Below are 72089 nucleotides of genomic sequence, written 5' to 3'. Positions count from 1 at the left end.
GGTAAACAACAAACAATTTTAAGTATATGTTCCATGCAATATTTGTGACAGGCTTACACTAAAAAATTACTCATTGTTATGTGAAATTCAAATTTAACTGACATAAATACCCTTCTCAAAAATTATCTCAAAATGTATCGCAGGACTAAACGTAAACACAAAACTATAAAACTCCTTGAAGATAACATAGGGGAAAACCTAGACAACCTTGGGTATGGCAATGACTTTTTAGTCCCAAGATCAAAGACATGATTTGTGAAAGAAATAACTGATAAGTTGGACATCATTAAAATTTAAAACTTCTGCTCCACAAATAAACAATGTCAAGAGAATGCAAAGACAAGCCACACACTGGGAGAAAATATTTGCAGAAGATACTTCTGATAAAGGACTGTTATCCAAAATATACAAAGAACTCTTAAAACAACAATAAGAGAACAAATAACCTGATTTTAAAATGAGCCAAAGACCTTAACAAACACCTCACCAAAGAAGATATACAAATGGCAACTAAACATAAGAAAAGATGCTCCCCATAATATGACATTAGGGAAATGCAAATGAAAACGAGATACCACTACACATCTGCTGGAATGGCCAAATCCAGAACACTGACAACACCAAATGCTGGTGAGGCTGTAGTGCAGCAGGAATTTGTTGATGGGAATTTTCAATGTTACAGTCACTTTGGAAGACAGTTTGGCGATTTCTTACCAAACTAAGCATACTCTTAGCATATGATCCAGCAATCACACACCTTGGCATTTACTCAAAGAGTTTGAAAACTCATGTGCACACAAAACATGCACATGGATATTTATAACAGCTTTATTCATAATTGTCAAAACTTGGAAGCAACCAAAATGTCCTTCAGTAGGTGAATGGATAAATAAACTCTGACATATCCAGAGAATGGAATATCATCCAGAACTAAAAAGAAATGAGCTATCGAGCCATGAAAATACATGGAAAAACATTCAGTGCATATTACTGAGTGACAGAAGCCAATCTGAAAAGGCAACATACTGGATGATTTCAGTTATATGACACTCTGGAAAAGGAAAAACTATGGAGGCAATAAAAAGATCAATAGTTGGCCAAGATTAACGTGAGGGAACAGAATGAATAGGAGCATAAGAGATTTTTAGGCCAGTGAAAATACTCTGTATGATATTATAATGATGAATATATGTTATTATACATTTGTCCAAACCCACAGAATGTACAGCACCAAGAATGAACCTGAAGGTAAACGATGGACTTTGAGTGATTATGATGTGTCAGTGTAGGCTCAACAAGTGTAACAGTCTGCGGGGGGGGGGGGGGGGTTGTTAATAATGGGGGAGGCTATACATGTGTAGTGACAGGAAGTATATGGGAAATCTCTGTACTGCCCTCTCAATTTTGCTGTGAACCTAAAACTGCTCTAAAAATATTGTTTTTTTACAAAAAGCAAACCATGTACTGATTTTAGATACTTTCAAAGTGTATAGCCCAAATGGTTCCTATCCAAAGTATATTTTTAAAGCTTACAAATCAATAAGAAAAATAATCAATGCAATGAAATACGTGTCAAGTAAACGAACTGGCAATTCACAGGAAAGAAAACTTGAACGAGAATAAGTACATGAAAATATGCTCAACCTCATTAACATTTGTGGAATGCAAATTATAACAATAATGAGATACAGTTTCACATTCATGAAAATTCAAAATTATGGCAATGCCAAGTGTTGGTGAGAACATGGAACAATGGTAACCCTCATGCCTGCTGGTGGGAGGGTAAATTGATACCACTGCTTTAGAAAACATTTTAGCATCCTTTAGGAACACAAGACACACATACTCTCCAGTACAACATTCTAGAGAAATTTTAACACATGAGTGCAAGAAAACATGTGCAAGAATGTTTATTGAAGCTTTTTCATGGGATTGAAAACTTGGAAATGTTTTAAATATCTATCAGTAGAAGGATGGATAAATTGTGATACATTTATATCATGGAATACCATCCAGCACTTAAAATGAAACTGAGAGAGTAGCAAGTATCAATATTGATAAAACATCGATTACAGAATTATAAAGACAGCGTAAAGCCATCTATATAAAGTTTATAAATGTGCAAAACCTTGCTACTTACAGCGTAAGGATGCATACATAGAGAGACAGAAAATAATGGAACTGGGGTTAGGAACCCAGGGAATTCCATCTGTATCTGTCATTGTAACCCTTTGTTTCTCAAAAAGAAAAAAAAACCCTATACATTTCTTTATGTTTGAAATATTTCACAATTATTTAAAAATCCAGAAGGAAAAGCAAAATCAAGGATTTGACAGTGATCATCGCCTGGTGTGTGAATTTATTTTGTTGTTGTTTTAGGATTTCCCTTTTTTTTCCACCTTTTTTGTTGTGCAGAGAAGGAAATTCTTTTTTTTACTCAATATAAAATAATTAGGCTTTTCTCCCATCTGAATATTTTGGATGTGTATATACATGTATATATGGGTGATACAACACATATTTCTTTAATAGTAACAATGACAACACAATTGGAGAAATTTTTTTCTCCATCAATTATCTAGAAGTTTTGGTGGAAAACTGATTTTTCTGGACCATGCAGTTAATAACCTCACAAAGGTTGTGGCATGTGTGGAATGGCCCCACCCATGATGGTTTCCAGGGTTTGGATGGAAACCAGTTTCTGGCTATTTCAGCATCTCAGGAGAAGTGAGAGGTGTTGCTCTGGGGACACCCAGTCAGTATTGCATCTATCTGGCCCTGTCCAGCCATGCAATCGTTTCTCAAACTAATGAGATCAGCAGCTTTTCATAAAACCATGAGTCATCCCTTTCGGTGAGGATTTCCAGGAGCCTGAGGAGTGCCTTGAAGTGCCGGCTTCACCAGATGTGCTACCATCACCAACCCTTCCCCTAATACCTAGCACCACATCTGGCCCATTGCCCACCGTCACAAGATCACCAACAGCCGAAAAAACCTCTTGGTCTTCAGGTGAAGACCTGTAAAAGTAATGCAATCCCAATAAAATTCCAGTTAGATTATTTTTCAGGAACTTGATCATCTAACACTTATATTGGTTCATGACTAATCGAGACATCATTAATTTTAAGATGTATTAGAAGACCAATAATAAAAACAGTATGGTATTCATTCAGAAACAGACAAATCAGTCAATGGAAGACAAGAAATTAGTATCATATAAAGACAGATTGACGGGGAGTTCCCTGGCAGTCCAGTGGTTAAGACGCTCTCACTGCCTAGGGCCTGGGTTCAATCCCTGGTCAGGGAACTAAGATCCCACAAGCTGTGAGGCACAGTCAAAACAAAACAAAACAAAACAAACAAACAAAACAAAACAAAACAGATGATAGATAGATGATAGATGATAGATAGATAGTCCCAAAGATTTATTGAGACACTTGTTTAATAAATAACGTTGGAAAACTAGAAAACTATTATAGGAAGAAAATTGAAGCTAGATTCCTATCTAACTCCATAAACAAGGGTAGATTTCAGATGGATTAAAGACCTAAATGTGAGCAGTAAAACTCTAAAATTTATAAACTGTAGAATATTTTTGTGACCTAGAAGTTGGAAAAATGAGGGTTTAATAAAACTTCCAGAGAACAGATGCTATGACAAAAAAAGAGATAGATTTGACTATAATAAAATTAAGGATATTTGTTCATTGAAGAACGCCATGAACAAAAGTAATAGATGAGTGGCAGAATAGGAGAAGATATTTGCAACCTCTAAAACCAATGTCTACAATTTTCAAGGAAATTTAATAAAAGACAGTAGCCCTAATAGAAAACTGGGTAGAGGGAGTAAAAAGGCAATCTACAGCAAAGGAAACACAAAAGGTTTAGTATATGAAAGACTCTCAAAATTATCAATAACCAGAGGAAAGCAGTTTAAAGCAAGATATCGCTTTATACCTACCATACCAACAAGACTCCCAAAGCTGGATAATGGAAGTCTTGCTGAGAACAGAGCCATGAGAACCTTCATGCGCTATGGGTGGGAGTTTAGAACCAGTAATTTCACTCCTGGGTGTATATCTCAAGTGAATTCTTTACCCAGTCCCATGAGAGATCAAGTACTAGAAAGTTCACTCTTATTATTATTGTGGTTATTGCTGTGGTGGCTGAGCATTGACGACAACTGGCATATTTGCCAGTGGAAAAGGAGAGAGAGAAACTGTGGGAGACACTTATCTTGGAGCATTATGGGGCAATGAGAAGCAAGGGATTAGATGTAAATATAGTAGTATGGAGACACTTTTGAAAAATGCTATACCTAGTGTAAAAAAATAAAAAGTAGAATGAGATATAAAATCAAATATGATTTACATAAAATTGAAATAATGCACATAAAAAATATATATTTGAAGAACACATACTCTTAAAAAGACCTAAACAGGAACCACAATAACAAACAAATTAAATAGAATAGAATGGTTGTCCATAGAAGTGGGTATGAAAATAAAAGACAATAAATTAATAAATCAAATAAAAAAGAAACCCTTCAGGGGCCAGTAATAATTATGCCCCATAAACTGCAGAGCGTAATTAGCTCTGCAACTGAAGATATCCCTGCCCTGTAAGTGCTCATACTGTCACAGAGAAAAAGACACTAAAAATGTCAAAGAAATTTTATTGTATTAAGGAATTCAGGGGGTCAGATTTTATCGTATTAAGGAATGTATTGTATTAAGGCAAAGAGGAGATATTCATCATACAGATGCTATTTAGGCCAGGCAGACTGTAATAAAAGCCATCATATAGGATATATTACAACATAATATAGAGTGACCAACATGTATTTTTTTTTACAGACTAAAGGTCCTAGGTTTCTTCTTCTGGGGGTATATTAATGGAACAGTTTATTCAATGAAACTCTAAGCACAAATTACCTTAGGCAATGCATCACAGATGCATGTGTGGGAATTGATAGAAATGCACTGTGTTCACTGCGATTTTCATCAACACTTTGGATAATGAGGGACAGAAATGTGATCCTATCTATCTTATGTAATGTCAATAAACCATTTATTACGTGTATTTGTCTATGTTTTTAGATTTTATCATGACCTTGTAGAAAAAGAAAGTACCACGCAAAAAAGTGAACACTTCCCCTGTACCTTTTTCTCTCCCATCTCTAGAATTTCTCCCCCATCATCTTTTTTTTTTTTTTTTTTTTTTTTTTTTTTGCGGTACGCAAGCATGTGGGATCTTCCTGGACTGGGGCACGAACCCATTTCCCCTACATCGGCAGGCGGACTCTCAATCACTGCGCCACCAGGGAAGCCCCTCCCCCATCATCTTTTAATACTTGTTCCTACCTTATTTATATGGTAAAAGATTTGAAATAACAGAAATGCCCCAAGATAGGGGAACTGTCAAGCCAATGGTGTCTCCCACTTGATAAAATATCATAGACTCATGAAAATTAGGTTAAGAAGAAGAGGCAGAATGAGCACTAAGGAGGAGATGATGCCTCTTGGCTAGAAACACAGATTCCCAAGCAGAGATCCGTTTCTCCCCTTGAGTCTTTCTGGCTGGAATCCCTGGTGATTTGTCTCATCTGCATTGTAAGCAGGGTTTAATTTAACAAATTCCACGCCTCTACCAATCCTTTGGGCATTCAGAATGGTTGCTGCTGACAATGGCAGGTCACACATGGAAAAATATATATAATAAAATATTTTTTCAACATTGATTGAGTGAGGCCATAGAAATTTGTAGAGCTATCATGAGTAATCCTAACATACTACTGCTAAATTTCACCTATGTTCATTGTAAGATACTCCATTATTTTATGAATCATTAAGTAAGAAAAACATTGTCAATTTAACTATGACAAAATGGTGTCCTTAAAAAAACAATACTACATGTTCAGCAGCCTGGCAAGCTGGAGTGTATGTACCAACCCTTCCACTTCTAGCTGTGTGGCTGTGAACACATGAACTAACCTCTCCAAGCCTCAGTGTCAGCATTTGTAATAAGAAAACAGCAATAGGACCCACTAAGTAGGGTCTGTGTAGAGATTAAATGAGAAGAAAACACAATGTTTAGCATGCTGTCTAGCACATACTGGAGGTTGATACTTAAAATATATAAGCAATTTTAGGATGAATGCAAAGTTTGTAATAATGTGGAATGTGCTCATAGTATAATGGCAATGAAAAAGCAAGACACAAATCACTATAATTTTTTTAACATCTTTATTGGAATATACTTGCTTTGCATTGTTTTGTTAGTTGCTGCTGTATAACAAAGTGAATCAGCTATACATATACATATATCCCCATATCCCCTCCCTCTTGCGACTCCCTCCCACCCTCCCTATCCCACCCCTCTAGGTGGTTGCAAAGCACCAAGCTGATCTCCCTGTGCTATGCGGCTGCTTCCCACTAGCTATCTATTTACAGTAATCAAGACAGTATGGTACTGGCACAAAAACAGAAATAGAGATCAATGGAACAAGATAGAAAGCCCAGAGATAAACCCACACACATATGGTCACCTTATCTTTGATAAAGGAGGCATGAATATACAATGCAGAAAAGACAGCCTCTTCAATAAGTGGTGCTGGGAAAACTGGACAGCTACATGGAAAAGAATGAAATTAGAACACTCCCTAACACCATACACAGAAATAAACTCCAAATGGATTAAAGACCTAAATGTAAGGCCAGACACTCTAAAACTCTTAGAGGAAAACATAGGCAGAACACTCTATGACATAAATCACAGAAAGATCCTTTTCGACCCACCTCCTAGAGAAATGGAAATAAAAACAAATGAGACCTAGTGAAACTTAAAAGCTTTTGCACAGCAAAGGAAACCATAAACAAGATGAAAAGACAGCCCTCAGAATGGGAGAAAATATTTGCAAATGAAGCAACTGACAAAGGATTAATCTCCAAAATTTACAAGCAGCTCATGCAGCTCAATAACAAAAAAACCAACAACCCAATCCAAGAATGGGAGGAAGACCTAAATAGACATTTCTCCAAAGAAGATATGCAGATTGCCAACAAACACATGAAAGGATGCTCAACATCACTAATCATTAGAGAAATGCAAATCAAAATTGCTATAATTTAATCTCAATTATATTTTAAAAGTAATGCATAGGAAAAACACTGCAAAGAAATATACCAAAATGTTCACATATGTGTTAACACATATAACATACATTTGGAAGCTAAAACCATAGATTATTGTTCATCTTTTCATATTTTTCTGACTTCCTAACTTCTCTATAATATTAATTTAGTGGACAAAAGTATTTGATTGCTTTTATGATTTACTCCTAGATGCTTTTTTCATACTTGGGTGCCACCATTGAATGAGTAAACAAATGCACCCTCAAATGTGGCTACAAAGAATCCATCCTACCACTTCTCATTCTAGCCCGAGAGAGACATTGCTAATCACAGCCTCCTGTGATTCTGGCCCTGAATCCTACCTGATATTTACAATCCTTAATATAATAGTCCAGCTCTTTCCTTCCAATTGAAATAGCACAACAGGTAAAGCCTATCTTTGGTCTCATGTATTATTCCTCCTCAGGATATTTATATGTTAACTATTAACATATTTGATCAGTAGATCAAAAGTTTAGGCTAAAGACAAAAAAAAAAATCCAGGTGGAACTTTAGGTGGTCAATTTTGGGAAAAGGGGATTTGGAAAGAGAGGCCTTTCAACCGCAACACCCTCATTTTCTTTTACCAAAAGATTATAAGGTTAATGTCTTTAAACCTATGGCAGAATTCAGATTTTCCTAAATAGTCATACTATTGAATATTCTACCACTTGTGCTGGTCAGGCAATGATGTTCTCCAACCTTGGTTTTGCCTCTAAGGTCCTGTGAACTCATCCTTTTTTATATTCCATGCACCAGGCTCCTGACAGATGCTAAATCAATTGGTTATCCAGTGATCAATTTCTTTTAGCAAAAAGGGGACCTCTTTCTTTCCTAGCAAAGCCATAAATTCCCCTCACTCTCAGACTTTGTGTCTCACCTCTTCAATGTCTGCCAAGATGGCACAGCCCAGGTGACTGATACATAAACTAGACTAGTCCTCCCAGGCGGGTCCTAGAGATGGTTTCCCAGGAGACAAGAACTGGTGGTCAGGGCCATGTCATTCCCATGCTTTGGAAAGCCACTGGAAATGACTGGTGGGTGAGTCATATGACTGTGTCACTGTAGGTTTACATGGACCAAAGCTACATTTGTTCCAAGCTTGTAAATTCAGAGAAGAGAAAATCTCAGGAAAAAAACAGAGGCTCATATTACTCCAAAATACCTGCAAAAGGTGGAGTGATAGGCTGCCTGCAGATGGAGATAGTACAGCCTTTGAAATGCCATTGAAAGGCTGCAGGCACCTGTTCCCAGTGTCTTGGGTAGTTGGCAAAGAGATATTTCCCTATGAAAAGACAGAAGAAGAGATTCTGTTTTTCCATAAGCCCAGAGGGGGGATGGGAGGCGGTTCTAGGACAGCCTTTGGAATTGTCCGTTGGTGTGGCCGAAAGAATATATGACTTGGTTTCAGAAAACCTGCATTCAAGTTCTGCTTCTCTCACCTAATGATCCTATGATCTTGGGTGAGTCTCTTAATTTCCCCGAGTTTTATTTTCAGTTTTATTATCTGAAAGATGATGGCAATAATTCCAGGGAGTTGAAATAAACAATTGAGACAGCTTATAGGAATTTCCTGGCATATAGTAGGTGCTCAATGAACATTACATTCCTTATCCATTCTCTTTCCAGTTTGTTCAGATATGGAAATTTAGGCTAGGAGAGATTCTGTGATTTGCCAAAAGTCTCCCTCATCAATGGTGAATGACAGACATTCATTCTCTGTCTGGAAAGTGGAAGAACTGGGTCTCAAGTCTAGTTAAGCTTCCTGATTTAAAATCTAATGCATTTGCTGAAAATTCATTTTGCCTTCTTGCCAATCAATGCCAGCTGGTGGGGGCCTAATTGGAACTGAGGATGAGCACAAGTTCTTAGGGGCCAAGAGAGGAGAAAACCCAACAGGAAGAGCTCACTGAGAAAAGCCCGTAGCTCTGTGCCGGTGTGGACCTCCGCATCCAGAGAACCAGGCGGAGACAGCACAGGGGAGGGTCCAGCCCAGCCTCGTCACATGTGGGCACTCCCTGCAGTTACCTGGCAGTGCTGAGCCAAGACCATGTCACTGTAACAGCAATAACCATAAAATGACAACTCCCACCTACCAACAGATTCTCATGTAGCTGGTCACAGGCCAAATAGGCCCCCTCGCAAGGTTGTTGTGGAGATGCAATAAGGCAACATATCTACAACACTTCGTAGAGCACGTGGCCTATAGTAAGTGCTCAGCTAATGGTAGCTTTGGGTACTTTATACACATGGTCTGCTTTCATCTTTGCAACGACTTTATAAAATGCTCATTACCATGGTCTCTACTCTATCAATGAGGATACCGAGGCTTAGTGGATAAAGGGACTTGGTCACAGACCAAAAGGTTAGCAATTAGTAAATATGTCTGAGTCCAAAGCCTGTGCTTTTAACCATTAGGATATACTAGCTGACGGGTCAACTAGTGGAAATTGTGACCCACTGGATAGTCTTGGTGTAATGCTGCCAGAGTTTCCTCTTTCCCATGAGCCCTAAAACTGAGCACAGCAGGAGGAAGCATATGCAGGACAGTCTGGTTCCATCCTCACTCTGCATTGCAGGAGCCTCTCTGAGACTGGAGACTCGTGGCTCAGAAGGAAGGAACTGGACTGGGTTTTTATAGGAGGAAGCTTAGAGGTTACCTTATCTCAAGGTCAGTGGACTCGTTTGTTTGTTCTAGTTTGATTTGGTTTGATTTTTCTTTGGAAGCCTTTGCTTAAACGAAATTTTATAGGCAAGCCCAAAGTGTGAAGTCAACAAAAGTGGAACCACTCTGTTGAAAATAATTGGGAGGCCCAGAGCCTCACCTCCTCCAAGGAACCCTGACATATGCACCTCTTAATTCACTAATGGTAGCCGTACATCTGGAGACCAAAGGACTATGCCTTCTGTATGTGGACAGAGACCATATGGGTAGTGGAAATGAAATCAGGTAGTCCTGGGTTCATATTACATCTCTGTTCTTTATGATATGTGTGATTTGGGCAAGGAAAATAATCTTTCTGAGCAAGTTTCATCCTGTGTAAAATGGTGCTCTGATCCCAGCCTGAGAAGGCTGTAGAGGGAAAATGCAGTAATCGGTGAAAATGGCCTCCAACAGTAATAGACACAGAGAAGAAGGGATACAACTGTTAGCTCTTGGATCATTAACCTGGGGCTTTAGTTTGGTTTATTTTGTTTTTGTGGAAGGAAGAAGAAATTTTTAGGGGTTAAAATGAATAAAGAAAATATATCTTAAGACAAGCATATATAATCACAAAGGCTGAAAAATGCACATCCTTGCCTCCGTTCAACATTTACCATGTGCCCAGAACTGTGTGGTGCTGAGATGGAACAAGCAATATGACTAGCACCTGCCCTGGACGAGCTTACAGTCCACTGTATGTACAACCACACACACGCGCGCATGCAGGAAAAATTTCCAAACTCTTCCCAGTGTGGCAAATTATGACAATGTAGCAGCTTAGAGTCCTGAACCCTAGGAATCCCTGCTCTGGTTCTTGTCACAGCAAGAAAAACACCAAAGCAGTAGACGAGACCATTACCCTCCCAACTTAGACATTGTAGAATTCCAAGACTTTATGTACTGGAACACAGAAATTTTTCTATTATCCTTCATCCGGCGAGACCAGAAAGGTAAAGATCTTAGATGATATATAGTGGCCATGCAATTATCCCCTTCATGTATTGAGTGCTCACTGTGTGCCAAACAATGTACAGACTTTACCTAGACTCTCTCTGGGCTCCAAGTTACTTGAGAGCAGGGAGTTTTGTGTTCCCAGAGACAGAGCAAAAGGACTGGACTTTTCAGGTTCTTTTCAGACTAGAATAATTTTTCTTTTTCCAGAAGAACTCCTTTAAGTATTTATTTTACTGTAGGTCTGCTGGTGACTAAATCTTTTTTTTTTTTTTCTGTCTGAAAAGTCTTTACTTGGCCTTAACATTTGAAGAATATTTTTGCTGTGCATCGGATTTTAACTTGGAAATGTTCTTCTGGAACTTTAACGAAGTAATTCCATTGTTTCTGGGTTTCACTATTTCTTAAGAAAAGTAATGTTATTCATCTATTTTTTCTCTGCTTACTTCTGAGGTTTTCTCTTTGTCTCTTGTCTTTGTTTTGTTTTTCAGAGGTTAGCAATGAAAGCCTAGATGTGGTTTTCTTCTGATTCTTTCTTCTTGGAGTCTGAACCTAGGGGTTTCATCCATTTTGGAAAATTCTTGCTTGTTATCCCTTCAATGTTGCTTCAGTTCATTTTTTCTCCTCTCATTCTAGGACCCTAGTTATATGGTTTTTGACCTATTTACTGCCTCCATATGTCTTCCCTTTTGTCTAGTTTTTCTCTAGGCTTTGGTCATTTAGTTCTAGTAATATTTTATTGAATTGCATATAAAAAATTGTCAAGATTTTGAATAATGTTATTTTCCTCATGAAAAGGTTTGCCCTTTCCTTTGCTGAGTAGACAGATTAGGGGTTATCAACTTTAACCAGTCAAGTACTAAGCTGGTTTGAAGTAGATCTGTGGTTATGGCAAAGATCTATCACTTCTGGTTTATATCTCTCCTTTCTGGAATTACCAGTAAGTAATCATTACTGAGGTGTTTCTTGAAGATTTTTCTACCTGCTTGGTCCTGAATTCTAATCCTTTTATCTTTGGCGTTATAACACTAACAAAATTTCATTCTGCTTTTTAGAGCCTACCTCTGTTAATCTCCTCTATAGGCAAATTCAGAATTTGGCAAATATTGAGAGATGGTGAATCTGATGCAGTGTTGGGATCAGGTCTCTAGCCTTCTCTTTTCATTGTTATTCTATCTTCACGTATCTTCTTTTTGTCTTTCCAGCCCTGTAAGACTATCAGAATCTCTATGGTTTCTCTGCGTCTTAGTAGCTGTCTCCTGCCTGGACCTTTTGTTTCAAACCCCAAATTGAAAAATGCCCTGAGATTTGAAAGTCACTTTAAATGTCAGCTCACCTCCTTGCATAATTCCCTCTTCCTTGGAATTTTGTTCCCTCAAGTCTTCGTTGCCTTTACCAGCTGGCAATGCCCTCAAATGTTTCTAGTCATTTTGCTGGGGGCTACCGTATTATATTTGGAAGTAGAAGTCTATAGTGTGATTTGAAATTTGAGGAGTGTTTTTGTTTCATTGGACAGTAATTTTACTTTATCTTTTAAAGGGTGAGAATGGGAAATGCAGCAAAGATCTGTAGATAATGAGAAGATTTTGAAGATTTTAAAACACAGAGACGGCATAACTCGGGCTGTATACTAAGTGAGTTTCTTGGCAGAAGCATGTGGAAAGGAATGGGGGTGGAAAAAGCAGAAAAAGAGATCCTGGTAATTGTTTCCCTACTTCTTGTCCCTGCTTGAGAAATGACCCAACCTTTGAGACTCCTGCTCCTTGCTCTAGAAAAATCAGAAAAAGGTGATCTCCCTACAACAGGGAGGTTATGAGCAACGCCTAACAGAAGTGATAAAAGGTGGTTTCAGGATAAAAATAAGGACTTTGAAGTCAGATAGACCTTGTTTTAAATCCTGTCTTTGCCACTAGCTAACTATGAATCTGGTAAAATCACAAACTTTCTAAAACTCATTTTTCTTGTCTGTAAAATGGGAATATAATGCCCCATAGAGTTATTTCACAAATTCAATGTGATTTTAGTATTGTGGTTGAGCCAGGATTCAAATCCAAGCAATCTGGCCTTGGAGTCAAGTGTTTAAGTACTACAATATACTGCGTCTATGAGAATCAGAGACTGTGGTTGAAATTCCCCAAGTCAGATATTTCCAAAAGACAATATTTTCCATTGTGCAGATTAGTTTGAAGACAATAGGTTCTCTTCAAGGTCACCCAAGTTCTGCAGTGGTCCTGGCTCATAGTTTCAATCAGATGAGAAATTGGTGACTCCAAATCTAGACTCTTTCAGGAGATTCCAGGAAAGGACTTTGCCCTGTAGACAGACAATCAAGATTTCTGATAGAAAGTGGTCACATTCATTAGTATGGCTTAAGGTTTCTCTTACTCAGGATTCTGTCTCTACTTGTCCCAAGACTAACCTGTACCTAATGCCTTAAAACACCACACAAAGGAATGAAATGGGCTCCATCTATTTGTCAGGACAAGTCCTTTTCCCCATCTTCCAACTCTCTCACTGGGTTCTTCTTGGCTTCCTTGCATTTTCCCAGCCCCAGGTAAAATCTTTCTGTACAGAAATAACTTATATGATAGGCAAGCTGTCATCACAATTCTACTCCTCTTTAATAAGAATAAGGCCCTTTGTAACCTGAGAAAAATCTAAACTCCCAAAGACTAGACCATATGCTCTCTGTTTGCTGGCCTCTGAAGCTTTGTTCATGCCATTTCCTCTGCAAAAATACTCTTTCCAATACTGTCACCAGCTACCTTCACAATTGTATTGACTAGTGCTCTTCGTTTTGCAATCGACAGAAAACTCAGAAATCTAAAACAAAGATTTATCAGCTCCTGTAAATGAAAAGTCTAGTAGTGAGGAAGGCTTCAAGTACATCCTGATCCAGGGGTCCATGATTCATGAGGGATCTAGTACCAGTTCTCTGAAATTTGGTTTGTTCCACCCCCCTCAGTGTATTGACTTTATCCTCAAGTTAACTTCCCTTATAGAAGAAAAAAAAGTTACAGTAGTTTTATGATTCACATCTTCATATCACACAGTCTTGAGGAAGAGACTTTTATGTCCCAACATCCCCAGCAAAAAGTCCTGAGACTCACTCTGATTGTACTAGTTTAGGTTATAGTGATAACCCTCAGAAGAGGTATAGACTACCTTGATTTGCTCAGCCTGGGTTATGTGCTCCATACCTGGAGTTGAAGGAAGAGCTACTTTCCTCAGAACTACATGGATTCCCAGTGGAAACTGAGAACTACTAGAAAGAGATAAGAGAAGAATGTGCACTTGGGAGGAACCAACAGAAATTTATTACATTATGAAGTCCTGACATCCAAGAGGTGAATCAAAATAAAGAAATACAAAATGGATAACCAAGGTAAAAGATCTGGTGGCAAACATTTGACACACTTAAATTTAGATCTGACTAAACAACTTTAGAATTGGGTTTTGAATTTGTCAAGAAAGACTAAAAATTTTAACCCTCAGCAATTAAAATATACTAACCCAAATCAGGAAATGGAGGAAGGGAACTATGAGGAACCACACATGTTAATTTTATCATATTTCAGAACAAGGAGTCAATCAATCCTGTCTAAAATTGAAACATGTACTTTTAGAAAGCATAATTGCTCCAATGTCAAAATTTTCGTGCTTCATTTTCGTGAACTTAAAGGTACCTTTTTTGAACTAATATACCTTTCGTATTAAAGAAACATTTAGTTGAATTCAGAGATTCCCTTCATTTCTTTTTCTTCCAGTTGAATTGAAGTCAAATTGAGTAGTTATTACTTTGTGAATTGTGCATAAGATCACATATCTCTAAAATTACTTCTATCTATATACCTATCTATTCATTTTATTGACAAGTTAATCCATTAATATGGTTCCTATATAAAGTTTTACAGTGAAAAGTCATGCTTTCACCCATATCCTCCATCCTCCCAAGTCCCAGCCCTCAATTCATCTATTTTTTATTAGTCTAGAAGCCTGGAATTACGTCCACCAAAAGTGTACATGGTTATTTGGAGTGGTGAGATTTGAGATACTTTTTAACTTTCTTAATGTTTATCTATACTTCTTTTTTTTCAAATAGTAATCAGATATAATCTTTAAGTTATTATATTAAAAATGAAAATAATTCCTCTCCTTCAATGGCCAATTAAGTCCCACTCTTTTGTGAAGACTTTGCTGGTTTTCAGGAGCAGGAATTACCTCTCTCCCTCTTCTCTATCATCCATATCCCTTACTCTGCAGCCCTCTCACACCATACACATACTCTCTGAGACCAATGCTATTTGTGGACGTGTAATGCATTTCTGCGGCGGGAGCTCCCTGGAAGTCCAATCTGGGGTTCCACTGTTAGCGTTACACAGACCAGTCAGCCTCAAGAAAAAGTGATAGCTAACATGAGTTTTGAATTTCAAATTACACTCAGTGTCCCAGGAATCTGTTTATTTTTACATTTTTGGCAAAATTCAACTTCCTGTTTCTAAGAAAGCTTACTCAAAGAAAGAAGGGACTTCACTCAGCTGTTCAAACCTCAGGTGGTACCTCCTTTAGCAGCTTAGGAGTTCATGCGATAGAAAGGTCATTGCTTGGGGGCTGGGTTCAAGTCCCAGTTCTGCCACCTGGGCAAATTGTTTCATCATTCTGAGCCTCCATTTCTTCATCCCAAGGGAGAGGTGGTAACGATGATATTTACCTATCTCATAGAATTAAGTAAGATCATATAAGTAAAGTGTGTGGTACTCTGCCTGACAGAGTAAGCACTACATAAGTATCAGCCATCACTGTTACCCATGAGCCATATCCCCGGGGAGCAGCTTTACCAGGTGGAGGTACACTTTTTAGATCCCAAAGGGCAGCTTACCCTGGAACTGACCACATATGTCCAAGGATCCAGGCTCTGCTGCTTTTGTCTCCACTCCTTTCCCACCTTCCCAGTCCTACAAAACCACCAGAGACAACTCCATGTTCACCTCAGTTCACCAGCCCTTCCCAGGGCAGAATCATAAACACTTAAATAAATTTTGGACTCCATTCAAACTTACTTTCATAAATTCCTGGAATTTTCTATTTGGAACAACCTCAGAGATGATCTAGTCCAACCTGTTGATTTACAAATGAAGAAACCAAAGCCAGAGAGTTTAAGAAACTTGCCTAAGGGCCCATGGCTAGTTAGTAACGGAGCCATGACTGGAACCCAGGTCCCATCTTCCTGCATTTCCCTATTATTGATCATATTGCCATGTAATATGTTGGGTAATTGGCCGTCTCCCCCAGAAAGTGTGATCTCCAACTTAGAATGCCTGCTTGTTCATGAGCAAGCTGAGGTTTAAAGAGGTTAAGTCACTTGCCCAAGGTCCCTCAGCTTGTAAGTGAAGGTATGAGATTTGGAACTTAGATTGCTTCCACTCAAAAAGCCTGTGCTTTTTATGCTGCTAGCCTGTTTTCCAGTCCCAGTGACTTAAATATATCTCTTCCTAAAGAAAGAATGGACATCAACGGTGGACGCAGGACAGTGGAGTAGAACAGGAAGTCAAGTGGGCTCATACACTACCCTGCTGTGAGAACTTGGACCAGTCATTTGACCTTGGCTTTTAGTCTGTCTTGTGCAGTAAGACTGTGGCAGCACCTGGTGCAGTGCATGACACCTTGGCCATATGTAGTTGAAAATTATTGAATGTGTGAAGCTTTTTTCCCCCAGTACCACATAGCCACGTTCTCTACTTCTTGTTTTCCCTCTCACAGGGCACCTCAGCGGAGTCCATCATGGGCCCGGAATCCTGTGTCTCCCCATACGGGTGAGGCATCCTCAGGTCGAACTGAAGACATCGCCTCTGTTTGCACAGCTTCAGCAGGGATCACTGACTCTATCACCAAGTGCGAATACACTGTTTGTTTTCCTTCTTCTCCTTCCATGTGTTGTTGGAAAAGTCCATTAGTGCTGAATGTGATGACTAAATAGTCAAGGGGAGAACAGTTGATGTGTTAATAACCCTTAGGTAAATAGCATTTGTTACTGTCACCACTGAGGCTTTCAGAGACATGGCACCATTCCTGGCCCTGGACTGTCCTCTTGTCAGCTCTCTGTCTTTCAGCAACCTGGAAAGGCAGGTTTGGAGAGGCAAGAAGTCTTAAAGGGACTGGTAAGCAAGAGGAAGGAAAGGTATGGGAAAGAAACAGGGACTCAAAGAGATACAGAGAGTAAGAGAGAGGAGGGTAGGTTCAAGTACATACACACATATGCGTGCGAGCACACACACACACACACACACATACACAATGAAGCCGTGGAGAGAGTCAGAGAGCTGACGATTAATGGGATCTTTTATCAGATTTTGTATTCTCTTGTGCTCCTTCCTTAGCAGTGCTAGAGACCTCTGCATTCATCATATCTTAGCAGCTCTGACTTGGTTTCCCTGATTCCACATCTGCTCTTCCACTAACTTCTAGGATGTGCAGTTTTTTCCTACCAGACCTGCCTGGGACCCAGAGCGGAGATGACGTTGGCTGGATTTGAAGAATCAGCATAAGAAGGTTACATGGCATCACCATGGAGGCCAGGAGGAAAAGGAACTTTCTAAAGGATATCTCCATGTTGGGGATGGAGGAACCCACCGTCAGGGAAGGTCACACTTGGGTGAAAGGATTCATGAACAGGAAAACTGGAAAACCAGCTTCTCCTCTTAGTTAAGAGCCTGGGTGACCTTGGGACTGCACATTAAGCTCTCTGCACTTTCATGATGGCAGTTCGCATCAGATGATCTTCCAGCTCTAAGCATCTCTGGGGCTGAGATTTTAAGGTGGATCAAACACCAAATCCTCTTTGAATTTTCGTCCCTGGCTAGGGCTGAACAAGTATGACTTTAATGCAAGGCAAAATGGCTTGAAGACATCCATGTTGGTTAGATATCATTGTGTTCCCAGACTAGACACCTTAAATACCTCTCTTGGAGTTCTCACAAATTTAGTGATAATTCCTTTACTTTGCTTAGTACTTAATTCTTTTCATAGCACTCTCCAAGAGAGACTATAGAGCATCATGATTAAGATCCCAACTCGGGCTTCCCCGGTGGCGCAGTGGTTGAGAGTCTGCCTGCTGATGCAGGGGACGCGGGTTCGTGCCCCGGTCCGTGAGGATCCCACATGCCGCGGAGCGGCTGGGCCCGTAAGCCATGACCGCTGAGCCTGCGCGTCCGGAGCCTGTGCCCCGCAACGGGAGAGGCTACGACAATGAGAGGCCCACGTACCGCAAAAAATAAATAAAAAGATCCCAACTCTGGACTCAGCCAGACACAGGCTCAAATCTCAGCTCTGCCCCATACCAGCAGGGTGAAGTCAGGTAGGATTCTTTACCTGTATGAGCCTCAGTTTCCTCATCTGCAAGATGGAAATAACAGTAGAACCTATCTTATAGGCAAGGACTTAAATAAATACTGTTTTTAGCACAGTGCCTACATGTATAAATCCTCCATAAATATTAGAATTTGTCCTCTCCATTCCCACACCACCAATGGGAAATAGATAGGTATTTCCATTTAGGAGAGGAAGAAATGGAGAACTTAAGTGACATGACCATGGTCTCCAACAAGTTAGAGTTGAAGCCAGGACCAGAAAGAAAATAGACTGTCCATCCCCCATATCATCACAAAGTCTCTGAACTATGCTTTCAAGAGGCTAAGCTTTGAGGGTGAGAATGAAAAGGGAGAAGAGTAAAGGCTAAGGCTTTAATCTTGGGGAATACGTGCTGTTAGAAGGATGGGAAGAGTAAGAACTGAAGAATGAGTACTCAGGAAAGCAGGTGAAGAAAACTGTTGCAGAAAACAAGGAAATGGAGAGACCTTCAAGATGGTGGAGGAGTAAGATGTGGAGATCACCTTGCTCCCCACAAATACATCAGAAATACATCTACGTGTGGAACAACTCCTACAGAACACCTACTGAAAGCTGGCAGAAGACCTCAGACTTCCCAAAAGGCAAGAAACTCCCCACGTACCTGGGTAGGGCAAAAGAAAAAAGAATAAACACAGGCAAAAGAATAGGGATGGGAACTGCACCAGTGGGAGGGACCTGTGAAGGAGGAAAGGTTTCCACACACTAGGAAGCCCCTTCGTGGGCAGAGACTGCGGGTGGCAGAGGGGGAAAGCTTCGGAGCCACGGAGGAGAGCACAGCAACAGGGGTGCAGAGGGCAAAGCGGAGAGATTCCTGCACAGAGGATCGGTGCCAACCGGCACTCACCACCCAGAGAGGCTTGTCTGCTCACCCGCCGGGGCGGGCGGGTCTGGGAGCTGAGGCTCGGGCTTCGGAGGTCGGATCCCAGGGAGAGGACTGGGGTTGGTGGCGTGAACACAGCCTGAAGGGGGTTAGTGCGCCATGGCTAGCTGGGAGGGAGTCCAGGGAAAAGTCTGGAGCTGCCGAAGAGGCAAGAGACCATTGTTTCAGGGTGCGTGAGGAGAGGGGATTCAGAGCGCTGCCTAAACAAGCTCCAGAGATGGGCGCAAACCGCGGCTGTCAGCACGGACCCCAGAGATGTGCATGAGACGCTAAGGCTGCTACTGTTGCCACCAAGAAGCCTGTGTGCGAGCACAGGTCACTATCCACACCCCCCTTCCAGGGAGCCTGTGCAGCCCGCCACTGCCAGGGTCCCAGGATCCAGGGACAACTTCCCCGGGAGAACGCACGGCGCGCCTCAGGCTGGTGCAACCTCACGCTGGCCTCTACCGCCACAGGCTCGCCCTGCATTCCGTACCCCTCCCTCCCCCCGGCCTGAGTGAGCCAGAGACACTGAATCAGCTGCTCCTTTAACCCTGTCCTGTCTGAGCGAAGAACAAATGCCCTCAGGTGACCTACACGCAGAGGCGGGGCCAAATCCAAAGCTGAACCCCGGGAGCTGTCGAACAAAGAAGAGAAAGGGAAATCTCTCCCAGCAGCCTCAGGAGTAATGGATTAAATCCTCACAATCAACTTGATGTACCCTGTATCTGTGGAATACCTGAATAGACAACGAATCATCCCAAAATTGAGGCGGTGGACGGTGCGAGCAACTGTAGACTTGGTGTTTGCTGTATGTGATTGACTGCTTTCTGGTTTTATGTTTATCTTGGTTTAGCATATAGAGTTTGTTATCATAGGTCGATTTGTTTATTGATTTGACTGCTCTCTTCTTTTTTTTTAAAAATATATATATATATTTTTTTCCTTTTTCTCTTTTTGTGAGTGTGTATGTGTATGCTTCTTAGTGGGATTTTGTCTGTATAGCTTTGCTTTCACCATTTGTCCTAGGGTTCTCTCTGTCCGTTTATTTATTTTTTTTAGTATAGTTTTTGTACTTCTTATCATTGGTGGATTTGTTTTTTGGTTTGGTGGCTCTCTTCTTTCTTTCTTTCTTTTTTTTTCTTTTATTACTTAAATTTTTTTATTTTTAATAATTGTTTTATTTAATAACTTTATTTTATTTATTTATTGCATTTTTTTCTCCCTTTTCTGCTGAACCATGTGCTGACAGGGTCGTGGTGCTCTGGCCGGGTGTCAGGCCTGTGCCTCTGAGATGGGAGAGCCAAGTTCGGGACATTGGTCCACCAGAGACCTCCTGGTTCCACATAATATCAAACGGTGAAAGCTCTCTCAGATGTCTCCATCTCAACACTGAGACCCAGCTCCACTCAACGACCAGCAAGTTACAGTGCTGACACCCTATGCCAAACAACTAGCAAGACAGGAACACAACCCCACCCATTAGCAGAGAGACTGCTTAAACTCATAATAAGTTCACAGACACCCCAAAACACAGCACTGAACCTGGTCCTGCCCACCAGAAATACAAGATCCAGCCTCATCCACCAGAACTCAAGCACCAGTCCCCTCCACCAGGAAGCCTACACAACCCACTGAACAAACCTAGCCACTGGGGGCAGACACCAAAAACAGCAAGAACTACAAACCTGCAGCCTGTGAAAAGGAGACCCCAAGCACAGTAAGTTAAGCAAAATGAGAAGACAGAGAAACACACAGCAGATGAAGGAGCAAGGTAAAAACCCACCACACCAAACAAATGAAGAGGAAATAGGCAGTATACCTGAAAAACAATTCAGAGTAATGATAGTAAAGATGATCCAAAATCTTGGCAATAGAATGGAGAAAATACAAGAAACATTTAACAAGGACTTAGAAGAACTAAAGAGCAAACAAACAATGATGAACAACACAATAAATGAAATTAAAAATTTTCTAGAAGGAGTCAGTAGCAGAATAACTGAGGCAGAAGAACGGATAAGTGACCTGGAAGATAAAATAGTGGAAATAACGACCACAGAGCAAAATAAAGAAAAAAGAATGAAAAGAATTGAGGACAGTCTCAGAGACCACTGGGACAACATTGAACACACCAACATTCGAACAATAGGGGTCCCAGAAGAAGAAGAGAAAAAGAAAGGGACTGAGAAAATATTTGAAGAGATTATACTTGAAAACTTCTCTAATATGGGAAAGGAAAGAGTCAAGTCCAGGAAGGTCAGACAGTCCCATACAGGATAAACCTAAGGAGAAACATGCCAAGACACATATTAATTGAACTATCAAACATTAAATACAAAGAAAAAATATTGAAAGCAGCAAGGGAAAAACAACAAATAACATACAAGGGAATCCCCATAAGTTTAACAGCTGATCTTTCAGTAGAAACTCTGCAGGCCAGAAGGGAGTGGCAAGACATATTTTAAGTGGTGAAAGGGAAAAACCTACAACCAAGATTACTCTACCCAGCAAGGATCTCATTCAGATTTGATGGAGAAAATAAAACCTTTACAAACAAGCAAAAGCTAAGAGAATTCAGCACCACAAAATCAGCTTCACAACAAATGCTAAAGGAACTTCTCTAGGCAACAAACACAAGAGAAGGAAAAGACCTACGATAACAAACCCAAAACAATTAAGAAAATGGTAAGAGGAACATACATATCAATAACTACCTTAAATGTAAATGGATTAAAGGCTCCAACCAAAAGACATAGACTGGTTGAGTGGATACAAAAGAAGACCTGTATATATGCTGTCTACAAGAGACCCACTTCAACCCTAGGGACACATACAGACTGAAAGTGAGGGGATGGAAAAAATATTCCATGCAAATGGAAATCAAAAGAAAGCTGGAGTAGCAATTCTCATATCAGACAAAATAGACTTTAAAATAAAGACTGTTACAAGTGACAAAGAAGGACACTACATAATGATCAAGGCATCAATTCAGGAAGAAGATATAACAATAGTAAATGTTTATGCACCCAACATAGGAGCACCTTAATACATAAGGCAAGTGCTAACAGCCATAAAAGGGGAAATAGACAGTAACAAAATCATAGTAGGGAACTTTAATACCCCACTTTCACCAATGGACAAATCATCCAAAATGAAAATAAATAAGGAAACACAAGCTTTAAATGATACATTAAACACGATGGACTTAATTGATATTTATAGGACATTCCATCCAAAATCAACAGAATACACTTTCTTCTCAACTGCTCATAGAACATTCTCCAGGATAGATCATATCTTGGGTCACAAATCAAGCCTTGGTAAATTTAAGAAAATTGAAATCATATCAAGTACCTTTTCCGACCACAACGCTATGAGACTAGATATCAATTACAGGAAAAAATCTGTAAAAAATACAAACACAGGGAGGCTAAACAATACACTACTAAATAGCCAAGAGATTGCTGAAGAAATCAAAGAGGAAATAAAAAGTACCTAGAAACAAATGACAATGAAAACACAATGACCCCAAACCTATGGGAGGCGGCGAAAGCAGTTCCAAGAGGGAAGTTTATAACAATACAATCCTACCTTAAGAAAAAAGAAACATCTCAAATAAACAACCTAACCTTATACCTAAAGCAATTAGAGAAAAAAACCCAAAAAAAACCCCAAAGTTAGCAGAAGGAAAGGAATCATAAAGATCAGATCAGAAATAAATGAAAAAGAAAGAAGGAAACAATAGCAAAGGTCACTAGAAGTAAAAGTTGGTTCTTTGAGAAGATAAAGAAAATTGATAAACCATTAGCCAGACTCATCAAGGAAAAAAGGGAGAAGACTCAAATCAACAGAGTTAGAAATGAAAAAGGAGAAGTAACAACTGACACTGCAGAAATACAAAAGATCATGAGAGAGTACTGCAATCAACTATATGCCAATAAATTGGACAATCTAGAAGAAATGGACAAAATCTTAGAAAATCACAGTCTTCCGAGACTGAACCAGGAAGAAACAGAAAATATAAACAGACCAATCACAAGCACTGAAATTGAGAGTATGATTAAAAATCTTCCAACAAACAGAAGCCCAGGACCAGATGGCTTTACAGGCGAATTCTATCAAACATTTAGAGAAGAGCTTACACCTATCCTTCTCAAACTCTTCCAAAATATAGCGCAGAGGGAGGAACACTCCCAAACTCATTCTACGAGGCCACCATCACCCTGATACCAAAACCAAAGATGTCACAAAGAAAGAAGACTTCAGGCCAATATAAGTAATGAACATAGATGCAAAAATCCTCAACAAAATACTAGCATACAGAATCCAACAGCACATTAGAAGGTTCAAACACCATGATAAAGTGTGGTTTATCCCAGCAATGCAAGGATTCTTCAATATATGCAAATCAATCAATGTGATAAACTATACTAACAAATTGAAGGAGAAAAACCATATGATAAAAGGAATCTAAATCAGAAAAGAAGAAGTAAAGTTGTCACTGTTTGCAGATGACATGATACTATACACAGAGAATCCTAAAGATGCTATCAGAAAACTACTAGAGCTAATCAATGAATCTGCTAAAGTAGCAGGATACAAAATAAATGCACAGAAATCTCTGGCATTCCTATACACTAATGATGAAAAGTCTGAAAGAGAAATTAAGGAAACACTCCCATTTACCATTGCAACATAAAGAATAAAATACCTAGGAATAAACTTACCTAAGGAGACAAAAGGCCTGTATGCAGAAAACTATGTCACTGATGCAAGAAATTAAAAATGATACAAACAGATGGAGAGATATACCATGTTCTTGGATTGGAAGAATCAACATTGTGATAATGACTATACTACCCAAAGCAATCTACAGATTCAATGCAATCCCTATCAAATTACCAATGGCATTTTCACAGAGCTAGAACAAAAAATTTCACAATATGTATGGAAACACAAAAGACCCCAAATAGCCAAAGCCATCTTGAGAAAGAAAAATGGAGCTGGAGGAATCAGGCTCCCAGACTTCAGACTATACTACAAAGCTACAGAAATCAACACAGTATGGTACTGGCACAAAAACAGAAATAGAGATCAATGGAACAGGATAACATGCCCAGAGATAAACCCATGCACATATGGTCACCTTATTTTTGATAAAGGACACAAGAATATACAATGGAGAAAAGACAGCCTCTTCAATAATGGTGCTGGGAAAACCAGAGAGCTGCATGTAAAAGAATGAAATTAGAACACTCCCTAACACCATACACAAAAATAAACTCAAAATGGGTTAAAGACCAAATATAAGGCCAAACATTATAAAACTCTTAGAGGAAAACATAGGCAGAACACTCTATGACATAAATCACAGCAAGATCCTTTTTGGCCCCCCTCCTAGAGAAATGGGACCTAATGAAGCTTTTGCACAGCAAAGGAAACCATAAACAAGATGAAAAGACAACCGTCAGAATGGGAGAAAATGTTTGCAAATGAAGCAACTGACAAAGGATTAATCTCCAAAATTTACAAGCATCTCATGCAGCTCAATATCAAAAAAGCAAACAACCCAATCCAAAAGTGGGCAGAAGACCTATATAGACATTTCTCCCAAGAAGATATACAGATTGCCAAGAAACACATGAAAGGATGCTCAACATCACTAATCATTAGAGAAATGCAAATCAAAACTACCATGAGGTATCACCTCACACTGGTCAGAATGGCCATCACCAAAAATTCTACAAACAACAACTGCTAGAGAGGGTGTGGAGAAAAGGGAACCCTCTTGCACTGTTGGTGGGAATGTAAATTGATACAGCCATTATGGAGAACAGTATGGACGTTCCTTAAAAAACTACAAATAGAACTACCATACGACACAGCAATCCCACTACTGGGCATATACCCTGAGAAAACCATAATTCAACAAGTGTCATGTACCACAATATTCATTGCAGCTTTATTTACAATAGCCAGGACATGGAAGCAACCTAAGTTCCATTGACAGATGAATGGATAAAGAAGATGTGGCACATATATACAATGGAATATTGCTCAGCCATGAAAAGAAGCTAAATTGAGTTATTTGCAGTGAGGTGGATGGACCTAGAGTCTGTCATACAGAGTGAAGTAAGTCAGAAAGAGAAAAACAAATACTGTATGCCAATGCATATATATGGAATCAAAAAAAAATGAAATGTTTCTGAAGAACCTAGGGGCAGGACAGGAATAAAGACAGACATAGAGAATGGACTTGAAGACATGGGGAGGGGGAAGGGTAAGCAGGGGCGAAGTGAGAGAGTGGCATGGACATATATACACTACCAAATGTAAAACAGGTAGCTAGTGGGCAGCAGCCGCATAGCACAGGGAGATCAGCTCGGTGCTTTGCGACCACCTAGAGGGGTGGGATAGGGAGGGTGAGAGGGAGACGCAAGAGGGAGGAGATGTGGGGATATATGTATATATATATAGCCGATTCACTTTTTTATAAAGCAGAAACTAACAAACCATTGTAAAGCAATTATACTCCAATAAAGATGTTAAAAAAATAATAAAAGTGTATTTTAGGCAAAGGGAACAGCTGAAGCAAAGTTCCTGTGGTAGGGATGAGTTTGACTATGACTTTCAATGGGGCATTTTCAGTGACTTGATATGAACAGAGGCCAGATCATGACAGTTAACAGAAGAGAATTGAAGTATAAGGAAATAGAGAGTCTATGGGTAAACTACTCACTCAAAGAGCTGGTCTTGAAAAGAAGGAAGAGAACGGTATTGGTGGCATTTATGGTCGACAGTGGGCAGTGCCAGCCATTTCTATTTGGGTACCTTTCATTTCCCTTCCCATTTCAGTGATTTCCCCTCAATACCAATATTCTCAAGCGGAAAGCCACATCCTTGGAACATTCACATTAATGACTATGAGGTATTTGTGGGGTTTGGAGATAAGAATACTCAAATCCTCCCACTCCAAGTCTCCACTGACAGCATGGAACTTGTTTGCACTTGTAGATACTGTCACCATTTCAGCAAACACAGAGATATTTGCTTTGGATCTTTATTTTTTTTTGTTCTCTAGAATTCAGGGTCACCTCTGGTTTCTAAGGCTTTACTGTATCTTATTTAACTGTTGGTTAGTTTTGCTCACTATCTTTTCACGCTTACCCCATCCTCCCAGGTCAAATTCTAGAGAAAGGCTGTCCAATAGAACTTTCTTTGATTATGGAAATGTTCTATATCTGCATGTCCAATACAGGAACCATTAGTCATATGTGGCTATGCAGCATTTGGAATCTGGGTAGTGCAATGAAGAAGCCACAATTTCGGCTAGGACAACAGAAGAATTTATATTTTAATTTTATTTAAACATTAATTTAAAAATATGACACATTTAAATGTTTGGAAAATAAGTATGTTTGGAAAACATCAGGTATATGAGTCAAATAATTTGATTATAAAATTTATGAAATCTAAATACAGATCAAGTCTTTCCAATCAATATTTAACATGTGTTCAGTAAGTGTAAAATGCACACCAGATTTTACAAACTTAATATGAAACTTTTTTCATATTTCATAAAATATCTCATTATTAATATATTAACTAATTTAAAAATGACAATATTTTTATATATTAGATTTTTAAAGATATTATTATAAGTAATTTCACATGTTTCTTTTTACTGGTTAAAGGGAAAATTGGAAAATTTCAAATTACATATGTGACTCATTTTATTTTCATCAGAGAGAACTGATTTAAGCTATTATTGGGGTATTAAAGAGCAGATTTGACAAATCCCTCTATTCTGTAGGTATATGAATATAAATCATAATGTTATTGACTTATGATGCTTTACATTAAAACAGAATAGAGTTTGAAAAAATTTTTTAAAAATTTTTAAAACAATTTCATTTACATAATTTTCACTAACTTAAATAGCCACATGTGGCTAGCACCCATATTTTTGGACAGATAGTTCTAAAGTTAAAATTCAGGAGAGTTCATAGTTCCCAAAGAGAAGACACCCTGCAAGTTCTTTGTGATTACTGAGAAATGCATCAATGCAAATAAATAATTCACAGGGCAATGAGGGAATTTCTTCTCAATTAAAAAAAAAAATATACGAAGTAGGCCAAGTTTGATGTGTTTGAATATTATCAGCATACTAATTTAGCCCAGACATGAAAATACTGCTTCTTGTAAATCAGAGAGGTAATCTCTGAAGATCATCATTTCCCTAAGTGTGTTCTAAAGGGTGCTGATTTCATGAAGTCTTCTTTGATGAAAAAGGTACATTGTCAAATAGGCTTGGAAAATTGGGAGCACTTTTTTCCCTCTCATAGATTCACAATACATATCATAGCACAAAGGCTCTGGGAAATCCTACAGTAAATAACTCTGTGATACATTGTTTGACTCACTTTCTCCAATGTATTTAACCATGAAACTCTGTGTGTGTGTGTGTGTGTGTGTGTGTGTGTGTCTGTGCATGTGTACGTGTGTAAAACATTAGTGTTTTGACACACTAGAGAAATATTAGGGCTAAGAGTATGGACTTTGGGGGAATTCCCTGGAAGACCAGTGATAAGGACTCAGTGCTTTCACTGCAGGGCCGTGGCCCTGGTTCAATCCCTGATCAGGGAACTAAGATCCCGCAAGCCGCGTGGTGAGGCCAAAAAAAAAAAAAGTATGAACTTTGGGAAAAAGAGAGCTGGGTGAGCAATGCCAGTTCTACCACTTACTACTAGTTGTGTGACCTTGAGAAAGTCATTTAATCTTTCTGACCTTCATTTCCTTCATTTGAAAATTGGAGATAATAGCTATAAATAGCAGGCTTGCATGAGGATTAAATGTAATAGTGTATGCAAAGAACATATCATAGTTCCTGGGATCAAGTGGATCTTCCCCAAATGGTTAGCTATTATCATTTTCATTATGACTTCTATTTATTTATTTATTTATTTATTGACTGTATTGGGTCTTTGTTGCTGCTCGCAGGCTTTCTCTAGTTGCGGCAAGTGGGGGCTACTCTTCGTTGCAGTGCACGGGCTTCTCATTGTGGTGACTTCTCTTGTTCTGGAGCACAGTCTCTAGCATGCAGGCTTCAGTAGTTGTGGCACGTGGGCTCAGTAGTTGTGGCTCACAGGCTCTAGAGCGCAGGCTCAGTAGTTGTGGCACACGGGCTTGGTTGCTCTGTGACATGTGGGATCTTCCCGGACCAGGGCTCGAACCCGTGTCCCCTGCACTGGCAGGGGGATTCTTAACCACTGCGCTACCAGGGAAGTCCCTCATTATGACTTCTTAAGTGACTGAAGGACTGAGACTTTCTGGGCCCCAGGAGAAATATGTTGTGAACTGGTAGAGTTCATTTCTTGCCTGGAAATTTTTTTACCTGTTGTACTGGAAACCTGCATGTAAGAGTGATCTCTTCTGCCTTTCTTTGTTCATCCTTCACTAAGAATGTACACTCAGCATCAGATGCTGTCCATCTCACTCAGAAGAAAAACCAGAGCCTTCAAAATGACCTCCAAGTTCTGTGTGATCTGGCCTGCCAGGGCCTCTCTAACATTATTTCCTACTACTGCTGAGTCTACTCTGGCAAACAGACTGCCCTGCTCTTCCTTGGACATGTCAGGAACACGCGTCAGGAACCTCAGGAACTTCGTACCTGCTGGTCCCTCCAGTAGGGTACCATTCCCCCAGCCATCTGCATGGCTCCTTTCCTTCCACCCTTCTTAACCCTGCCTAAACTTGCAATCAACCCTACATACTCCAGCACACTTTACTCCTCTTCCTTGCTCTACATTTCTTGACTACACATCTGATATGCTATGTTTGTTTCTTAATATTTTGTTTCTTGTCTGTTTCCATCCAATAGAACATAAACTTCAAAAGAGCAGAATTTTTTTTTTGTCTCTTTCATTCTCTGCCATAACTCAGTGCCTAGGACAGTGCCTGACACATAGTAGTAGATGCTCAGTAAATGCATATTGAGTAACCATATGCAGAAACTGCATATGTTGTGTTGCTAAGCGTGTTGCTAAGTGCATTCCCTCTAAGCCTGGTTTTGAATGACTTGTTGAAGCATGAAGCACACAGTTACAGGTTGGTTTCTGTGATTTTTATTAGTGTTTTCTGGGACCCATCAAACCAAAAAAACATATTTTGAAAAATATAATTCTTTCATAAAACAAAAATATTCAGTTTGAATTTAACACAGTATCAAGGGCAAGATTTCTGATTTTTAAAAAAATAGCAGCAGTAGGGTTACTTCCCACAAATTGTCAACCCAGAAGCCAGATGGGAAGAAAAGCAAGAATTAGGCATATAGTTACAGAAAGATTAATCCCAATTAAGCTAAACTTGTGAAGGCTTATACATTTTAGTGGTTCGTGAGGCCCAGTCTCAACACGTTTTTATTAAATGTTCTCTGTATCTCTTATTCCAGAAATGGAATACTGAGAAGCAATGCTGAGGTTAATTCAGCTCTGATAATTGTGATTGCTGTGTTCTTTCTTTCACACAGGAAGTATCCATCCAATGGGCTCCTATGGAGTACCTATTACACCCCACATAGTTAGATAAGCTCCTCACAAATATGGTTCCACGCTGTGCACACAGTAGGCACTCGATAAACTTTTTTTAACTATAGAAGAATAATATAATTGCCTTTCCCTCTTACTATTTTAACTTTTCCTACACTTTATACATTTGAAAAACAACACACTTGTAAAATTAAATCTAACATGCATGACTAACCTTATCAAAAGATCCCTCAATATTTTTCAAAACAACAAAAAAAAATACAAACCAACCCCAAAATACTAAAACTTAGAACTGCTTTACACTTAAATAGCAATTTACATCATATAAACACATTCATAATCTTCATTGGTTTAAACAGGTTCAAGGTTCATGACTGGCGTCTTACACCAGATAAGTCTCACAGTTCCTAATAAGGTGACAGAATTCTCACACAACATACGTTGACTTGCAGAACCAAATAACCCGTTTTGATTTTATTTCAGCTCAGGTAGGAAGGCAATGTAAAGAGTCTCACAGTAAAATGTTCACCTGATAGATAATATGTCCTTGAAGTTTTGGCCGTTGTGCTCTTCATCCAGTGAAGAAAACAATTTACATCACGATTATGGATATGGCTTCCCAATCCGAGGAGTCTTCCAGAAGACATTCATTCATTCACTCAACATATGGTTATTGAGGGCCTGTCTCATGTTAGATACTGGGAAAACAATATTGCTAAGATATCATCCCTGCCCTCCAAGAGCTTACAGTCTAGCAAGGTAAGAGTTTGAAGAAGGACACGCACACTCGAAGGAAAACTCATTGCCCGGGTCTGCCCTGCTCAGAAAGCAAGTTCAAGAAGCTGTAAGTATGTCCCTGGGAGTCAGGGCTTTGCTCGTTTCATCAAGTCAAATATCTAGAAGCCTCAGATGATCTGAGTCTGGTGAAGTCTTAGCAATACCTTTCCTGCCTCAGGTTCCCAGGAAAAAAACAAATAAGAGCCCGAGCCTTTAGTTTAAGGAGAGTTTAAGGAGACGGTGCGCAGTGACCATAGGAGCATCGGCTCAGACGAGCTTCTCAAGTGAGAAGCTGTGAGTTGCCAAAAGAAGGGGGCTTCACCTGGTGCTGGCTTGTCTCTGGGATTTTGCTTTCCCTTGCAACACCGGGGGGGAAGGATTCTATTCACACCCCAAATTGGCATGGCTCGATTACCTTGAGTTCTCCAAGTCATGAACAGCACACAGAAAATGCATCAAACTCAAGCCAAGACAATAGAGAGATATGCTGAGAACTTAATACGCCCACCTATTTATGCAGGAACTGGATGCCAAGAAACCATCACTTTCAACAAATAACACAATCTGCTAATTATGTGCAGGGTGTTCCAGTCAGTACACCCCAGACTCACTACCTCGCAGGGGCTGCTCTTCAATGGAGAGGGTGAGGAAACAGCAAGACCAATTTGGAGGAATGTGAGAAACTTACAGGTTTGTGGAAGAGCAAGGTCGGAGAAGGATCCAGGCTGCCTAGATGATGAACAGGCCGAGCCGGAGAAGAAACAGCAGAGAGCGAATTAGCAGACACCCCTAATAACTTCACACAATTCAGGCACACACAGTCACACAAACATTCATGTGTTTACACTAATTCAAATATCTGGAGGTTTAATTCATTCTGTGGGAAGTATAGTCAACTGCTGGGAAAGCCTCATAGCTCTTTAGCCTTCCTTGGAGAGCAAGGTGTGTCTTTCATGCAGGAATGTCTCAGATCTGTGCTGCTCATCTTCATTTCTCTCAGTTCCCTCAGTAATTGTGACTTGACAACACTGAGTAGCACCAAGTCAGGCAGAGAGAAAAACAACTCGGTTGTACCTTCAGAAGGTCATTCATCTCACTAAGCTGTGCTCCAAGGTCACTGGCCATAATGGCTCTCATTATAATTAGGACAAATTCTTAATTCTTCATACTTCCGACATTCTGAATCCATTACAGACACTCTGCAACCTTTGACTATGGCTCGCTTGCCTGAGTTGAGGAAGGCACTGCAGGAGGTGTTCCATCAGTGGATGAGACGAGCCCCCTCTTATTGGTACATGTCTTCATTCCCATATTATGCTCAAGATAGAGAGGCAGGAGGGAGGAGAAAGCCAAGGACATGGAGAGCAGAAAAGAAAAGTTGCAAAAGGGATCTGGATGTTCAAACTCATTTTCAAAGTGTCTACAGGCTCACGTTCCTCCCAGATTTCAGGGTCTGGCGATAAGTCTCCAGGGACCCAGAACAATGCCATCATTGGAGAAGTCTCTAACTCCTTCCTGACCATAGATCCTGAACTGAGTTTTCTGTTTTTCTCTTCCATCCTTCCTTTCTTTTGTCTTTTTTTTTTTTTTTTTAACATTCTTCTAGATGCAAATCTAGGCAAGACATCATTCACTTTGGAATGAGTTAAGATGAGACAGGAAAGAGATTATCCAAAAGAGGAAAGATTATAAGAACTAACATCTGCAAAGATTCTCCCCTGGAACTAACTTCCTCTCTCTCACACACTCACTCTTTTTCTCTCCTCTCAGTGTTTCCTTCTGTAATATAATATTTACTCTGTTTTGTAATTCTAGTGCAGTGTGTTCTATTGTTAGCCCTTGTTTAATTTATCTGAGTCTAGCTCTCATCTCAGGTTCTGAAAAGAAATCCCTCTAGCTCTTTCAACCCATTATCCAAACATTTTAAAAATGAAAAGTAGGTTGACTTTAAAGTCTTGCTTTTGCTTCACTCTAGGGATTTTTTGTTGTTGTTGTTCTGAGAATAAATCACCATCTTCATCTTGACTAGCTAAATCAGTGGTTCTCCCTCCCCCCGGGCCCTGGGGACATTTGGTAATGTCTAGAGACATTTTGGGTTGTCATAACTTCGAGGACCAGAGTGCTATTGGCACCTAGTGGGTAGAGATCACAGATACTGCTAAACATCCCAAAACACACAGGACAGCCAAATAATACACAACAAAGAATAATTCAGACAAAAATATCAATTGTGCCAATTGGGAAACCACAGGACAATGGGAGTACAAGAGCAAACTCATAACTACCTCCCTTTTCCCACTTATTTTTAAGCAACTGGGATAAAATTAACCAAAGCCGGACCTTCTCTTTAAGTAACTGAAAGTGAGCAGATGTGGCAATTGAAGTTTTTCGCCAATCATCCAAGGGGGAGGAGGGAAGATAGACTTGGCACCAGGTAAATCATTCCTGAATGAGAATAAAGCCCCCTCCACCATTATTCTTTTCTGATTTAAGCATAAAAGGCACGTGATTATGCAATGATTACAGTCCACTCTGGATGGTGGAAGTCCTCATTCTCCACTCACTGACTCCCGAAGGTCAGGGTAGACTTCTCAGCATCCTTCTGGTTCATCCCACCAATCGGAGACCCTGGAGTTCATCCTAGAGGCCACGCCCACCTCTCCTGAAGAGGCCACGAGGATGCTATGTGCGGAGGACACCTCATCTTTTCCTAAATCATTTTGCACATAAAAACTTTTAATGCCATCTGATTTTTTTTTTCTTTCTCCTTAGCAAGAAGCACATGGCTACAGACTCTGTTCTTGCAGTGGAAAAGAACTTCACAATAGAGGCAAAAACAAATCACAGCCACATACAGTGTCATATTTCACAGAAAACTGTGTACGTTTGTTCCCCATATAGGACATACTTCAAAGTAACAAAATAATTCTATCAACTGTCATGTTCCTTCTTCCTGTTAGAAGTAGATGTATTTTTTTCCCCGTCATGGTACATAAATATCAGAGAAAAGTAGTCTTTGAAATATTTATGTCCAGGGACTTCTTGGTTGGTTATCATTTGGGATGTGTTTAGGTTTGTGTTCAATGTATCAGCAGCTTCAGTTTTCATTTTCCCTCCATCCGCGTGCATTCTTCCCAAATTTATATACCAGTCTTCGTCCATCCACACGTTCCAGAATTTCTCTTTTGTAGTAATATCTGTAACAAAAGGCATTGCATAAGGTGGCTGGTCTGATTAAGACAGCCGGGGGAATGACTGGCCACACGGCCTTATCACGTTTGGAGACGTGAAACCCCTCACCTCATGGCTCGGCTGAGTTTTTCGTAGGTCATGCTGCTGTTGTTTTTCTTTTTCCCCCATAGCTGGGCCACAGCCTCTGATTTCAAGAACCTGAAGATGCCCTCAGACCGGTCTTCCCACTTGATTAACCCTGGATTCTTGTCTGGGTTCAGGAGGATGTCGCGGATGAATTCCCATAAGTGAGTCCCTCGCGGATCTGAGGTGAAGGAGAAAAAGGAGTTTATTCATGGCTGAAGTCACTGCAAAGAAGGGCTAGAGGAAGCCTAGAGTTGAAATATCTTACAACAAGTCAGAGATACTCGATTCCATGCTACCCACCTGTGACGCCAAATCACAGAACCCCCACTGGGTATTTAAGAATGAGCTAGCACAGTTTTTTAATTTTACAAATCAGAAAGCTGAAGCATGGAGAATTCAACTGACTTGAGCAAGGTCACACAGCTAACGAGTGGCAAAGCCAAGACAAAAGAATAGGTCTTACATAGAGAAAAGATTTGTGTTTGCCAAGGGGGCACGGGTTGGGAGAGGGGGTGGAGTGGGAGGTCAGGGTTAGCAGATGTAAGCTATTATATGGAATGGATAAACAACAGGGTTCTACTGTATAGCACAGGGAACTATATTCGATATCCTGTGATAAACAATAATAAAAAATATTTTTAAAAAAGAACGTATATATATATATGTATAACTGAATCACTTTGCCGTACAGCAGAAATGAACACAACATTGTAAATCAACTGTACTTCAATAAAAAGAAATAAGTTTAAAAAATAGGTTTTAGTTCTCCTAGGCTAGGAGGTGTATCTTCTAAATATGGTTAACAGATTGCTGGGCATTCATTTCAACTTTTTACTTCCCAGGAGAGCAAAGCTCAACCACTTTTATTCAGAACCTCTTTTGTTTAGAACCTCAATCAATTAGACGGCTGCCACCCAGCAACTGTGTGTCAGCCAAATGCGCATGGGTAGGGTCTTAGAATTCTAACTCCTAGAATATATCGGTGCGGGGTCTCACAGGGGTGGAGGGGGCCAATTTGAAAATGAAACAGCAACTGTAATGAAATTAGCAACGAAATTCAATTCTACCCTCACTGGATTTGTGACACACAACTCCCTCCCACACCCAATTTGAAGGGCTGTGTTCATTCAGTTCTGTGGGATGACCTGGAGTAGCAGATAGCAGATAGGAGTCCAACTCCTTACAATTTCCAGATTACACCACCTTGATTTCTTTCTGTGTCCTCCCCCCCACCACCTCCACGTCTCTGATATTTCATACACTTTCATAAAGTTTTATTATCGGGGGAAATACAACTCCCCAAAAGCACTGTTGAATCTTAAGAATAAACAGTATTTCTTGGAACAATAACTCCACAAAAGTAAGAAGCCAACATTCAGCCAAAGAAAAAAAGAATACACCCTCAGCTGTTTTTTCCCATCTCTCTCCTTTTCCCACCCTTTTTTCTGGAGAAAGGGAAATTGCTCACCCCATGCCTGCAAGAAGTGCTTGTTCACTGATATCTCAGTTTTAGCACAAAGAGAACAGAATGAGGAGGAAATATCCACTGGGGCTCCACTTTGAGAAACGACTGCAGAAGGGGTTACTTAGCCAGCAAGTGATGCCTCTCTTTTCACACCCCACCCAGTCTGAGGTGGAGAAATGCAGGCAGAAGGCAGAGGCAATATTTGTCTAAAAACTGGTGGCCTCCAGTTATTCTCCACTCAAGGGGAAGGGCCAGGAGGCATCTGAAAGCCAGCCAACTTACTGTGCTTTTTGGTGTGGGACTTTGTTGGTTGGCCTTGCTGCTTTTTCATATCAGGCGACTCTGCTAAAGAGAAAAATGAGAACGGCTTCATTTCCCTATTTCCTACAATTATCATCTTCATTCATTCATCCACTCATTTCACCAGTATTTATTGAGCACCTACTACATGCCTAGCACTGTTCAGGTAGGTGGTCGTGTCCAAAACAAAACAGAGGTAATAAGCGCTCTGGAGAAAAAAATTCAGGGTAAGAAATAGGGGTAGAAGTGTGGAGATGGGAATAGTTTTGCCATTAAATATAAGGTGGTCACAGAAGACGTCTCTGATAAGGGGACCAGAAAGGTGTGAGGGGACAGTCATACAGAGAGCTTGTGGAAGAGCTTTCCATGCCTGAGAATAGCAAAGGCCCTGAGGTCAGTGTGCATGGAATAGAAGGAAGTCAGTGTGGCTGTGAACAAGGGGCAGAGGGGAGCAGGTGAGGTTCAGATCACTAAGGTCTTGTAGGACTTTTTGAGGATTTTAGCTCTTATTCTGTGAGAGGTGGGAAACCATTGAAGGATTTATTATTTATTTATTTATTTCTGGCTGCGTTGGTCTTCTTTGCTGCCCGCAGGCTTTTTCTAGTTGAGGCGAGCAGGGGCTACTCTTCGTTGCGGTGCATGGGCTTCTCATTACAGTGGCTTCTTGTTGCAGAGCACGGACTCCAGATGTGTGGGCTTCAGCAGCTGTGGCACGTGGGCTTAGTAGTTGTGGCTCACGGCCTCTAGAGTGCAGGCTCAGTAGTTGTGGTGCCGGGCTTAGTTGCTCCATGGCACGTGGAATCTTCCCGGACCAGGGATCGAACCCGTGTCCCCTGCATTGGCAGGTGGATTCTTAACCACTGCACCACCAGGGAAGGCCCCACTGAAGGATTTAGGTCATTGAAAAGTTTTAGGCTTTTATATATATATTATAATACAAAAATGTAAACATTTATAACAAAGAAAGATGGCTCATAAGCCAGAGGAGTGCCTTTTTTGGCATGCAAAGTTACCTTTTAATCAGCCTGACAAAGGGGCCATTGACTGGCCTGAGCTCAGTACAGAGGGCCACAGTGGACTATGGAAACACAGATTAGTTTAACAAATGACTCATTATGGTAACCCTTGAGATTATCAACAAAGAGGAGATGACAGAGGCAAATCTGTAAAATAAAACTTGTTAAAGAGAAAACTAAATGATCTAGCAGTGTGTGTGTGTGTGGGGGGGGTGTGTGGTTGTGTCAGTGGGCACTTCAAATGTCAGGACGACTAAAGCAGATCTTACCAAAAAAAATTCTCACAATCAAAAATCTGCCAACTTGAATCCGGGGCAGCCCCTAAATGGTAGCCAATCCTGATAAGAAATTGGACCAGTATATTGCATCCCTTCTGTGTACATTACATCAGGGCTCCCTAACTTAAGGTTTGCTGACCCATGTGTGGACTTCAAGGGCATTTCAGACTGACTGAAACCGCAGGCAAAGGAAGAGGGTCCACAGCTTTCAAGATTGTCAGTAGTGATCCATTATTCAATAAAGTTTGAATACCATTAACTCCTAAGGAAAATGGTTAAGAAGACTAGCTCCTGTTTCTTGAACACTTACTATGTACCAGGCACTGTGGTCAGCACTTTCCATGAATCACCTGTTTTGATTCACACAATCACCCTATGAAGAAGGCGATAGCAGGATCCAGAGGTTTCACTCATAACCACCATTCTATGCCATTTCCAAAGATGGTGCCACATAAGAGATTTCATAAACGTCTTCCCTGCCAAGAACCAGGTTCAGTTCTGCAACCCACTAATTAGTGGGGAAAAGTCTTTCCAATTTGATGATTCTCCATTTCCCCGCGTGCATGGATGCATTCACCTATCTGATCCCCCAGATTGTCACAACTCAGAGCTCCCAGCAGTTTGAAAGTCGTGGTGGGATAGATGAGACAGTTTTAATAAGATCTGGTTACAAGAGAAACCTCTTTTTCTGGTTAAATGTGCCACCATCCTCCCCCACCCCGCCGCCCCTCCCCCTCAACACTGTCAGCAGGAGGGTTTGCACCCCACTTGGATTTCTCTGAAACCTGAAAGAACAAATTCGCAGGAAACGCAAGGAGACTCCACTCTCCCTCCCTGTAGGTTTCAGGGTGAGGTTGCGACATCCCATCAGGATGTGACAATATTGCGACAGGTTGGCACCCACAGCGGTTTCCAAGTGATACATCATTCTGACAGGGCCACGTTGTTCTGCGGACAAAGAGTGGCATTTACCCAGCAGGCCACAAGCAAAGCTCATTTTCAAATGGCATCCAGGAGGGATGCAGGGCCATTATTTCAGAGCCAGCATTGAACTCAGAAAAACCCAAGTGTAGGCGTCTCTCAGCTTTTTGGCCTCCATCATTGTTCACGGGTTGCAAACTCATGTAATGCAAGAATCAGTTACTTCGGGGAGTTAAGGTACCTTTATGAATAAAATGGAAACCTTGGCCCCTCTCCCCAGAAAAAGGCACATATGTGTACACTCGTGAAATTCTGCAACAATTTCAGGAGCGTGTGGGTCACTTAGGAGTCCACGGACTCCAGATTAAGAACCCCCATAGCAGCTACACCACGAGGAAATGTTCTCTTTGAGGTGTCAGCCATTTACCCAAGCTAGATTTCCATCCAGCTTAAGAAAGACCTCCCGCGAAAAAAATCCCCCCAATAAATATGTGTGCATCATCGTAGGCAAGAATATGCAGCTAAGGGCAAAAGAAACTTGAATTTCTTCCAGCCTCTTCTTCCAGTCCCCAGGCCATGCGGGACAAGCTGTGGAATCACCCACCTGCCCCAGCACTGAAATCTTTTGATCTGAAACCTCACCTTAATATGATGGCCTTGCCCCCTGTATCTTCCCCTGGCCCCCAAATAAAAATCAAAACCTTTGAAGTTAGCCGCGTGGTTAAGTGATTCATCCTTATAAAATAATGGCTTGCTCTGGGGGAACTGTCCAGACTGGCCTTCTCCTGCTCCACTCCCAGGCACCTCAGGCCAAGGTCCAGTCCAGACGGGGCAGCACCAAGGCACGAGTTTATGATGAGTTCCAGAGCATGACTTCATCTAAGCTGCTTCACAAGCAGCAAAGATTAGAAGCATTTGCATATTATTCAGCTGTGAGCCATTTCTTTACGGGATATACAAATTTCAGTGTTATAATAGACCATGCCACCCTCGCTCTAGGCTCAGCGAGTCGGTAAATAAACACATCAATCCCGAATTAGCGTCACTGGCTCGAGGACTATCGGGCAGATCCGGAACACTGGCGGCGGCCATTTTATGAAACGAGCAGATGACAGAGACATCAAAACAGAGCCCGCTTCCCCACCTGTGTTTATCAGCGAGGGCGTCAGTTGACATGTGGCCTCGCCTCAGCGCGGCTTGTGACTTGCACTAAAACACATAAAGATACTTAACTGCACTCCATTTCATGGGAGCTGGAAATCCAAAGACTCAGACAAATGACAAGGGTCTTTGGCGGGGGGGGCTGGGGGGGGCGGTTCTGGTCCCGTCCAGTAGAGACTAAACTATTCTGAAAGGAATTGATCCTTACAAGGCTGTAATTAACTATCCTACCTGGAAGGCTGTTACCTCAAAGAATTCACCAACCCAGACACTGAAATGATTCTTTAAGTGATCATTCTGATCGGGGTCCTGGATGGCTTATCTCATTTTCCAGCCTGTGTTACAATTTCGGGATAGGAATCTGGAGTAAGGTGATCAAGAATGAAGGGAGGTGCAGGAGAGCAGATTTGTAAAGCCCATTTGAAGAAGGACTATTTAAAAGTAGAACAGTTGAACTCAGGAGACAGTGAGTTAGTTCCCTGTTACTACAAATATGAAAGCCGACATTGGTCCCTGTTGATTGGGAGATTCCAGCAGGTTAAGTCAGGATGCGGGAGAGAGCAGTGTGGCCTGGCTGGGAGGGCAGCAGAGTTGTTGATTACGGCTTTTCCTCTCCCAGGTGCCTAGAGACCTAACCATCCCTGAGGCTCAGGAAGTGTTTGGTTCAACTTTATTCTTCCTTGGAATCTTCTGCCCTAAGCCAAAGACCCAGGACATGGGAGGTGACACCTCAGGAGGTGTGTCAGGAAGTCAGAGGGCGACCGCGGTGGTTTCTTCAGCTCTGAAAACCTTGGTCTTGACTGGGTGGCAACGATTGCCACAGAAATTTTACCCTGACTGGCTCAGTTCCCCCAGCATGGCAAATCCACTGCAGAACCTTTCCAGTGTTTGATCTAGTTCCCTAATTTCAGCAAATACTTAGAGTGACACATAAGGCGATGGGCCTCTGTGTGGAGGGGGAGGTCGAGAAATGAATTGGCCTCCATTCTTAACCTCAATTCCAGAAGCATTTACCCTGGCTCCCAGCCCTGTCTCATTCAAAGGGCTTGACCCGAACAAAACCTCAAACCAAAAGCTTTCATTTTTTCAGTTCTCAAAAGCACACTCAACAAAATGAAAAAAAAAGGAAGGAGGAAGGGTTGTTGTTTGATTCTTCCTTTCACAGACACTCTTTTAAATCCCAGTTCTGAAGTTGCCCCAAATTCAATTCCAGGAAAAGACAGATTAACTTGTGACGGGTCTAAGCTCCATTTCACAGAGCCAAACAGATTCACAAATTCGCACCGAGATCAAGGGACTACACGAAACCCTCTCTTCACCTCCCCCGTGCACTCATTCCTACCAGTGGACCTATTTGTAAGTGGACAAGGAGAAATAATCTGAAATACAATCTGAAAGCTCCTCTCCCAGACTCCCAGCAGACCAACCCTCCCGTTCAGTGTAACCTTGATTGAGAGTCATGGGTAGACCCCAGATGCATCCAATCCTAACCAAACACAACTCATATGAACATAATTCATAATGTGCAGGTGGTCTGACTAATTAGAGAGTCCTGATGAGCCAACAAGGTCAGACTTTAAAACTGACCTGTGATTCCCAGGGTTCCAGAAGTTTTCAGCTACTGCCCCTCCACCCAGAGACCATCATCGCAGGTTCACTGACCTCTGAATTCCACTGTTAGACATTCATTCTCTAAAGCCAAAGACAGCTTGTTGAAAATTAAATAGAGCCTTCTCCCCCATAAATATACCCACGTATGAATAATATCATTGGATAATTTCACAAAAGCAAGTTTTTCCTGAAAAGAGAGTTTCCGTTGTCACAGAGAGTGACTTGGTTTCACAGGAGCAAAACACATTTCCTAGAGGCATCCTTGCTGGTCATTTTCAATGTACAAATATGGGCCCGAAAGCAGATTCTTTATAAACTTTTCCTAGCCTTTTAATGAGAAAGACTCCAGCGAAGTTGGAAATGCAGGGCATTGGTAATTCTCATTAACTCACAGTAAGCACTGGCAGGAGGCGCACTCAGCCTCGGATGTCAGGACAACTTACCAATGGGAAGGTGACCGCTGGTTGTCATGGAGATCTGGGCCCGGCAGAAAGTTTTGCTGTCCAACAACTCTGTGGCAATGAAAACATAAAGGACGTTAAGAGTCCCCTCCTTACAACATAAATTTGGGGCTGTTAGAAAACCAGAATAAGAATGTAAAAGGGTCTTAAGCGTTGGGGAGTTAGTTACCTACTGTGCTACCATAGTTGGTGTCATATAAATAGTTTTCTTCTTTCCAGGTGTTCATGATGGAAGGGTCTACAAAGGACAGAAAATGGGAATGTCAGCAATCACCTTCCCCAGGTGAGGAGTTTGCCTTTTCTTACTCACTGTTCATCAAAGAGGTGTGGGACAAGGGGCTGGTTCTCAGAGAGAAGAGATAAGATTCTGCTTCAGCCACATGTTACCTTATCATAATGTTACCCCAGTTTTCTTCCAGGGCCCTAGGGGAGGTGGACTTTGTTACGGCCCCATCCAGGTGTTCTACACCTGTTGCATTTTGAGGGAAGTGAGAGAAGTTGCAACAGTGGGATCCCGTCCTAGACCAATGCTTTCCTGAGGATATTCCCAGTCTGCACTTGGTGGGGTGGCGGGGGGGGGGGTGGTCCAGGAGCCTGGCATTGTCTTACATTCTACTATATTGTCACCAGAATATTTTTAGACTAGTAAAAAAAATGGTAGGGACAAAATAATTTCATGATTAATGAGCATCTTTTCCTAGTAACGTCTTCCTGGGAGAATTAATGATGTTTCTTTAAGAAAAAGTCTGCTCAGTCTTATCACAGAGTCTTTATTGCTAAAATCCAGAGAGAAACTCTCCTCAAGTTGGGTGACAGCCCCCTCCCTCCAGGATTTCTCCAATATGCTTAAGGGGTGACATAAAATTTTCAAAACAGAACCAAGGAGAAGGAGATGAGAGTGTTACCAAATCAAATAAACAGGTTTTAAGAGTAGGGCCTCATTGCTTCATCTAGGAAAAGTTCTCTCTCTCTCTCTCTTCAGTGTGCTGGGTAAGCATGTCTCCTGACTCTTCAGATTTCAGACTCCAAGGAAACTCCCCTCCACCTACCCTAAACGAAGCCCAACTCCTACACACCCCTCACCTCTGGGCTGATCTCCAACAGAAGCTTCTTTCCTGGCTGGCCAAGAGCTGTGAGATCTGGCAGGAGCTGTCACCTCATCCCCACCAGGAGCTTCCTGCTCTCCCCTCGTCACAGACAGAGGCTGCCCTCGGCTCCCTCCTGCCCAGCATCTGAATTTCAGGGCCGGGGTGGTAAGCCACTGGCCGAGTTTCATTTTGTTTTTGTAGCATAAATGGTATAAAAACCTGACTCACTGGCTAAGTCCTTCTGTTTACGACATAGGGATTTAGCTGGTATTTGAACTAATAGCTACGTGTTTGGGCACCCCAAGCCTGATCACTTAGGGGTTACACCCTCTGTCCTCATTGGGTCACCTTGTATACCTGTTGTTGTCTCTGAAAACAAACTGAACCAAAAAGGTTTGGGGGTGTTGGCCCCTGTATGAGCCTCCTTTCCCCTCCTCCCAGGGTGGAGCTTCCTCCCCACCCTTCGGCTCAGCTTTTCTGAACTGGCAACATGAGAATGTCTGGAGGGTCAAGGAGGAATTGTCAAGTACTTGGGACCTCTCCAGTACCAGCCTGGCTCCTCCGCTGGGGCTATCTGTCCAGTCAACAGTGGGGATTTGGGGTCAGGGGGCACCATCCTCTAGGCCAAGTCCTGTGCCTGCCTCTAGGGCAGTCACGTCCATAAAGCATAGACCATCTGGGTAACTCAACCCTGGCCTCTCGGGGGAAGGGCAGGGCTAGGAATACCTAATTCACATGTTTAGCAGCTGCTGTTTTTTTCTTTAATAATGGTAGACCAGCCCCCTTATAAAAGAGTAAATAACTGCGTGGGGCCAATTTCTGCCCCTAGTGACTCACAAATCACCGCAGGTCTAATACAGTCCTTGGTGACCGGCACGCAACCTGCAGGGAGGCCTGAGGCAAACTCCGTGGTTGGTCCATGTGGCCCACATTCTCACTGATGTGGACATGGGGAGTGACCTTGGAGCAGTGGCAGCTCCTATGGACCTGGGGGGCCTTGCAGAGCTCTCCCTAGACTAAGAGGTCATAGGCCAAAGGTCACTATACAAAGACCTCTGATTGGTACAAGGCTCTAGGGCACAACTTCTCGAGGCAGTTACTGCCCCCTGCAAGTTCCCAGGGGAGACAGAAAGTCCCCAGGAGAGAGATTTTGGGGCAGAGGAAGGAGGGATGATTAGGCAGATGAAGGAGAACAAAAATGAATGTAGCTACTCTGGGCCTGCAGACCCTACTCAGAGCTCAGAATAGTGGCTTTTGTCTAAAAGCATACTTAAGGCAGGAGCCAGTTCCACAGCTGCCTTTGGACATCCCTACAGAAACTCCAAGATCCCCAGAAACTATAGTAACAACACCAAGTCCGAATCTTCCTCCTCCTTGTGAAACACACTCCCTCCAAGGGAGGAGGGGGAGAGGAGACACTGACCCTTCCTCTTCTCTCCCCTGGCTTCTCCTAACTTGGCCAAGGCCAATCCCCTGACTCTTTGTGGTGACAAGAAAGCCCACTTAGACTCTGCATTTTCTGGGCTCCTGGATCAGAGCCTGGATGTTCCCTTGACCAACCATGGGAAGCAGAGAAGTGTGGGCAGAATTAGGCTCACCATCAATCTTAGAAATCAGAAATGGTCGGCAGTCACTGGTCCCAAGGACGAGGGATGAGGCTCATGGCTGCCGGGCCCATTGGAGACAGCCAGGGAAGAGACATCCCTGGGCTTCCTGCCAAAGTACTGGCTCCGTCCCGCTCTCACACTCGCCCTCACACTCCCTCTCAGTTGTCCTCCGCAGGCCTTTGCCTACCAAGTTGGCTCCCTTCATCTGCCACGACTCACCAGCTTGTTCGGTCTTGACGATGACATTGTGTGTGGACTGGAACAGGTCACTGCTGCACTGGCCTGTGAAGGACAGATTGGGAAACTCAGAGCGGGCCCACGTGTAGCCAAAATGTGCTGCTTGACCAAGGACGAAGCTGGCTTCATGGAAGAGTTTCTGACAGTCCCACAGCATGGTCACCCTTCTTTGCTTCTGGGAGGGGGCTTCCCTCTCTGGATCTATAATCTCAAGCCTGGGGCCCTTGGCCCAGAAAATCAGTAGCTAGGGCACCAACCTCAGATGGAATTATTTGGCCTTGTATAGAGAAGGCATCCAGTATGAAGGAAATAAAACTTTAGAAGTTGAAAGACCAGTTTTTCCACTAATAGCTGCAAGGTACTTCACCTTTCTTCATCTTGGTTTCCTCAACTGTATATTTCGGAGATTAAACTAGCTAAAGTCATTAGATGTTCTCTAAGGTGCTTTTGCATACTAAGATTTGATAGGAAGTGCAAAGGAAACACAAGGAAAATCACCTTAATTCTCCTTTGATCTTAAATTTAATCAAACCCCTTTTGATTAGATCTAATCTATGAGCTATGTCTGGATAAGTGCAGTGATTCTTCCCTTATTTATGCCTGGCAACTTTTCTCCAGATGTATCATATATAAAAGCACATATATACATGTGAATTCGTTTCATATGTTTTTCCTGCCCATCCAGATTATAAATATCTCAGGAGCAGAGGTCATGCTTTAATGTCTCTGACCTTCAGTTTTCCCAGATGAAAACTGCCCCTGTCAAATGGGTGCAATATTTATTTTCTCATAAGGTCACCAAATGAATCAATTCACTTAGAGCCCTTGTATAAGTAAATACTCAATAAATGGAAGTTAGAGGAATGTCTACAAAAAGGCAAACAACGAAACAAAGGTGAGAAATCTGGCCATTAGGCATTCAGAGGCACCAGCAGCATGCAAGTCATGGAAGGCCAAAGATGGAAGGTCAAAGGTGGAAGGTCAAGGACGGCCACATCACCTCCCACGCTTCCCTGCCTTGAGCTTCAATCAGGGCAAAGCTTTAAAGAGACAGAGACAGAGAAAGAGTTACCATTCCACTTGAGATGCTGCAAGTTGCTGTAGAGGAGCTGTCCCGCTGGATTTAATTGGAGGTGGGGAGGTAAATATTTTTAATTCTTCAAGTGTAAGTCTGCTCTTTCTGAAGATGCCTGGGGGTTATTTTTAGAGCTTTGTTTGGTTTGGTTCTAGTAAAAGAAAAAGGAGCAACCACCTCTGTGAGGTGGATGGGAAGTAGGGAGTGCCCAGGAGCTGAATGAGGTCATCTCAAATGACCACCACTTCTGCCTGCTCCGAAGCCAGACGCTGGGTTCTCTTCAGTGTTGATGGCAGTTATCTGGATCTGAATCTGGTTCACAGCCCTGGAGCTCATGCTTCCCAAAGCTCCAGCTACATGCCCAAACACAGATTCTGCTTAGACAGGCGTGCCCACTCTGATGTGGACAGGATAGCTCACTATTCGTACACATCATTGCTTTCCAAAATAGTTCTCAGAGGAGCTAGTGTTTATAACCACTGTCAGAAGAACCTTAGGCCCGTGTCAAGGACATTCTGCAAGATAGATGTCTACCCGACCAGCTCTTGCAAGCCAGTGTAGCACAGGTGCATGTGTGAATAAACTAGCACCAAAGGACAGCCTTTAAACGGTGCCTGTCTATGTGCTAGGTGAGGCCTCAGGAAAGACACCTGGGGCTCTAGGGCAGCACCAATCCCAGAAATCACTGCAGAAACATCCCAGATGTGTCCAGACCATTCGTTTTAAGACATTTTTCGATTCAGGACCTTTTAAAAATCTGTTGTAGTATCGTAAGCTTTCTCCCCTCCCAAAAAACAAACTAGATCTAATTTTGCCTATTTTCTTACCACACTTACGTCCCATCTTAAGAACCTAGGTGTAGAAATTTTTTTAAAAAATAGCCATGATGAAGGGCTTCCCTGGTGGCGCAGTGGTCGGGAGTCCACCTGCCGATGCAGGGGACACGGGTTCGTGCCCCGGTCCGGGAAGATACCACATGCCGCGGAGCGGCTGGGCCCGTGAGCCATGGCTGCTGAGCCTGCGCGTCCGGAGCCTGTGCTTCACAACGGAAGAGGCCACAACAGTGAGAGGCCCGCATACCGCAAAAAAAAAAAAAAAAAAAAGTAGCCATGATGATCTTAACAAGCAAGGGATTGGGAATGAAACAATGAACCCCATTTGCAAGAGAAAGAAGTGGTTTTCTGAGAGTACCAAGTATCCTGTGAATACCCAGCTAGCCTTTGTCTCCTTGGAAATTAACCATGTAAAGAGAGAATTATATTATGCTGGATTTGTATGGGATTAGACACACCTTGTACCCTAGGCTTCAAGCCTGTCCTCTCACCTCCCTTCTACTTCTGTCTCAGGAGACAGTAATTTGGAGGTGAGACCACCCTTGGATGCCCCTAAACAGGAACCCTGCCAGCTGTGGAGTCTCTGCTCTTCCCAGATGGCTCCTAGCAGGGCAGAGAGACAGAGACAGAGAAAGAGTTACCATTCCACTTGAGATGCTGCAAGTTGCTGTAGAGGAGCTGTCCCGCTGTCCCTGCCGCCCGGGTGAACTCCTGCAGACTCATGCTACAGAGATGCTCGCCGTTGATGTCAAACTCCTGGAAAGGGATGCAGCTGGCATCCAGCTGGTTGGTGTCCAGGAGGTGCTGGAGCCATTCCCACACCTGGTACTTGGTCCAGTACTGAGGATGGATTTCATGCCACTGTCCTCCAAAAAACCCGCTGGAAGCTGCAAAACAGGAGGCGGCCCTGTGAGTGACCTGTGTTTGTTTCCGAGCATGATCCCAGACATGGGGATGCCCCTCTGGCTGCCAGACGTCACAGGGATCACAACCACCCTCTGTGTGCATCTGGGGATTGGAGCTTGAGATGGGCTCTGGAGAGGAGGCTCTAGGAAATGCAATTCTTTCCCCAGTTGTGGTGGGAGCCAATCATCCAGCCTCCGTATATCTTCATTTTGTTCTCCATATACTTACCCCTGAGCTCTGGATGACGACACAACACTTGAAATGCTCTGAGATCATGAGCTCTTTCCCCACCTCCCACAAACTACCGTGAAAGCTAAAGCGCTGCTACAGTTTCAACAGAGTATTAGCTTCTTGTCCACACCCACAGAGTTGTCTCCTTCTCCCTCTCTCTCTCCCATTTATTTCTCTCTCTTACACACGCATATATACACATACATACCCAAAACTCAGACCATTTTCAACCAAAACTGAAGCTTGAGACTCAGGTTCTTTTCTCTGTGATGCCTTTGCTGCTCCCCAAGATGGTCCAGATGATTCATCTGCTCACGGTGCTGACATCCTCCCACCCCATACTGGTTATTACAGCCACTAGGATGTCACTTCCCTACTCAGCTACCTTCAGCAATTTCCCTTTATCCACTGAAATTAGGCCCCAAACTGCCAAGCCAGGCATTAAGGCTCTTCACTAACTATTCCTCAAGTGACCTTTTGCCTTTTTTCTGTGTTGTTCTTTCAGCCCGGTTTGTATTCTACCTATCACTCTCTGTTGAATTTATACCCAGCTTGCTGACCCTGACCACCCTATAAAGCCATCGCAGACCCCCCTGACTGACTGCTGAGGGCTGCTGTCCTCTGAAACTCCAGGAGATGCACTTTACATTTCTCCTAATGACGTTTGTCATGTTCTGCCTGTCTTGGTGGGTCTCTAACTACAGTCCTGTTCTCCTTTGTAAATTGTATGCTCAAGGTCATGGACCCTATCTTACCCATCCTTGTATCTCCCATAAAAACTACCTCAGAGACTTTTCCATCATAGGTACTGTCTCTCCCTTTCTTCAGTAAATTTGGGGCTGAAGAAGAAATAACGTCGGAACCTGGAAGAGTTGTGAGGTGCATTCACAAGATGGTTAATTCAAGTACCGGTGAAGAAGAGGAATTCATTCAAGCCAATAATTATTATTGAGCTCACTATGGACTAACCATCTATGTATGTGACTCTCATACTCACTTAAGAGAACATGACGAAATCAGCCCAAAATCCTGGAGGGATGGAGAAGAGAGAACCAGCCTCTGGCGGCATGTAACCAGACTGAGAGACCTTACGATCCCCTTGAAAGCACGGGCCAAGGGAAGGAGCTCTCTAGTGGGAAAGGTGAGGGGCAAGGACAAGGGGAAAACCCTATTATAGCCCACCAAGCTGAAGGAGGGGAAGTCCAGCTGAGCATGACACACAGATATTCCCACAAACTCAAGGATAGACCAATAGAGGAAAACGTAGCAAAAGAAAATGGTCCCTAACTTTTTCTTCAAGGTCATGCTAGATCAGTACTTCTCAAACTCTAACGTGATTACGAATCACCAGGGAATGTGGTTCAAATGCGGATTCTGACTCCACAGACCTGGGGTGAGGCCTGAGTTTCTGCGTTCCTAACAAGCTTCCCCAGGATGATATGATGCTGGTCAGTGGATACAGTTTGGATGGCAAGGAGCTACAGAGCTCCAAAAGGTTTGATCTCCACAATGCCTATGGCCTAGCCCTCAACACCTCAGGAGGAAAGGCTGAAGGGGGAATGTTTCCAGGCCGGTCCCACCTGCCACTCATATTATGTGCCTTACTCCTCATTCCTCATGGCCACACAAAAGCAGGCCTAAACCCTCTGCTTGGGCCCTAAAGGAGAAGCCAACAGTGGAGGGGGAAGGGGCAGGGACTGGACGAATCTAGTCCCAAAATTTAATTACATAGAAATATTCCCTAATACACCAACACTCAGAGCCTAGACCGGATGTCTCTATTTCCTCCCGACTTTTTGGTGTCCCACCAATACAGCTAGTTAAGGGTGGCCTACATTTTTTGCAGCTCCCCAAGTCTTTGTTCTTTTATTTTTTAATTGATTGTGTTTCTATGAGCGTGCAGCTCCGGGTTTGTACACAAGAGACAACTCTCAATAACCCCACACCAGGCCTGCGGTACTTTCTTCTCTCGATGTCACATGACCCAGATGAGAGGATGGCTCCTGATAGCGCAGCCTGTTAGAACTTGGCAGAACCCGAGAATTTTGTCTAAAGTTGACCAGGGGAGACTCCCCATCAGCCAGGCGGCTCATCAGATTCCCGAAGCTTTGGGAAAAGCACTGAAACTCGTATGAGTTCAGCTCCTCTCTGGCATTCAACTGGCCTCCCCCATCAATCATGACCAGGAGCTGGGCCTTCTCTGGGGCCTCTGGAAGCTAGAGAGTAAAAAAGTGATGTTTAAATTCCACTCCCTGCTGACTACACTCCAGAGCAAACCAGAGGGATGCTGCCTTAATCGAGGGTCCTAGGGCCTGGCATCCAAAAGATTGTGCGTTTCCCTGTTTGGAATCATCCTTCAAGGTCCCCACAAGGAATCTGAGTCCTGCCACAGGGAAGGTCATGCCCAGAAAAGGCAGGAGTTCAGAAGCACAGGTGATCAATAAGAGAAGGTCACCCATCCCCGCTTTCGACCACGTGTGGCTGGGCTTCCAAACTGGAAGGTGGAGCTGCCCACAGATTGGCCACTTCTTGAAGAATGCACCCCTTCCATCAGCCTCCCACTGCTGCTTCCCAGACTCTGCTCACCGATGGCCCATCTCCATTTTCTCAAGGGAAGCAAGCGCAGCAGAGTCTCTGGGGAGGAGATTAGCGGCAGGTATGGGGTGGGAGAAGGCCCAGAGCTCCCTACACCCACTGCGGTTCGGTGCACAGCAGTCTACGCAAACTGAACACCTTCACAATGGGGTGCGGTGCCCTGATTCAGCAGCAACTTTGTTCAGTCCGGCTTCCACAGTAAGCCATGGGCTTGATCACCAAACCCTCCATAAGCTCCGCCACCAGGCCCTCCTTCTTCTAATCAATCGGTTCTAGATTAAAGCACCAAAGGCAGGCACATGGTCTCCTAACAACTCTCCCCTCCCTTTACAAAGGGAGGTCACCGGAAAACGAAATAGAAAGATTAAGCTGCTACAAGTCTCTTCTCCTTAACTTCCACGCTTCCATGCGACACACACAAACACACACACACACACACACACACACACACAGTTTTCCATCCTATCCTATCTTGATATCCCAGCCAACACTATTAAAGTTGGCCTTCCTTTGGGGTGCCTCTTCTATCACTCTCTCTGCCAGGCTACCAACCTGGACCTTTGAATATTGGGAGAAAACCACGGAATATCTCAGATGGGCTTCTGGCTGGGGCCCTGGGGAGCCTGTGAGGACCTCCAGCATGAAGAAGAGTTTTCTCCAGTCTCCCTGGTCCCCACACCCCCGGCTGAATAAAACCTGTATTTTTCATTAAGTTGGGAAACGGAGCCTAATTAAAGCCGAGGAAGAATCCCCATGGGGAGTGACACTGACCCCCACGCGGCCCCTTACCATTGCACGTTGGGTAGATGTCTGTCCAGGCCGGCTGCTGGTGGAGGAGGTTGCTGCTGGGATTGAGATTCATTACACCACTTCCTTCCAGAATCATGATCTGTAAGGGGATCAAACAGGCCGTTCAGCCAGTGCCTCTTGGACAAACGTCATTTGAGAGTATAGATCATAGAGTGAATTTAGGAAGGAAGAAATAATTTGGTCCTTCCATCCATCGCCTGTGAAGCATGTTGCCACCAGCCCTTTCAGTAAAAGCAAAACTCACTGGCAATTAAAAATTTCCAGGTTCGATTTTCATATGCATGAGGCAAGATTTTATAGCCACCCATTCACAAATGAATAATCTCTGATCGGAATGAAACGGGAGGAAAATTAATACTTGCTCACTGGGCGAGTCTGGCCAGCAGCCAATTTTTTTTTTTTTTTTTTTTGACAAAAGTGAAAATACCAAAGAAGTTTTTATTTAAAGTAAAATTTCAATCAATGAAAACCCAAATGGGTAGCAGAACAGACCCGGCACCTGTGCAGGAACTCTGACCTGAAATCAGACATTCACAAGTCCCGACACATCTGAGCAGCCTACACCTGGGCGTCCAGTAAATTTCCTCAGCACAGACGTCTACCACGGGACGGGCTCGTCTTGGAGGACCTCAGCCATATTTGACCTAGAGTTTTTCAAGTATTTGGCTCCGTGATAATATTAGAAATCAGTTGGTTTTGGGGACAAGACACTGCCCCTTCCCTTCCTTCCTGGTAAAAATTCAGCCCCACGTTCCCTCTCCTTTCAGAGACCTGGAGAATACCGCAGGCTTCAAAGCTGATCTGAAGCTGACTTTCTCAGTCTGAGGGCTCATTTTCGCAGTAAAGGACCCAGGAGAAGAGGCTTTCTTCCATGAGCCTGTTTGGGTTTTTTAAACCATGTAAAAATTTTACACTTTAGAAATATTCACCTCAGTCGTCCAGCATCTACAATCTTCCTACCCTCCAGGCAGGCGCCCTCCACCTTTCGGACTGAAAGCCCCAGAAGTGTGTTCAATCATCCAAAGGATGAACAGCTTGTTTCCAGAGGATGACTGAGCATTACCCAGGGCCTCTAAGGGTAACCTGCTCTTTCTAAATGTTCGGGTAAGGAGAAGAGTGGCAGATCATGGAAACGTTTCTGCCTGTATGGGGGAAATCTTGCATCTTCACGAGTCACCAACCTCCCCCAAACTGCCCAGCCAGAGTGGTTCCATCCCTCAAAACCCTTTCCTCTAATTCAGCTGGTGCTCCTCTGGTTCTATGTAGGGCTTGAGAGGGGAGAAGAGGGGTCTGGAAAAGGCATAAAAATTCATTCATGTATTCATTTATTATCAGCCTTGCAATGGGCTGGGCACAGCTTTAGGGACCAGGGATAGAGCAGTGATTAAGAGTTGAACTAGGCTAAACAGGAACATTTATCATGATTATTAACATCATCATCCTTGTTGTTTGGCAAATAATTAGGCCTAAGTAGAAGGCAGGGGAAGGAAAGATGGGGTGGGAATAGTGAGCACTGTAACAGACCACAGGGTGCAGAGATGGCAGAGCCGGATTCTACGTGGTGGTGCCATAGAGATGAGTTTCGAAGTCAGAAAGAGCGGGGGTTTATCCCACGCTCTCACACTTACCTGCTAAAGTTGGTACTAAGTCGAACAAAAGTCACTAACCTCTCTGAACCCCAGTTTCCTCTTATGCAAAATACAGGTCGTCATACGTACCATGTGTATTGGTTTGAGCTTAAACGAGTTTCTATACCTCGAGCGCTTGGCACAAAGTCGGTCATGACCGCATGGTAGGTGTTATGAGGAGGAGGGCTACTACATCTCTGGATAACCTAAACCAGAAGCAACCTTGGGCCTCAGTTTCCCCACGCAAAAATTTAAAGAAGGTAAATTGCTTCTTAAGTTCGTTTCCAGAAATCTCTTTGATTCTCACTCTCAGAGAAAACCAACCCAAGTCGAGCCTTCTCCTCCTTCACAGGAACTGCACCTTTTCCCATCGAGCTTTCTACAGCAATTGCCCCAAGCGAAGAATCCAAACGGGGGACTCCAAGGTACAAGAAAACTTCCAGGTCCCCAGAAGGGTGGCTGGGGGAGGGAGGAGGCATGGCAACGGCTCCTGTTTGCTCAAGGCCGGGCTTGTTCCTTGCCAGCATTTGCTCAACTACAAGCGGTAGGCAGGTTACTGTTTAACCCTGAAGGGGCTGCAGCTCAGAGCCCAGCCCATCTGCCCTCCAGGCTGTGGGTAAGGGTGGGGTGGGCAGCGGAGGCTTCCCTGAAATTCTTTCACAAGGGTTTGCCTGCAGGGCTGTTTCAAAGTGGCCATTTCAGTGGAAGCCAGACCTGCCGGGGCCAGCTAGGACCCACCTCCTCAGCCGGCTGGCCCAGACCTTCTGCTCACCACTTCGCAAAAAACTAGAAGGCAGGGCGGTGTGAGGACTAAACGCCTGGCTTTGAAGTCAGGGAGAGGTGGGCTCAGAACCTAGTTCCCCTGCTCACTGTGGGTGACCTTGAGCAAGTTCAAGTCTGTCTAGCCTACATCTTTCTGATCCTCACTTTCCCGCCCTGTAAAATGGGAACAACCCAGACGCAGACGGCTGTGGGCATCAAATGAGCTTGGGCATGCAGAGAGCCGAGTGGGTACAAAGGAACAATTCAATAAATGTCGCATGACCATGTGGGCCAGTTTTCCTCTTAGGACCGAATGCCCACCAGCCCCTTTCCTCCGGGCAGACGTCATTTCTCAGCACGAGGCCCCCAGAACTCTCAACCCACAGAGAAGCCCTGAGGACTACAAGGTCACAGCTGCCCGGTCGCCACCTGGCCCACCAGGAGGCTGAGCGCGCTCCCTGCCGGCACCCCCTTTCCAAGGGAAAGCAGCTGGCAGGGTGAGGGGCCCATTTTTACAGGGCACAGGAAATGGTTACTGCCCATGAAAGAGTTTATGTCGCTTATTCCTTAGTGAGTCAGAGTTCACCGAGGTCACCCGGGCTTGTGAGGAAAGAAGATCAGTATTTTCAACCCAGCTTGGGGTTGCAGGGACAGCGCCCTTAGCGTGGGCACCGAAGGCCCCCCACCTCGGGGCCAGCATGGCGGAAGGCCTTTCACCAAGTCCTACCCCCCTCGGAGGCCCAGCTCTTCAGGTGTAAAATGAGGACATTTGCCCCCCAGCAGCCTTACAGGACTGTTGAAAAGATCAAATGAGATAATGGATAATAAATGTGCCTTGCGAATTGTTTTTAAAAAAAAAGCATTATGGGCTTCCCTGGTGGCGCAGTGGCTGAGAGTCCGCCTGCCGATGCAGGGGACACGGGTTCGCGCCCCGGTCCGGGAAGATCCCACGTGCCGCGGAGCGGCTGGGCCCGTGGGCCGTGGCAGCTGAGCCTGCGTGTCCGGAGCCTGTGCTCTGCAACGGGAGAGGCCACAACAGTGAGAGACCCGCCTACCCCAAAAAAAAAAAAAAAAAAAAAAAGCATTATTATAATCAACTCACCCACACTCCCATATATGAATAAAAACTTTCTATGGTACATGGTGATTACTTTATGGGGTATAAAAAGCAACCCTTTTCATTAAAAAGTAAGGGAATTATTTAATGCTGCTCTTTAAGCTTTCTACTTTACCTTCAGCATAGCTTTTATTAGTTTCTTTCAAAAGAAAAATATATCAAGTGTGGGAGGTAGAGACTTTGGAATCTCTGAGGCCCGGGTTGGAATCCAGGCTCCCCATCTTTCAGCCACGTGACCTTGAGTATGTTACCCTTTCCCAGCTCAATGTCTTCAATGATTTCAAAGGGGAAGTCGGGGAAAGTGGATGTCCTCCAAGCCTAAGGGCTGTTTGGAAGGATAAATAATATCATGGATTTAAAGGTCCCTAGTCCGATGCCAGAACACATGCCCTCATTTAAAATCAGTTTCTTTTCCTTTCTTTAAACATCAGTTCTCAGGGTGTTGCTCTAACACATTTTACTTCTTCCAAGATTGGAAGAAGTAAATTCAGAGCCTAAGTAAGAAGGTTCCACCCTTCGAGCCAAAAGCAAGCTGGGAAAAGGATCTATTTGGCCTCATCTCCAGCTCGAGGGAGAATTCTAGGGTGAAAAGCAGTTTCTCAACCTCAGCACGACTGGCATCTTGGTCCGGGATGGTTCTTTGGTGCGGAGACGACTGGTGCATTGCCGTATGCTTAGCTGCATCGCTGGCCACTAGATTCTAGCAGCACTCACCCACCACCACCCTGAAAAATGTCCCCGGAGCCAAATCACCCCCAGTTGTAAACACCAGTCAAATTAGAGCCTGTGGAGGTGACAGCTCAGGCTTTGATCTCGCTGTGTGGTGACCTTGCACTGTTTTCTATCCTTTCTGAGCTGCTATAGCCTCTCCCAGGAAACAGCCATGGCATTAGTATCACCACGTAGGCTTGCTGGAGGACTGACTGAGATAAGGGACTGCGAGGTCCCCAGCACAGTGCCTGGTCACACCGGGTAATTGCCTCCTAGGTAGAAATTTAAGAAAATGCACTGGGTATCAGGCCCACCTTTGTCTATTCCCGTATGGTATGTATTCTGGGAACACAGCATAAATTACTACTTGGGCTATTAAAAACTGCACACCAGAAAAAAGGTAAATCTTAACTGAAACCGAAAGAGTGAAATGCAATGTGGGTGATGCAGCATTTTTTCCATTTGCATTCTCTTATGCCCCCTTCGTGTATACAAACAATCGGAGGGAACTTTTTGACCCCTGTGATTGTCTTGACTTCCACATTCGCCCCAGACATCACCCTTTGCACGGCAGTTCTAAAACTGACACTTTGGGCGACAGAAGTCTGGAGCCACGCGTGGGACCCAGTCGACTACAGTAGATGGTATCTCATGCCAGCCTTCCAGCCAGGACCTATTCCACCTTAGGCAGCAATTCCCTGGCAAACAATGGGCTACTAAGGTTTGACCAGTCCGAACCCATTTTGGCAGAGAGACGGCACCGTGCTGTGCTGGGGTGGCCACAGACACTCTTTACTCGCCTACTTTGTTAAGTGGCAGTTCGGAGTTAAACACAAATTCCCACAGAGCCCTAAGATGCTAGGGTCTCAGACCACTGCTGGGCCACCCACGCATAAAGGCGATCTACCACCTCTGTACCCCCCCTGCCAGACCTTCATCAAAGGCTAAATTCCCTTCGAGCACCAGCTTGACCACCACGCACAGGGAGGACCAATGGATCAGGGTGGAGGCCATCAGAGCACTTGGCCTGACCCTAAAGTTTAAGAGTCTCACATTTTAGCTGCTGCTCGGTGGCACAGATGGGAATGCATGAGAAAGAGTCTCACTAACATCTGGGTTGAAAGGACATGCTCATGTGTCCCACCTCACATACTCTGGGTGTGAGGACCTTCAAACCCAGCCCGATGTTGCTGCATTTCTGGAGGGCAGCTCTTACAGTGACTCAGATGATGAGGCTTGAAATCCTGATTCTGCCCCTTGGCAGGCTGTGTTGACCTTGGGGAAGTACCATCCTCTCTAAAGTCTCAATTTCCCACTATGACAGAAAGTGGGGGAAATGGAGTTGATGTGCGGATTAACTGAGAATGTTTAATGTGTGAGAATATAAAGTTCTCACACATTATCTCATACATGGCAAGTACCCAGGAAATGTTAGCAGATATCATGGGGTCTGCCCAGGGATCTCTCTCTAAACTGTGCTGGTTGGTTTGGGCGACATTCTTGGGGTCGGGTTAGACCCTTCAGGGGCAGGATGGTGTAATGGTGGGGAGCTCCAGGCTCTGGAGTCAGATGGCCATGGTTCAATCCCTGGCTTTGCCAGTTTACTAATGGGGCAAGCTTGGACAAGTGATTCAACTTCTCTTGAAGGTCTCATTTTCCTCACTGATAGAATGGTATGAAAAGTGTTGATAGATGATATGAAAAGGGCTGTTGAAAGACAAAATGATACCTGTAGAGTGCTTGGAAAAGCGCTTGACACATATTAAGTACTTGGTAAATTTAAGCTGGTCTTTATAATCATTATTATCATTTCTTTATTGTGCTGTGGCTATTATTTTGTTGAGTCTCCAAGGAGGAAATTGAGGGTTTAATTCACTTCAAGCAAGGCTTCTAACTTCCACCATCTACGTAATATTCAGCAACCCCAGCTGGCTGGCACAATCTAGCCTAGGGCTGGACTCGTGCCTCCCCACTCCCCATCCTGGGCTGCTGGTCAGACGCACCATGAGGCTGAGCCGTGAGTGGCATCTCTCAGCCCCTGCTCACGGAAGCCGTGCTCCCCTGCTCTGGGCATGCATCCTTCCTTCTCCCCTTTGTCCCACCAGGCACACGCTGCCTGAGGCTGCCGGGAACGGTGGAAGGGCACCCCTCTGCAGGTCTTGGGTTACCACCCGGCACTGTGCTCTCACACACCATGGCTGGTTGGCAGGTACACAGGAGAGCCGCACATCCAAAGTGGGATCTCCTGGCAGAGAATGGCCAGAGGATCTCTCTATCCGACAGGGTCCCTTAGCACATGAACTGCTCATTTACTGGAAGAAGGGGGTCTGGGATTTGAGCTCATGGGAACAGAAAAATGAGAGGAAGGAGGCACCACTGGGACTTTCACAAGGGACCAGAGTCATGCACTCCAGAACCCAGGAGCCTCTGCCCAGTCTCGGGACTCCTACCAAGGCCAAGAACTGCTCCACTGGTCTCTCTTCTTAAACACACAGAGAGAACCTGCCAGCAGAGACAAACGCAGCCCAGCTTGGGCTCGCTTATCTGGAGCAAGGTGTGTCTTTTGCTCTGTGGTGAGGTAACTGAGACCAAGGACAAAATGCTGTAAAAATGAAAAAGAAAAAAATAATAGTAATAATAATAGTAACTATACTATAGTAGCTAGGGTTTATTGAACATTTAAAATGTGCTGGCTCTGTGTTAATAGTTTTAAATACATTGTCTCAGTCAATATTCACAATTACTCTGTAAGGCATTATGTCATTTAACAGATGGTTTATCCGAGGCTCAGAGAGGTTGGATAACTTGTTCAAGCTCACACAGTTTCGAAAGAATTGAAGCTAGAAGAGAATTCAAACTCCAAGGGTCTAGCAACAAACCCCGGGGACTTTCTGCTGAGAAGGGGGTGATTTGCCAGAGAAGAAAGATGCCTTCAACTCATCCTCACCTCCATCCCCATTCCATACATACTCACAGCATTCTCCCTCTGCCATCTGGGGCCTCACACCTTTACCAGGTTTCTCCAAGATTACAAAATTCTCTGGTTCATTCAATCATGCAGTGTCCCTGATTGAAACCCGTTTCCTTTTTGCCAGAGCAACCTGAAGCCATCACTCTTCTCAATATATTCAAGAGTTCTTTATAGAATGAAAGGGTAGACATCTGTCTTCATTCTGTCATACCTACCATATACTCAGGTAGGAATATTTAGGGTATGAAAGCTGGGCCAATTTTACTCTTTTAGCCATTAATTACAGATTTATAGCCCTATATATTTATATACACATACATACACATTTACATGCATATATATACATGAGTATATCTGCACACATATATAATATAAACTCTCCTTTTATGACTCAATAAAGTTATTTTTATTTTATATTTTGGAAATAAACTGGTCCATAATTCTTTGTGCTTCATCTGAATTAGCTCTAAGTCCAGAAAGTAGGGTTTGCTCTTTCTGGGAGGGTAAAGATACACTGGGAGCCACCAGGACCACAGAGCAGATCATAAGCAGGGCTTTGCCTGTATTCCCTGTTCCCAGCCCCAGGGGACTGAGAGTCAAAGCTATGGTCTGCCTTCTTCCCAGCTCCTCGATACATTCAACCACAACATCCCCAAATGGCCTCAGACCTGGCTGCCTTGTGTGGGTATTTTTACTCCTCAGGCCCGAGGAGCAATTAGACATTGTAAATAATTACTTTTGCAATGACAGTAATATCTAAACCATTCTCTGTCCTTAGTCAAAGTTACCAGCAGGTGAATTCACAGCATTTGCCTGAAGGATATTGCAACAGATTACCGACTTCCTGTTTCAATGTGACTATCATTTCAAGAGAACTACTCCCCACGAGGAGAAAAGAAAATTCGAGTGCATGTGAAATCTAACTGAATGTAATACAGACAATAATTTGTGTTTTCCAAATGAATTAAAATGTGAATCAAGCTTGGGGAATGTATTTGATCCTCTCGGGATTACATCACAGGTAATTTCATACCCTCATAATGTGTTTTGAAACAGACATTTCATGTTCCCAGGGGCAACATCAGAAGCATTATTCCTGGGCTTTCAAGCGTTTTCATGAGCAATGATGCCACATTGGGAGGCCAAGAGCTGATCCATTATAGATACACTTTACTGACTGTGAACCATTTGGAAATATACACGAGGCTGATCTTTATCAGTCTTGGTGCCAGATGCAGACAAGATGCAGATACTGACAGTGGACAGGCACCAAAGTTGATCAAAAAACAAGATTACCTTTCATGACCCCAGGAGCCTTTATCAATCTCGTTCAGATATGACAAACTAAGAAAAATAGGGCAAGCTTTGAAGCACAAAAGGTCACAGAGTCTTTTGAGACCTCAAGAGAAACTAGGGTTTTCTCCTCTTCAAAATGCACACCAGGTTTTGCACGTATTTCGTGGGCCCCAGACCCTCTAAAGACCATCCACGGACCCCTGCAAATCTATGGACACCATGGATCTTTAAAAAAAAAAGCAACTCTCTTGCTCTCATGTTGGATTGAAATGTAAAGAAAACTTTGCAGTGGAGTTAGGGATGGGAGACAAGTCTACTCCGACCTCTGAGAGAAGGCCTGAGAGATTCTATTCTTGTTCTTACTTGACATGGGTGTTGCCTAGTTTTCCTATGGTGACACCAGGAGGGGCCGCACTGTCCCTCTCCGTTGGCACCTAAAGTAGTGATCATGCTGCATCCAGGAGAGTCATTCGGGACCTCTGTCTGGCAATGCAGTGAAGAATTCACCATCCTCCCCACCACCCTGAACCTCAGGATCTCTCTCCCCACTAAGCCTCGATCTCTATTCTAAAACCAGATAATCATAAAGTAAAGATCATACAGAAAAAACAAAAACATCCCAAAACAAACAAACACCCAGGCCTACTTTTACAACCCTAGGTCTCCGTAGGTCTTTGGAAAGGTACAGGTACGGGGACTAGAGGATTACGTTTATGGCACTTATTCTCCTACTTGGCTGATGAGGCCGTACACGTGTTTCTCACAGGTTGGTCTATAGGCCACCTGTATCATCATCATCTGAGGAGAAGTTAAATTTGAAGTTTCCTGAGGTCCCGTCCAGACCGTGAATCAGAATCTACATTTTTGAGACCCTCCCTTCACGAATCCTTAAGCCCTCTCACAGCTGAGAGCTTCTGGCCAAAGATTCATCTACCTGCCTTCCCTCGATTTCCCACAACAAGATAACAAACTCCAGCAGATATCAGTCCTAAAAGAAACATCCATAAACACCAGGAAATCTTTGTAAAGTCAGAGACAATACATTCAATCCAAAGAACTCAAGCTCCAGTTCATCTGTGGAGATTCTACCACTGTATTATTTGCAGACTTGAAATAAAGCTGTTCCTAATGTCCAGTACCACCAAATGGTTCAATGCAACAGTGCTCAACGAACTTACAAGTATGAGTCTCTGAAGGCCAAACAAACAAAGCCAGCATTTGCAGAGGATTTTTGTAATGATAATTTCCATCAAGGGAATCTCATGGCTGGCTGAGTCACCCCTTATCCCAACCCCCACCCCCACCCCACCTCAGCTCTTCCAAAGTTTACTTAACCACTTTGGATTTCAGACCTCATACCGAAGAAAATTAGTATCTTAGCCTTCGGCAGAGAGAAACAATCAAGGAATGTTTGTCCCACAGGTATAAATATTTATCCCCTCCAATTAATATATATTTCTTGACTGTCTACTAGATGCTAGGCACCGTGCTGGGAGCTGGGGGCACAACAGTGAACAAAACACAGAAGCTGCCCTGCTCAATTGGACTATCCAGAGAGGACACCACTTCTGAAAACCACAGTAGCTCTTTCCAAAATCGTCTGACCTCATTCGCCATCTCCTGCTGGGGTTACCATGGAACCAGAGGAGACAGAGCCTGGCAACCTGCTCTGGCATTTGGATATCACCAAGCTTGGAAAGAACTTCAACTCCATTTAAAAACAGGACTGATGGGCTTCCCTGGTGGCGCAGTAGTTGAGAGTCCACCTGCCGATGCAGGGGATGCGGGTTCGTGCCCCGGTCCGGGAAGATCCCACATGCCACGGAGCGGCTGGGCCCGTGAGCCATGGCCGCTGAGCCTGCGCGTCCAGAGCCTGTGCTCCACAACGGGAGAGGCCACAACAGTGAGAGGTCCACGTACCGCAAAAATAAATAAATAAATAATAAAAAATAAAAATAGTACTGATTCTCCTCTCTCCAACAACCCCAAGCCCTCACCTTCACAGAAAACCCTCACCAAGACCTGGAGTTGGCAGCCATGAGTTTCACACGAAGCAGCCTCAGCCAAAACCAATCTCCACTCAGGGCAGAATAAAGCGGTTGGTTGTCTGGATGGCTGAATGTCTCTCCCCGAGACAATGGCGTGTTTATGTCGGAGGGTTAGGGGCAGGTTAACATAAAACCCACCGTAAACAGAGCTGTTAATTCCGTTGCTGGCAGGGGCTTCTGTTATCTTCTGAATACCTCCCAGAGGGTATGAGCCCTACCTTTGCATTTGAGTTGGCAGCAGAGTTATTTTTTTGCACCTGTTGCTCTGCTCCAATAACAACGCAGTTAAGCATTGATTTGTTGGAAAATAAACAGAAAAAAGCAAAGAAAGGCATCTGCCCGAACAGCCTGAGCTGGTTTGACAGAGCGTTCATGCCAATTTGTTTTTCCTATAAAAATCAAAGAAAAACCTGCGCTTTCACTTTGGATGCTACCCTCCCACTCCCTCAGAAGAAACGGTGGTATCGAAGAGGCCAGCCAGAGCTGGCAGGGCTAAGGAGCCAGAAGACACTGTACTTTTCCATCGGCTGGCTCTGTGAGGGCGCTGAGGGGTGTCCAAGATCTGCAGAATGACATGGCCAGCCTCCAGCCAGCCCAGGTTAAGATCCTGAGTCAGATTAACAAGGGCGGAGAAGGGGCTGCTGGGGTATGATCAAAACCCAAACCACACTCTTCCAAATGGTTGACTTCTGCAAGTCAATATGGTTCAAGTAGTAGGTGTGGCCTATGGGTACCTCCCTAAGCAGAGACTCAGCCTGCTTCTCCCAAAGACTTCTTCATCTAGCCCTGGGCAGCAAGCGTAGTTTGAAAACTCCAGGTCCCTGGACCATAGCTTTCCCAGCGGGGAAGGGAGGTCAGCCATACCTACCTCCCAGGCAAGATGTGTAGACTCGCTCATGTCCCGCCAAGCGACTTGATGTGTCACGTCCCCAGTGGAAAGGACCTAAGATGTTCACAGTGTGGTGCCTGCATTAATTCAAGTGTCATCATGCTCTCATTTCTCAACAGCTCGTCAACATCACATGAGGAGCTCAAGCCAAAAAGGGCCACAAAGAGCTAAACAAATCACTCAGATGGAGATCATGACAATACGAATTAAGCAGTGGCATCATCACCCACCCTTCAACGCACAGTGTCAGGAGAAGCCTCTTAATATCTCTTTTTAAGCCTTGAGCAGAAAGCCTAGGACGTGGGCCAGGCTCACTGTTCCGCGAGATGACCGCTTCCCCTCAGCTTTCTCTCGGCTGTTGGGCCTTCATTATCACCAGACTACTGGCTTAATGGGGGAGTCACAGCAGTGGGGGAAGGCCTCGGAAACGCCGCTTCTCGAGGAGCGTTACGAACAAGGTGTTCCGACAGAAGAGGGATATGCCTGGCTGAGCATTCCCAAGCATTCTTGTCATGAGCAGGGCAGGGAGTGGAGCGCCTTGGAACCAAACTGGGCAGCCAGAAAAATAAAAGATTTAACACCACCCTCAGTTGACTGAAAAATAAATAAGACCAAGGACGCAAGAATGCGGGAAGGGTGGAGGGAGGTAAGAGGTGGGAACCGCAGCCAGGCAGGGGTTGGGATGGACTGGGACAATGGATTTGACCATGTTGAGATTCAAGTGTCTTCCCAGAGAAAGACTAAGATGACCCAGCCAAGGAAAGATCAACAGCCACCAATTTAGAATCTCACAGACTGTGTAATTACAAAACAACAGACAAAATTATGACGGGGATGATAGTTCATATTTATTGAGTGTTAATGATGTGCCAGGAATTGAGCTAGGCTTTACAGGAATTTCCTCACTCGATCCTTGCAATAGCCTCCAATGTTGGTACTAATATTAGCCCCACTTTACAGGTAAGGAGGCACAGAGAAGTTAAGCAACTTACCCAAAGACACAGAGCTAGTAAATGGACTGGATATATTATAATAAATGTGTTGGAGTGTGGCAGGAAAGTGCAATACAACTCTTGTAGCTTTGAAAATGGATCCTTGTATTTCCAAAGACGAGGAAGATGTCTCTTTAGGATCGCTTACTTTTATTTTTGAAGTTGAGATCCCTTAAGTACAGATCCTTTAATTTTTTCCCTAAATGTGAACAAGAGGCATACTAAGGATACTTGTGCCCTAATATGAAAGTTCTCTTAGTGTCCATCAGCGTGGATGCTACAGAAGCACCAGTTCACCGCCATGCAAATCCATTTGTCAAAACTTCAGCCTGGCTTCCTGTTGAAAGGCCCAGACTGACTCAGGAGTTGGGCTTGGCTGCATGAAGCCACCTCAGACTTATTAGCCATGATAAAAGAGCAATAATAATAACAAGGAAACAAACTGTTGAAAAATTAAGGGAAATTTATGCCTCCTTTGGAAAAGCATCTGACGACTGAGCTGTCACTCAGAGGCCCTGATGTCAGACCTGCTGTGTTGTGGACGTCACACCCACAAGGGGAGGACTGTGAATGTGTCACTCTGAGAGCCTGCATTCCATCACTCAGAGAAGAACTCTAGGGAAGTCCACCCCATCCTCCAACAGGCGCATGACCCTGCAGCAGTTTGTAAAAACGTAGCCATAAAACACAGACAGAACTTCATTAGACTCGTTCCAGTATCATCTTTGCAACTTAAGAAACAAATAATATCTGAATTTTCTCACGAATTAGAGGATCTCCTCTTTAGAAGAAGTAGGGTTTTCTCTTCGTACAGGCAATCATTAAACGACAATAGACAAGGAAGCCGCGTTCCTTTTTAGTGCCATCCTACAAGAACGATAGACTCTCAGCAACCCAAGTCTCATTTTTCCTTCCAAAACACACTTTGCTCCGCGTCTCCTAGCTCACCGGCCTGTGGATTAAGCCCTCTGGAAAATAACAAATGAAAATACTCCTCAACAAGGCAAGCAACTGACTATCAGAAATGTTTTCTAAGGAGTCAAATCCCTTCCAGCCGATTATTCATCCCTCCCATTGCTTCAGTGGACACCTTTGACACTCAAACAAAATGACCCAACTCACCAACTCAAAACACCCAAGGTCAGCTAGATGATCACGATGAGAATGAGTAGGGGCTCTCCCAGCAACTTCCCGGCTTGCTGGCTTCCCAGCATCAGAAGCCGTCACAAGTTTGAAAAATTTCATCACATCCAGAGGGAGGCCCAGCTACATAATATGCAGGGCTTGGTGCAAGGGAAAATTTGGAACCCCTTGTTCCAAATGTATTAAGAATTTCAAGACAGCCACAACAGAGCATTAAACTAAGCACAGGTGCTTCCTAAGTGTTGGACCCTGTGTGACTGCATTTGCTCTATCCCACTGACACCGGCCCTGTCCCTGGGGTCAGTCCCAACTTTTGCCTTCACCTGTACCCTTGCTCTCTCATCATGGAAGGCAGGGGGAGTCTTTGCTGTCTAAAGCTTTTCTGTCTAAAGCTCCTAAAGTAGTTAGGAGAATTAAATGAAATACAACATTGAACATGTCTGTAGCGGCACCTGGCTTACAGCAGGCCCTCAGCAAATGTTAGCTAGTATTACTATTGTTGTTGTTTATTATTATTTTCATTATGCCAAGGTCCCTCGACAACTCCAAAGCTACCCATAGGCAAGAATGATGGGTGGGAAGAAAAGACAGCCCATTTCGACAGAGACCATCTATTAGCTACTGCTGTTCAGAAGTCATTTCATTAGCTCTGTGTGAGAGAGTGCCATAAATTAGGCATTCTTAGCCTTCTCTTTATACCATGGACCCATTTTACGCAGTCTGCAGAGGCTTACAGACCCCTTCTCAAAAAAATGCTTTTAAAATGACAAAAATAATAAGATTAGAAAGGAAGTTTATCTTGAAATACAATTATCAAAATACTTTAAAAATAAATGTGTGATATCATAATAACATATGGGCTTCTTTATTAGTATATTAAACAAGAATATCTAGTGCAGGTCCAATAACTTCCGTAATACCAAAGAAGTGATGAATAGTGGTATTTTGAGACATCTGTAACAAGTATAACATGATATGAAAGTATCTGTAATTTCTCTTGGTGCCAATCAGTTACAGCTATTGCTACTGGGGAGTTTTGCTTACACTCATATTGAAATTGAATTGAATTCACACTGAATGTTGAATTTTAGTTAGATTACTGAAAATAAACATGTAATTTTTTTCCCACATCCAAGTTCACAAACCCTCTGATTTCTCCCCATGGACACTAAGAGATCTTTGGATCCCAGGTTAGGAACCCTTGCCGTTTTACAGGAAGGACTGCTTGTTCAATTCAAATAGCCTCTTGAGACCACTTCCACATGGCCAGAAGCCTCAGCTGAACAATGTACAGGAGGCAGACCCTATAGTGCCTTGGCAAAATAAGTAGGAATTTTTTTTTTTTTTTTTGCGGTACGCGGGCCTCTCACTGTTGTGGCCTCTCCCGTTGCGGAGCACAGGCTCCGGACGCGCAGGCTCAGCGGCCACGGCTCGCGGGCCCAGCCGCTCTGCAGCACGTGGGATCTTCCCGGACCGGGGCGCGAACCCGTGTCCCCTGCATCGGCAGGCGGACTCTCAACCACTGTGCCACAAGGGAAGCCCACCCTTAAATTCTTGAGTGTCTCCAGATACCTACTGGCCACTGCAGCTAAGGCATTACTTACTATGGGTATTCTAGAGGCTTTAAAAAAATTCCTGGACTTCCCTGGTGGCGCAGTGGTTGAGAGTCCACCTGCCGATGCAGGGGACACGGGTTCGATCCCTGGTCCGGGGAGATCCCACATGCCACGGAGCAACTAAGCCCGTGCGCCACAACTACTGAGCCTGTGCTCTAGAGCTCATACTCCACAACTACTGAGCGCATGTGCCACAACTACTGAAGCCAGCGCGCCTAGAGCCCGTGCTCCACAATGAGAGAAGCCACCGCCATGAGAAGCCCGTGCACCGCAACGAAGAGTAGCCCCCGCTCGCCGCAACTAGAGAAAGCCCGCACACAGCAACGAAGACCCAACACAGCCAAAAATAAATAAATTTAAAAATTTATTTTAAAAAATAATAAAGTCTGTTGCAAAGAAAACATCTTATCAGTAGTCACCCTGGAGACAAGGCTGAAATAATCTTCACCTTTCAGACCCCACTTACCTCATCCAATAGGATATACCATTAGCCCTACTGAGGGAATTTTTTAAAGGTTCCTAAGAGGGACCCCCCAAAAAATCTCTATGAGATAGTCATATGCTCCAAGCTCCACTGTCATACACAAAAGTAGAAGACCGTCTTCATATTCCAAAAAAGACTCAATAGACTTTTGTTTTTGTTTTTTTGGTTTTTTGCGGCACGCGGGCCTCTCACTGTTGTGGCCTCTCCCGTTGCGGAGCGCAGGCTCCGGACGCGCAGGCTCAGTGGCCATGGCTCACGGGCGCAGCCGCTCCGCGGCATGTGGGATCTTCCCGGACCGGGGCACGAACCCGTGTCCCCTGCATCGGCACGCAGATTCTCAACCACTGCGCCACCAGGGAAGCCCGACTCAATAGACTTTTGGAAGAAGTCTGCATCAGGCAAAGAAAGGGCTGGCAGGCAGACTAACATTTCTCAGAACCACAATTGGACCCATAAAGATCTAGCCCCTAAGACTGTTTATGTGGTGTCTATAATATAGAGTGAGGAGGATATGACAGAATAGGAAATTTTGAATTCAACACAATTACAACCACATCAAAGAAATTGTACATCTAGACAAGGTCCTACGAAAGTAAAAATAGTTACTTTAATAGTGGGGTTCAAGAGGTGGTCTAATAGTCCAATAATCAAAATATTGTAGGAAGCATTTTGGCTCCTTTTGATTTGGGGCTTGGTTTCCCTCAGAAAGCAGTTTGGAATGCAACTCTGCTGGCCACATTTTAAATAAGTAGGCAGATACCCTTAATAACAACGAAGATGCTCCTGAGAAAGGACAGGAAGGAGGCTCTAAGGGCCGGGGTGTGGGGGAAGATTGGAAGAGAAGAGGTAATGTGAATCCAATGAACCAGAACAAGGGGCTCAGCCCCATAAAACAAACCAAAGACAGAGTGTGCTTAGGTGCTAGTGAAATCCATTTTCAAAGAAGTATTTTACAAGGTATCTCTTTTAAAACAAGGCCAATTAAAACCCTGGTAGCCTCTTTAAATGAGCCACCCTGCTTTACCCTATTGCAAGCTTTGGTTGCTCCAGGTTCAGGCTGAGGGCCTCTGGGAAGACCAGGCTCTCCAGGTGGGCTGCCCAGTGGCTTGGCCAGCCTTGTTCCCCTTCTGATGACCCCCCGGGTCTTCCTCTCGGAGAATTGAGTCCATGTCCATCAAATCTACCCAATAATTCATGGACAGTCAGGTGAACTGAGCAGCCTCCACGGGGTCCTGAGCATTCACTTTTCAGCCGGCTGCTTTCGTGTTTTACAGAAGACAGCATTAGAGTACCTACCCGTGGACACCAGTGGCTCCCGGTGGTCACAAAGCAGTCAGCTGCATCCACTTCTACACTGGCACCAACTTCAGATAAATGAGGCAATTGATAAAGATGGGATGTTGCCATGGGAACAGCTCAAGCACCCCTAGTAAAGGTATCTAGTCTTTAATACCTCCACCAGGTACATCCCTTGGCCAAAATTCTGAAGACCCCAAGGAAGCCACTTAAGGGTTCCTACTGGTCTTCTTTCCTGTCTCATCCTTAGGAAGGCATCTCCCACCCCATTCTCAGCTTTCACAGACTCGAGCTAAACCTGCTGACCTCTAGGCTTAGCTAGTTTCCCTAGGTCATCAGATTCCGAGGGCTGAAGTGGACCTTACGGATGATCGGGTTCAAACTCCTTTGTCCAAATGAGGAAACAAAAGCCCAGAGAGGTGGAGTGTGCTGCTCTGGGAGCACAGCTTTGCTGGGACTACAAAACCAGGTCTCCTGACTGCCAGTCGCCTGACTGTCCTGCACCCTGCCTTGCCCACACCATGCTCCAATCACTCAAAAACGTGAGTCTGGACTTCTTCAAGGAAGATTCTTAAAGAAATATCTTTTTTTCCCCCTCTGAAGTCCAATAAATTTTTTATCAAATAACTCTGAGGGATCCATGGAAATTTCTACTCCAGCACATCTCAGCTTCCCGACATCAAAACCACTCAGCTTGAACATATGTCCCATCCTAACATTAGCTGCTGTGGGAAGCCATCCTCCCCTTGTTTCCTGCACAACTTAATAGTCTGGGCTTTAAAACCCTGTCCGATTTAAATAACCGTGATAGTCACATATGTCTAATAGGAGCACAACTGCAGCTCCTCAAAACGAATCCGATGATTTAAAATCCTATTATGAAAAATTAGATAAGAAAATATTAAATAAAGTTTATTATCTTCCCTGTCTCTTCAGTTATTCAGCAATAGATTTAAGAGAACTCCAGCACCATACGGCTGCCTCCCTGCCTCTGTCTTCAGGTGACAACCCCCAGCTCAGACAGAGCCGGTGTGGCTCACCCAGGCTGACAGCCCCACACGGTCAGTTACCCAGTAACAAAGCCAGGATTAGAAGCGTGGTCTCAAACACCAAGGCTACATGGATTCCAATCCTCCCGACCGGCCCCTCCCACAACAGAAATGATTGTCACTTAAATTCTACTGGAGAGGGACCCTAACGAGAGAAATAGGCTGAAACGGCAGAAAAAGGTATCACCAAAAATCAGCTTCCGACTTTATATTTGATTCCTTAAAACCGTGGCGTTGCTTCTCAAGTGTGTTAGCAATTTCTGCTACGGCGTTCTTGGTATCCACCCTACCCCATCTCCCAGAGGTCTTTGAAAATCCCATCTGTTCAAAAGGACTTAAGGAGGACTCCAACTGGAGGAAAGGGGGGAAAGACTGAATCACTTTTTAACGATTTGTATAAACCTCTATGGCTGGGCTTGATGCTTTAACATTAAACAGGGTTCCTACACTGAGTTTTCAAAAAGCAAAGAACACAGCCCAGTGCTAACTCTAATTTGGAGGTGGAGGTATAGGTGGGGATGAGGAAAAGTGAAACGTTACAAGATTCCAGAAAGCTAAATTCTACTTCCTGGAAATGAACTTTGACCCAAAGCACTCACTTTCCGGCCTAGGACCTGACATGAGTTCCTTCCAGTTTCCAATTAGCTAACTGACTGCAGCTGAGTAAATATTTTAACCTCTCACTTTCCGTTTTGTCTCAGCCTTTGAAGTTGTCAAAAAGGTAATGAAAGAAGATCTGCATAAAGTTGGTAAATTAATGGGAGCATAAAGGTGGAACCATGAGTGTGAATGCAGGGCTTCTCAGAGGTCCAGAAAGGCCCAAGGCATTTCCATTTGGGGGAGCTCACAGTATATTTAAAAAATGGGGGAAAAAAATCAAAAGGGGGTTGTTTGAATTTAACAAACAGATGCTTTTTAACACAAAAGAACAAATATAATTGAATTTGAGATCTTTCATACATATGAGGCCTGGATCAAAGGCATCAGCCTACCCACAACCACCCTAAAAAGGTCTCGACTAACGCCGCCATCTTGAACAGTAACACAAGAGAATTTACAGCACGGTTGTTCCCTCAAAGTTACTTTCTTCTGCAATGCCTCTGGGGCTTCCCTGGTGGCGCAGTGGTTAAAAATCCCCTGCCGATGCAGGGGACATGGGTTCGTACCCCGGTCCGGGAAGACCCCACATGCCGCGGAGCGGCTGGGCCCGTGTGTCATGGCCGCTGAGCCTGCGCGTCCGGAGCCTGTGCTCCGCGACGGGAGGGGCCACAACAGTGAGAGGCCCGCGTACCGCAAAATAAATAAATAAGTAAATAAATAAAATGCCTCTGTAAAATGGTTTGGAAACATGGAGGATTGTCTCCATTATATTTATTTTTTCAAGTGTGATCACACACTTCCAAATGACCCTCATTCCATGTTCCCACTGTTTTTTAAAGTCTATCCACATAAGCCATGAGTGATGGTGTGGTAATAATGTGATCCTACCCGACTTCAGATTATAAGATGGAATTGATGAGTTATTTCATAGTCTCAGAATTCTAGGTCTCAAAAAGAGGATAAATGGAGCCTTCTGCCAACTCCAAATGCAGCTATTAAAGTCACTCTTTTCCTTTTTAAGAATGAAAGATTATTCACTGTTATAGAGCTCCATAAAGTCATTCTTAAAATCTCTTAACAGCCTTTCCTGGTAGCATCTCTTACCCCTGAAGTTCTACCCAATGACACAACTTCATCTCTCCTGTTGGAAATCAACTCTTCCCTTGACCTCAGTGGAATTAGCGCATGGCCACTCTTGATCCCCAACTCTGCGTTTATGCAGTGAAAGGCTCTATCTAAACACATCCTCACAGCCATGCCTATAGAACCAACTCCTGAATTAGACCTTCCACTGAAAAGTTCTCAAGTCCAAACACTCACTCACTTTATCCCTGTTACTAAGGTCAGTGCAGATAACCAGCAAGACACCTGTGAACTTAGACTCACAGAAGCTTATGCTCCATCATAACAAGACACATGCTCCCACAATCCTAGGAGTATCCTAAATCTTGGCAAAGACGGATGCTGAAAATGTCAGTTTCCTGACTCGGCGTTGTCATTTACCAGCAAGAAGATTAACTCCCCACTGTTTCCAGTTCTATCCACACGTAGGCCAGTTCTTCTCCATCGTGTCCAAACAAAATCAGAAGAACCCCTGTCTTAGAAGGCATTTGCGGCTGCTGACTCACATCTGGCTGTCTGGTCATAGTATCCCATCATGGAACAAACAAAGGGTTCGTTTGTCCCCACGTGAAATGACAAAACTCGTTGCCAAAATTGTTTTTGTTTTTTTGTTTTCTGGACAGAGATGTGCAGCTCTCCCCAATACCCTTCCCTACCTGGGCTGCCTGACCATTTTTTCCAACGTGGGTGCATACACACACCCTTGCCTGTTTCCAGCCATTTTCAAACACCAGAATATACTGAAGATAATCTGCCTTTCTCTACAACTAATGTAATGAGTCAGAAAAACTACCAACAGAAGACATCTCTAGAAAGTGAGAACATGTGCCCTGAGCCCCAGTAGCTATTCAGCCGACCAGTTCTTCACTGAGAAGAACCTATCCCCAGCTTTCAGAATTCAATCCAGGGAAATGGCTTTGTCACAGAAAGAGAGGGAAACCAGGCGGCTTTCAAATTCACAGTGATCAAAGACCAGACTCCACGCAGGGAGTTCAAAGATAACAGCCAAAGTCACCCTGCTGCCCTCCAAAATAAAATCCTAAGACAACCCAGTGAGGAAAGCACAGCTGAGGTGAGCTTCGCTTCCTGCCAGCTGCCTCCGGGAGTCTGGTTTATTTTCACCTGATTCAAGGCAGGTTTCTCTTTTCACTCAGGTGTTTGAATTCCAGATTCAAAAGAAGGTTTAAAAGTAAGGACTTACCTCATTTACCTAAAGATTCTGGGTGGGAAATCCAATAGCTGTAGTGAATGGAGGGAAGGTAGCAAGCAGCCCTCACGCTAGCTCCTACAGGGAACCAGGAGTGTTATCACGTCTGAGCTCTCATCAGAGTGAAGATCAATGCACATGACAATAATTTTAAATCATTTTGTAGGATGTTAAGCAATAAGCCACCAACCGGGAATTCCCTAAGTCACTTCCCCCTCTTCTGATTGGCTGCTGGGCCCTTTAAAAAAATAAAATAAAGGATTACAAACATTTGCTCATTTGCATTTGGCCAACTCACACGTTAGTGTTCAAACAAAACAGGTCTAACCAGGTTATGCCTGTGTCTCGAGAACAGAGACAACCTGTTAATGGATGAGGAATTGATTTGGTGGTGACTGTTCTTTCTAACTTAGAGGCTGTTTCGGGTGAAAAGCTCCAGGCTTGCCCCCCAAGGATACCAGCAGGAATGGAGAACGTAAGAGCAAAGTGAGCAGAAGCTCAAATCTGGAGGAGATGATGGTACAGGGGATTCGGGGGCCACTCTTAAACCTCTGCCTCATGTACTAATTTGTATTCAGTCCACTCTGCTTTGACATCAAGATCTTTGCCCTGGCCACACAGGTACCAGGTTCTTAAGGGACTCCTGTCCAGGTAGCGGGAACATAGGTTCTATCTCCAGGCACCATGATTTACTCCTTGACAGTGACCCTTGGCAATTTCAGTGGACTTTGAAAAGCCTATCTCCCCTGGCCCCAGGTAAGAGCTTTGGAAAATTTGAAGGGAGGGTCCTGGGAGGGAGAGTCTACCCTGAGTTGTTCAGGTAGAAGAG

At 43.5% G+C, this 72089-nt stretch overlaps 1 protein-coding gene across 4 annotated transcripts; it reads right to left on the bottom strand.

The window, feature by feature from the left end:
* Positions 1–31992: 31992 nt before the first annotated feature.
* Positions 31993–71408, bottom strand: EHF (ETS homologous factor). 4 transcript variants are annotated; one of them, XM_032641901.1, is made up of 9 exons: positions 71255–71408; positions 50309–50408; positions 46429–46674; positions 43862–43924; positions 41117–41185; positions 40930–40998; positions 35482–35544; positions 33717–33912; positions 31993–33613 (listed from the first exon to the last, which is right to left on the bottom strand). In XM_032641901.1, the coding sequence occupies exons 2-9, from the start codon at positions 50403–50405 to the stop codon at positions 33514–33516; spliced, it is 903 nt and encodes a 300-aa protein (XP_032497792.1). In that variant the 5' UTR covers positions 50406–50408; positions 71255–71408; the 3' UTR covers positions 31993–33513. The 4 variants fall into 4 exon arrangements, with proteins under 4 accessions (XP_032497792.1, XP_032497793.1, XP_032497791.1 ...); XM_032641902.1 differs by having other exon boundaries at positions 71264–71382; XM_032641900.1 differs by lacking the exon at positions 71255–71408 and adding an exon at positions 61731–61808 and having other exon boundaries at positions 35482–35541.
* Between the last annotated feature and the right edge of the window lie 681 nt (positions 71409–72089).

This window comes from Phocoena sinus, chromosome 8, assembly GCF_008692025.1.
Source record: "Phocoena sinus isolate mPhoSin1 chromosome 8, mPhoSin1.pri, whole genome shotgun sequence".
Classification (NCBI taxonomy): domain Eukaryota; kingdom Metazoa; phylum Chordata; class Mammalia; order Artiodactyla; family Phocoenidae; genus Phocoena; species Phocoena sinus.
Note: the sequence above shows the minus strand (reverse complement) of the source record. Positions and strands in the feature narration are given on the sequence as shown.

What these genes read in the sequence shown, in the direction of transcription:
- EHF (XM_032641899.1), bottom strand. Translation starts at nt 61,760, where the DNA reads ATGAGCGAGTCTACACATCTTGCCTGGGAG. An exon ending in GCAGCATCTCAAGTGGAATG is followed by an intron (nt 43,925 to 46,428) that starts GTAACTCTTTCT and finishes TGTCCTTCACAG; the next exon opens with GCCAGTGCAGCAGTGACCTG. An exon ending in CAGCGGTCACCTTCCCATTG is followed by an intron (nt 35,545 to 40,929) that starts GTAAGTTGTCCT and finishes TTTTCTCTTTAG; the next exon opens with CAGAGTCGCCTGATATGAAA.